A 68,813-nucleotide genomic window follows, 5' to 3' on the forward strand; every position below is an offset into this window, starting at 1 on the left:
TTTCTCGGGAAACCAGCTGGATGGACTGTGCCAGAACAGGGCTTACTCCCTGCTCAGAAGAATCAAGAAAAGTGTGCTTTGCCCCCATGCTGTCCCAAATTTGGACCTCCCTCCCTTCCCCCTCCCACCCTTCCTTCCTTCCTTCCTTCTTTCGTTTATAAAAAGTACACAGAAGTTTTAAAACAATCATCAAATATTCTGCCCACAACACGAGATGCATTTGTCACTTCCAATCACATTACCCATAACAGGGACCCAGTCAGAAACCTTGGGCCACATTCAAGGGATTGATTAATAGCTGACTCGACCGTCTGTACTTTATTATTATTGCTTTCAGCTCTAAAGGAAGATGCCCACCAGCTTCACTGACTGGACACTTAGCTCACCGGCAGCTTCGTGCGCATCAGTCTATGAAGCAAACGCTCCAACGTTACCTTGACTCTAAGTGAATGTGACCCTGAACCCACGTTCTTAGTCCTCAAGCAGGATCACCCGGCGAGTCTAGAGCAAACCCTTAAGTCGTCAAACGGGAACCCGATGGGTTTCATCTGAAGGGATAAAGCCACAAAATGGAAATGAGTGCCTTTCATCAGATCACCGTCTTTCCCTCCAACCTAGGCTGGTTTCGGCGTTCAGCCTGAGTCTGTGGAAGTCTGTGGGATGTGGCAGAAGCTCATTTCTCCACTTGAGGTGGGCCCGAACCACCCAGAAGACTCCAGACTGATCGGCTGCCAGCCCCGGAGGAGGAGCAGCCTCAGCCCCTCTCACATCGTCCAAAGGTGAAGGTTCATTTGCTGGGCCTGCAGCCGGGGGTATCTGCCCGCCTGCGCGTAGGTCGACCTGAGCCCGGGAAAGGGGTCGGGGGCGGAGAGGATGTAGTCGATGCTGAACTTGATGTCCCTGTGTGCCTCCCTCCCCAGGGCGGCGGGGCTGGCTGGGGTTGGGGCCTCGCGGCGGGGGACGGGGTTCCCCCTCGCAGTGGCCGGCTCAGGGGGACCCCGGGGCGCTTCCGCGTCTGCCGCGCGCGTCCCCCTCGCCTCCTCGCGCTTGGGGCCGCGCCGCCGCCGCCGCCGCCGGTAGTTGCCGTTCTCGAAAAGGTCCAGTAGCGACTCGCAGCCGCCGGCGAAGGTCCAGTAGTTGCCTTTGCCCTTCTCGTGTCCATGCGTCCGCGGCACCTGTGCGAGCGAGGGGCTCAGCGCCTGGCTGGCTCCCAGGTGCGACCCGCCCGCCGCGCGCGCTCACTCGGGCCACTTAGGGTGAGCCCTGGGCAGCCCTGGAACGACGCGCCCCGGCCTGGGGTTGGGGGCGTCGCCTGGTGAGCCGGCGGAGGCAGCCCAGTTTGCTAGGAATGAACTTTCCAGCCACCGCCGCTGCGAAGTACACCCCCGCTCCCCCCGCTAATCAGGGCTGGCCTGGGACCCTCAGGGGCCGCTCGGGGGCGGGGGCGGGGAAGGGGCTCACCTTGACGAAGCAGCTGTTGAGGGACAGGTTGTGGCGGATGGAGTTCTGCCAGGCGCGCTGGTTGGCGCGGTAATAGGGGAACTTGCGCATGATGAAGTCGTAGATGCCCGACAGGGTCACCTTGCCCGTCGGGCTCTGCTGAATGGCCATGGCGATCAGCGCGATGTAGCTGCAAACAGGGGCGCTCAGGCCAGGCGGGCGCCGGAGGCGGGACCCCGGAGCGCGTCTGGAGTCTCCCCGCCTGCCCTTCCCGGCCGGACCCGCTCTGCTCTGCCTTCCCGCAGGGCGCCGAGAACTCCCAGCGCCGCTCTGCGCAGACCCCAGAAGCTCTCCCTCACACCTGGGGGTTCCCGGGGGAGGGTGGAGAACCTTCTCGGCTACCTCCAAACGTGCGGACGAGAAGAGACCCCTCCCTCATCCCAGGCGGGTCTTGGCCCCCTCGCGGAGGAAGGCCGCTGTCCCCTGCGGCCCCGCCCCGGCTCCGCGGTCACCTGTATGCCGGCCGCGTGAGCCGCTTCTCCTCGTCCGAGCTGCCCGCGGGGTAGTCGTCGGCGTCGTAATTGAAGCAATTGTAGGGATACTGCGAGCTGTCAAACATCGTGGTGCGCCAGGCGCCTGCGGGGCCGCCGCTGCCGCCGCCTCCTCCGCGCCGCCCGCCGGCGCTCCAGGTCTGCGCGGAGGTTCTCCCTGGCGCGGCGCAGCAGCGTCTGAACTGCCGGCTGCTCTCCTCCTGAGCTGGGAACCCAGGTTTCTGGGGTTCCCCCGCCCGCCCCCACCCCGTCCTCTCGCATCCAATCCCGGAGCAGGGGAGGCCCCAGTCACCGGTAGAGCGGCCGAGGGGAGCGGAGCGGGCTCTCGGTGGGCCTCTGACCGGCGGCAGGAGGAGGGAGCCGTGCGCTGGGTGGACCGACGGGCGGGGCGCCCACCGCCACCGCTCCGGCCTGATGCGCCTCGCGCTTCCCGCGCCGGCCCCAGGCTTCAGGGCAGAGCTCCCTGGGTCCCCCAAGCCTGGACCCACCCTGAGACATGTAGGTTCTTCCCTGGCTCCTGGCTCCCCAGAGTGGGCTCCTGAGCTGCCAGGAGCCAGGCCACAGAGAGGGCGGGGGCTATCGCCCCCTCCCCACCAGGCTCTGCACCTCCGGCCTGCAGCCCCAGAGCAGCAGTGGTCCAGGGTGTGTCCTGCCTGGACACTGGGTCAGAGCCGGGCCAGAGACACAGGGTCCAGCACATCCTCCAGCGCCCTGTGTCCCCGATGCACTGTCTCTCACTGTCCCTCCTCCAGGGGCCCGGTGCGGGGCTCTGAGCCCGGTGGCCACCTGCTCTGTATCCGGCTCCTGTGGCCTGGGGTGAAGAGCTTGCACTTCTCAGCCAAGCCACTGTTTCACTGGTCCCTTCTGGGGGGGATTGGGCCACGGGTGGGGGCATGTGGGAGAGAAGACAGGGGTAGGACGCTTTAGGAAGAAGAAGTGAGGTGGGATCTTAAGGGGTCCCCTTTGTTTCAAGTTGGACGTGCCACCCAAAGGCATTTCCATGAATAATCCACAGAATTTCGGCCATGAGCCTTGTCTGTGAGTCTGCCCAAGGCCAGGACACCTGGATAGTCTTCCAGAAGATTTTACCTTCCAAGCTGCACCTGTAGCTCTGAAATGACCTGTGCTCAGTCCAGCCCATTGGCCCAGGAGGGCCTGCTGCTGCCCACCTTGCTGAAGAAGAGTGGTGGGCCTGCTGGGGTGGGGCGCGTCCAGGTCCTGGGGCCCCCGGGGCAGCTATGCCAGCGCCCTTCCCGCTTTGGCTCCTGTTCGGGTGGGATCTGAGGTGCACTCGGGCTCAGGTGCATTCATTGGCTCCACAACTTCCTCTCTACCAGGTGTCAAAATTTAAAATGCTGGAACGTGAGAACAGAAACCGGTACAGCCCTCGGGAAAACATTTTGGTTGTTTCTTTAAAAACTAAACTTGCAACTACCACGCGCCCCGGCAGCTGCACTCTTGGGCGTTTATTCCAAGTGAAGACTTAACTTCACACAAGCACTTGTGACACGTGTTCATAGTGGCTTTATTCCTCTTTTCCCCAAACTGGAATCAGCCCAGATGTCCTTCAACAGGGAAGCACTGGACAAGCTGGGGTCCAGCCACATCAGGGGCACCACCAGCAGCGCAGAGGGACCAGCGGCTGATACAGCTGAGACCTGGGTGAAGCTCTGACAGAGGCAGGTCTGCACAGTGAAAATAGCAGGACTCCTACCCTCACAGCAGTAAAACCAGAAATCTGCACGATCGCGACTCTTCTTGAATCTGTCAGAGAACTAAGGTTTCAGGGCAACAACTCAAGCCCCGGGGGACAGGCCCATCAGAGGAGAGCGGGGCTGAAGGCCCACTTGCCTGCAGCAGGCGGGCGGACAGGATGGTGAGTTGCTGAAGCCACGTGAGTGCTGGCGGGAGAGCCCTGAGCCCTGACAGGACAGGTGGAAGCACGCCCTGCTCTCTCGTGGACCGGCTCTCTCAGCGACCTCACTGGATGCACGGGAGGAAGAGAGGGAGCAGGGGACCGTCTGGAAAGGTCTCCTGTGCGCCAGGCCTGGGGGTGTGGAATCGCACAGCTCCCTCCCGGAACAAAACAGAATCTGTCCAGGGAAGGTGACAGCCAGCTGTTGCCCCGTCCCAGAGGTGCTGCAGGTCCTGAGACAGGGAGGAGCTTCTGAAGCATTAAAGAGGGGACGGTGGAGGAAACAGCTCCATTTGTTCACTAGTTTAATTGAATAGAAAATGAAGGCTGGCTGGTTAGAAAACCTCCCAAACGTGTTTTGGTTTCCTAGGCTTCTGAAACGTGCTTGACTTACTTCTGAAAATAACATTAATTTGGGGCCCGGCAGTGAGAAGGAAGGCTTCTCTGGTCTTTAAGCCAAAAATTCCCTCCAAATACCACTAATACTGGCAGCACCAGCTGCAGTCACAGGCCAGCAGTGTTCTAAGATTCTTTATGCTTTTTACGCTCACTCACTTCTCAGGACAATCCTGTGAGTCAGGCCTTTTGTTTAGTCCCCTTTACCGGGACGGAGAGGGCAAACGGCTCGCACGAAATCACAGCACTCGTGTGGGGTGGAGCAGGATTTGAACCCAGGCCCTTCAGGAAAGGACGTGACAGCAGTTCCAGGGGTTGGGAGGCGGCCTGCGGGAGCTTGCACGCCTGTCCACCGGGAGGCCTATACGAAGATGTGGGAGACCAGCCGGAGGGGGCTGCAGCCTGTCTTTGGGAACAGTCCTGGACCCCAGCAGCCCTCACCCAGCATGTCTAATGCAGAAACGTCACAAACGGTACAAGAGGAGGGTGTGGGGGGGAAGACGGGACTCACGTGATTGCTATAGCGTCTTAGAAGTTACTCATACGCTTTTGTGTTTCGTAGTTAAAAGCTGTGTTTGCTACAGACAGTTTATAAAGTAGAGAAAGGTGAAAAAATAAAAATCCTCACACATGGCAGCTCTCCCCCTTCACAATAGGTCCAGAGAGAGGGGCAGGAGCCCGGGGTGCCCTGTAGCCCAGCTTTGGCCGTGACCTGCTACCACTCACATATCCTATTGGCCTCAAAGACAATTTGGGCACCTGGCGGCGGAGGCTCACCCGGCGTGAATATCAGGAGGTGTGGACCCCTGGGGGCCTGCTTGGGGGCTGCTACCACACGCGGGGAATTGGGAACCCTCGACCCCAACGGCGGGGACTGCGTGCGGTCTGCAGAGGATCAGGAAGGCTGGAACGATGGGCCGGGCCAGCCTGGATGCAGGGCCGGGAGGGCTGTGCCTCTGTGGAAGCTGACCATTTCAGTGTCCGGAGAGCAGGCCAGGGCGGAGGGGGCTGAACCAGGCTGAGCTGCTGGCCTGTATGGGCTGGAGCTGTGCTCCTTTTGTCCTCACGTGGCTCCCAGTCTAGTGGGAAGCGGACACTGGCCAGATGACCTCAGAAACACATGATCTGGGGGGGGGGGGGCATCCATGGGAGGACGCACTGAGGTCACCCAGGCTAAAGGCCAGGAAACCTTCCAGGATGAGACGTTTGAGCAGCACTTGGAATAAGAATTAATGAAATAAGGGTGGGGCGGGGGCAGACAGCTCCAGGGTGGAAGGCTGCGCTAAGACCCAGGGGCACCATGGAGATGGTGCTTCTAGAAGCTTCCGGAAGGCCAGAGCACGTCAACCCTCCAGATGAATTCCCTATTCTTCTTCTTCTTTGGTGTTGGAAGTATGTATCAGTGTACAGAACTTGTATTCAACACTCACTGAAGAATGACCCACTGACTCTATAGGTATTTTTCGGCCCAGGCACTGTGCTAGGTCCTGGACAACAGGGGACCAAGGTCGACAGCCCCCTCACCTGGGCTCCGGGCCTGGCCTGGGGGGCTGGTGGGGCCACCCTGAGCCCCTGGACACTGAAAGGACAGGCTGGCCTGGTGGGGGCCTGGGGAGCCACTGGTAGGGCTTGCTGATGGTCTGGCTGGCTGAGGGACCCATGTGCCAGGCAGCTGAGGGTCTTTGTACCCCCTCTGCTTCTGAGGTGTTGGATTCTGATCCTGAGGACCTAGGGGACTTCTGAGGCCAGACTCTGGTCATCTCTGCCCTGGGGAGGCTGGTCTTGCTTTTCTCAGGTTCTCCTCTAGATGGTGCAAGGGGACCGGACATGGGCTGTGTCTCCAGCGCAGGCCTCCCAGGCGCCCCCAGGACGGCAGTGACCACAGGAATACCTCCAGCTGAGTGTAGCTGGGGTGCTGCGACCTGCAGCAGGGACGGGACAGAGCACAGGCCTTGGGCAGGGCTGGCTGCCTGGAGCCGCCACAGCAGCCTAGCGGGGCTGCCCTGGGCCTGGTGTGCACCCCACAGACCCCGCACTGCAGCCGGCCCCGAGGCCCCCTCATCCGGTGTCCTCTCCCCGCTTATCCCATTAAAGCCGAGAGGCCAGGAGCTGCCCCTCCCCTTGGGGACGGGATGGACACTGTCCCAGGCCCTGGCCAGCCCACACCCCAGCTCCCGAAAGCCAGCTCCAAGAAGAGTAAGAAAGACCCCTCTGTGCAGGTGGGGACCTCGCCCACAGGGGCTTTGGAACTCTGCTCTCCTGATGAAGGTGAGGTTCATTCAAGCCCCCTCCGGTCCCCCAGGCCAAGGCTTCTGAGGCGTCTCTGCTCACCTGCTTCTGTCATGGTCCCTTTGGGTGGGGGGGACATTGACTCGAGGGAGAGCTTCCTGTGAGGGCTGAGCAGGACCTCCGGAGGGTGGCCTGGGGGCCATTGCGTCTGGCCTCCCGGGGAGCCTGCACCTCTGGGCATGGTCTTTGGGGGACTGGCCCCAGGAATGTGCACATTTGACTTGCTCCCAGGTGGGGAGGCACCGGGGAGGGCCAGGGCCCATGAGGGCCCTCTGCCAGCCCCCTCCTCGGGCCTCCCTGCCCTTCATCCGTCTCAGGCTTGTGGGTGGGGCCTGGCAGTGAGGGTGAGCCCACCACCTGCAGCCCTGGAGCCCCACTGACACTCTCCGTCCCTCGGGCCCACGGGGCAGGGGTCCTGCACGCGTCCGCAGCTATATACTGATTTATTTAGTCATTTACTTGTTTTAATTCAGGAAGTGGTCTCTGCCCTCAGAGGGGTTGCCTCCTGCCTCTTGATTCTCCACAACCAGGCCCCAGGCCGACTGAAGGAGGGTTTTTGTTTTGATTTCCCCCCAGCTGGTTTTTTTAATCATGTTTGAATTCTTAACCCTTTCTCCTCAGCCCTGTGGCAGGTGCTGTCCTACTGTGGGCCAAGCAGGCTGCCTAACTCTTGTGGGGGAGCAGACTTTCACCTAGAGGAATTTAACCGAAAACCTTTTCTTTCATCTTGTTCCGGCCTTCCTCCAGCACCCTCGCCCCCTCAGCCCCTCCCTCTGCAGGTCTGGGTCCCAAACACCACATGCTCCCGCGTTAATTCAGGAAAGTCCCTTTACCTGTCTGGGCCTCGGTCTAGATGGTGAAAATGGGCAGAATGGAATTCAGATTTTACCTGCACGGCTGTCGTGAGCAGCACACGGGACAAGGCGGGAGGGCCCTGGGCTGGCGGCGTGCCGGTCTCGCCGGGCTCGCCAGGCTCACAGCTCAGGCCCTGCCCCTATCTCTCCTCCCATCCAGCAGCTTTACCTGCTGTTTGAATTCGTATCAAAGTAATAGATAAACACAGTTTTAAAAGTCAAGTAACACTACAGATCAGATCATGGACAAGAGCAGACCCCTGCCCACCTCACCCCTGTTCTCGAAGCAAAGACCCAGAGAAATCACTTTCTGTAAGTCTCCCTGGGTGTGTTGTTCTTTGTCTCGCTTGTGCATTACCTCCATGTTTCTAAATGACAGGCTTTTCATTTTTAAGTTTTACAAAATACCTACCAACTTCCTACCTGAGAGAAGACCAGCCCCTCCCAATTCAGTTGCATCACATTTTCCTTTTGGGGAAACAGTGCTGATTGCTGACAGGGCCCTGTCTGTGAACCTCAACATGGCCGAGCCAGACCGTCCTCGACTGTGTTTCCTTCCTTGTGTGACTGTCTCCCGGAAGTAACCTGTTCTCCCAGCTGCCGTTCTAGGCCTGTCCTCACCCTGACGAGGCCACAGCCTTTTCCCACAGAAGGACTGGGTCCTTGCTGTTCCCATTTTCCTGGGGACTGTACTCCGAGCCCTGTTTGGTAACTTTCATCATCACGCCGGGGTCCCATCCCCCGTCCCGTTTTCCTTTTTCTTGACTTCTTCCTGGTCCCACACCCCCCGGCAGCGTCCTTGGGGCCTCGAGGTGTGTGCACACAGTCTGTTTGCTGCATGTCTGTCTGTCTCTCCCAGCCTCACCTCCCGGCTTCCCACTGGCGTCTCGGCCGCTGCCCCAGCTCTGGAGCCTCTGAGAGCACTGCTTGCTGTGTGCTAAGGGGACGAGACCCTGTGCTACCCGAGAGGTGTCAGTCAGCCTCCTCCGAAGCTCCTCCCAGCAAGGCCTCGACTCCTGTGTCTGGCTTTGCATCACCCAATTGTAGCAAGAATCCTGTTAACTCAGTTGGACGAGAGACCCCTGGCCCGCCATCACCGAGAATCCTGGTTTAGCCAGAACCCCTGATGCAGTGATTTCCCATCCCCCACCTCCCCTGCTCCTTGGCTGTCAATCCCTACCTTCCAGGCTGCATTGGGAATTGAGCCAGTTCTGCACTGAGGCCTTTGTTTGTCCCCACTGCAATGCTGCTGAACGGACCTGTCTCCATGGCTTTAACTGCTGTCCAGCTCTGGGCCCCTTGGGCAGCTCTGCAGAGCTCGGAACCTCCTTTGTGACACTGCTTGGCCTTTGAGGGGGAGCAGATGTCACCTAACGTGTGCCTCTCTGGCATAACGATTATTTTGAGCTGATTATTTTGAGAAACAATGGCGCAGAAATTGCCCTTTTGGGAGGGACGTTCGCATGGTTAAGGAAATCTCCCTCTGTGAGTGTCTCTCTCTCTCTGTACCTGAACGGGGGTGACTCTGGATCAGGAGCAGCACAGATTTAAATCCACGTAACCACCACACCCTCATGTCTGTTCTTCTTCGTCACCCCCATAACTGGCTTCCCCCACACCCTTCTTCTTTTGTCTTTAGCTCAGGGAATTCTGACGGTCTGAGAAGCTCCGTGTCAGCAACGGGGGACAAAGACCACATGTGTATTTCTGATCATGCCCTGGGCGCCGTACCAGGACACCACAGACGGCACAGCTGAAACACAGACTCTCCTCTCTGTTCTGGGGTTGTTTCTGGTGAGGCCTCTCTCCCGGCTTGCAGGCGGCCGTGTCCTCCCCGCATCCCCACATGGCCTCCCCTCCTGTGCTCGTGGGGAGATCTGTGGGGTGGCAGGTGAGGGAACCTCTCGTAAAAGGCACAGGGGCTGTGATTTCTCTGCTCCATGAACTGAGGTTCACGTGAGTCCTCGCCATCCGGCAGGCTCCCTCCAGGGTTGGGCCCCGCCCACACGCCCCAGCCTTCGGGCTGGGAGGCGGCCAGTGTCCCCTCCCTCCAGCAGGGCGTTGGGGGACTGGCTCTCTCAGGCCACCCTTGGCTCAGCCCCTCCCTCGCCGTCCCCGTGGCCAGTCCAGCCACCACTGTCCTGGCTCCTGCTGGGTAAACACGGTGCCCACGTGATGCCAGGCCTGTAGAGACTCTGGAGCCCACGTGTGACTTCAGGGATCTCCACTCAGCTCCCTGGGAGCAGCCGCACCAAGAGCGGGACAGGCTGTCCCCGCCACCCCAAGCCCCTCCTTCCAGCCCGGACACTGGGCCACACCTGGTGTGGAGGGCGGGTGGGCAGGCAGCTGAGCACCACGGAGTGAGGGACCCAGACCCCAGCGAGGCCCCAGCACACACTTGCTGAATCTTTATTGCACTTTTACCACATTGCAAACTATTCCACGAAAATGCCGTGAAAGCAACCAGCTGCCCGGCCACATGACCGTGCCACACACGTGCACAGGCTTCCGAAGCAAGTCAGAAGGTGCTGTGAAGACAGCCTGGGCAGCCGGGAAATGGGTCCTTCACGTCGCCCGACGCCTACGTGGTGTTCATCGGTCGACGTGAGTCCGTGACAGCCTCAGGAGCCCCTGCAGCCGCAGACAACTCTCAGCCCCGGGGAGCGAGGAGAGTTTTTACTGTACGTTCGGTCCAGAGAGGGAGCCCTTCGCAGGAGCACCTGGCCCTGCTGGGCGGCCCTCCGTGGGATTTGCTGGGTGGTCGGGGTCTGCAGAGATGTCTCTATTTATGTACATTTACACCAGGTATAAATACAAAATAGTAAATAAAGACTTCCTTTCCATACGAAAGGGTGGTGGCCCACCGCCAGGCCGCCGCTGTCCACGGGGGCAGCGTGCTCCCGCCGGCCCGCCCTGGTCTGCAAAGTGAGGAGCACGCGTCCCCGGGCAGCCCGTCCGCTCCTGCGTTGGCCCGTGTGCCCGGCAGCTGGCCTGGCCACGGCTCGCGGTCACTACCTCCTGGCAGAGGCTCTGTGCTCGGGGCTTAGGTCGTCCTCCACGACGCTGTGCAGGCCGTCCTTCTCCACGCAGTCCCTGACCGCCTGCAGCACGACGCGCAGCCGCCGGTCCAGAGCCTCCAGGTGAGGCTGGTACAGGACGGGGGCCACGCGGTCCCCGCGCAGGGACTCGGCCATCAGCAGACTCAGCTTGTGCTCCTCCTTAGCCAGGAGCTGCAGCCGCAGGTACGTGGACCTCCTGATCCTGCAGGGAGAACGACGTCAGGCCGGCACTGGGAGGAGGAGCCTGGCCGTCAGCTGCAGCTGCCCCGAGCAGGGGCGCCGGCTCGGCCCCTGACCCACTCCAGCCCCGGCCTCTCAGAAGCACGCGGTGAGGGTCCTGCCTCCAAGAGGGGCCCGTGTGGGCCCAGCGGTGTCCAGCGGGCCCCCGTTATTCCCGGCAGATGGTTGGGGGAGGGAGGCAGCCCCGGCTTGGCTTGCTCATTGTCTGGGCCGGGTGACACGGAGCTGCCCCGGAGCCGAGCAGGTGTTTAGCCCCACAGCCTGTTTCCCCATCTGCTAAAGGAGGGGCTGGGTTGGGAGCCCTGAGAAGGGTGGCAGAGCGGGAGCCCGGGGCTTCGGTGTCTTCCTCTGCAAGGTGGGCTGTTACGGTGACAAGGAGCTGGGTCCTGGGAGGAGCTCTGGGAACTGCCGGGGTGGGGACGGGAAGGCTTGGCCTCATCTGCGGCCGCAGCAGCCTCTGGCCTCCTATGCAGTGACAGGGCCAGCCCAGGGGTGGGGCCCTCGGGGAGGGGCAGAGCCGCACCTGCAGCACTGCTGTAAAGGCACCAGGATGGAAAGCTCGTCGTGGGAGTATTTTCCAAACCTGCAGGAAGAAGAGCAGAGCTGTGGAGAGGCCGCTCGCAGGGGGACACCGTGCGCAGAGCCCAAGCACGGGGACAGGAGCATCAGAGCAGGCGGTACCCCCGTGGGCCCTGCCAGGCTGCGAGGTCCGTGGGGGCCTGGCAGTGCGGCCTGGCCCCTGCTGTCCAGCCCCAGGTGCAGGGCCTGGGACGAGGCAGGTGCCTGAAAGCAGCCTGACCTTCTGGCCACTGGACTGAGCAGAAGCTCAAAAGCGAGAGGTCCTGGGCAGGCTGAGTGGAGGAGGCTCGAGGGCAGGTCAGCCTAGGGTCTAGCTGCAGGGGCATCTTTTACAGCTGGGAACGAGTGGCCCACAGACGTAACTGCCTAGGTGCCCAGAGCTGATTCCCCTGAGGCGTCGGAGAACTTGCAGCTCTGACCACTGGCGTGGCCTGTCCCCTGCACACACACCCACTCCAGGCCTCAGTCTCCCCAGCTCACAGGCTCACAGGAGTCCTGGCCAGAACCCTGTGTCACATAGGGGGGCCTTTGGGGGCTGTGCCGTCCCTCCCCACGGAGCGCCCGCTCCCCCAGGTCTGGGTGGGGACACGGCCAGCCCTTCCCTGCGTCTGGAAGGACTCACCCTCTCCCATTGTCCAAGTGGATGATAAACGTCTTGTTCCCAAACTTCTCGAAGGTCTCGTAGTGATGGCGGTCCATGTTGCCTGTAGGGACAAGCCTGCTGGGAGCCTGTGTGCAGCTCAGAAGCGTCCCCTCCCTCCCCCGTCTGGCCTCCAAGCCGGGGGAACCGGGTACGAGCAGGACCGCGGTGGCTGGATCTGTGCCAGGCGTTCCCAGCGCAGGCCGGTGGCCCCGGACGTACCCATGAGGAAGTCGAAGATGGTCATGTCCATGATGTCCAGGATGCGGTGGCTGCTGTCGTAGGGGGGCGTCTGCTTCACCTCCTCGCAGTAGTCAGGGTCTACTTCCCACCTGCAGGGGAGCCGGCATGAGAGGCGCAGGCTCCTCTGTACACAAGGAGGACCCAACCAGCCTCTGGGGCCGCCCGGCTCGGTACACCGGGTTCACGGGGCGGCAAGAGGGACCGGGTGAGAAAAGGTGTCACCGCAGAACAAAGTGTCTGCAGATGACACCCGCCAGCGGTGGGCTGAGGCTGCGTTAACAGGAGCATGGGGCTGGGAGGTGATGGAGCCACACCACGCGGAGGCCACGTATTTGGGGGGGGGCTGGACAGCACACTTGCAAGGACGTCTCCGTGGCTGGAGGGACTGTGTCTCTCTTGCAAGAAGAGCAGGGGTCTGAAGCCTCGTCCTAACACGGAGAGATCCCAGTGGCCAGTGAGCACCCCGTTCCCAAGCGAGGGGCCCATCTGAGCATCTGCTCCCACACGCTTGGCCCCGCCGCTCCTCACACCGAGCTTGTTCCCTGCTGCAGGTCGGGCAGAAGCCAGCCCTCTGGAGATCCCGGGGAGTCGGGATCCTGGAGTCCCCGGCCCAACGTGCCCCCGACTCACTCTGCCTTCTTGCGCTTGTGGTATGAGCGTCGCCAGGGGTTCCGCCAGGTCTTCCTCTTGGCCAGGGACAGGTCAGGCAGAAAGGCAGCCAGTGAGCCCTCGATCTGGTCTGGCTTCCCGCACAGGGCATGCTCCGTGGAGCAGTAGTAGGAACACTCCCCGTAGAAGCAGATGTTGTTGGCTGTGGGTGGGGGACACGCCGTCAGCGGGGCCCCTCGGGCAGCGTCCCCGTGCCGGCCCCTCCCGGGCACCCGTCCTGGGCCAGCGTGTCTGCACCACATCCGACTCGGCCCTCCCCTGGGCAGGGCTCACCCACACTCTCACGCCTGACCTCAGCCGCCTGCTCCAACCCCGCATCACAGACCACGGGGCCACACAGCTCGGGACTTAGAGCTCGGATCTGAACCCGAGCTCTTTCTCGGCACCCTCGAAACTAAGTCTGGAGTCTGTGCAGATTCTGTCCAGTGGCTTGAAAAAGGGCCTCATACCAAGAAAAAAAAGTGAGACTCAGCCGGGGGGGAGATGCTCGCAAACCGTAAGCATCCAGTATTTGCACACAGAAGGGCTCCTACGTCTCAGTAACGAAAAGATGAACAACCCAATCAATAAATGGGCAAAGGAGCTCAAAGGGTATTTCTCCAAAGAAAATATAGAAATGGCCAACAAGGACACGAAAAGATGCTTGACACCGTTAGTTACCAGGGAAATGCAAATCCAATCCACAATTTCTCAACCAGTAGGATAGTTTTGATCAAAAGAACAGATAATAACTAGCGTGTTGAGGGTGTGGAGAAACTGGATCCTTAACACAGTGCTGGTGGGAATGTCAAATGGTGCAGCTGCTGCGAAAAACAGTCAGAAAGTTGGACACAGAACTACCACGTGACCCGGCCATCCCACTCCCAGGCACACGCCCGAGAGGAATGAAGACACACATCCACACAGACACTTGCACACAGGTGTTCACAGCAGGCCATTCCGGCAGTCAGAGGGGAACCAGCCCACATGCTCGTCAAGGGATGGGCAGATCTACACAGTGTGGTTCATCCATAAAATGGAACAATATTAAACCACAAAAGGAATGAAGTGTAACACCTGCTACCACGTGGATGAACCATGAGCATTATGCCCAGTGGCTGAAGCCAGGCACCGCTTACGTGCAACACTGGGAACAGGCAAATCCACGCGGAAACACTGGCGGCTGCCAGGGCAGAGTGGGGGTGACTTTGAATAGGGACGGGGTTTCTCTTGGGGTGAGCAAATGTCCTGGAATCAGAGAGCAGTGACTTGCACAGCACTGAGAATGTACTAAAAACCACTGAACGGCACACTTCAAATGTTGGGTTTACGACGTGTGGATTATATCCCCACAAAGAAGAGTGATTTGAGAAGCATTGGGCGGGGAGCAAGCCGCAGCCATGCCTCAGTGCTGGGCGCGGTGGGTCTGTCCGTGCATTTACCGACGGAACCATGTTCTCAGGGTCAGTCACTTCCTTCCTTTGCTGGGGAAACAAACCCCGAGACTGGGGTGTGCAGAAATACAGGGCCAGAGCCCCAGGCACCACTGCAAGCCCCCTTCCCTGTGCGAATGGCTGGTTTCCAGGCCAGGGGTCCCCCTGCTGCTGCACATCCTGCCCGAGTGACACTTGTGACCTTCTCTGGCTACAGGCAGCAGTCTCACCCCTTGGAATGGAAGCACAGGCTTGGCGGTTCCTCTGAACACTCAAGAGTCTCAGCCAGGTCAGGACACGGGGATGGGAGCCAGCTCCCACACACCCCGCTTCCCCCACCTCAGGGTCTCGCAGCTGCTGCTGAGTCATGACTGTCGGGCGATCAAAGAAAGATCAGCCTGAGATCTCGTCTGTGTAGACACAGTTCAATCTCAGCCCATTTTCAGGAGGAAAATACTTTTCTGAGCCCTGGAATTTGTCCCTCTAATAGCCTAAGCTGGCTTTAGATGGATTCATGTGAAAAGAGAGGCAGTCCCTTGGGCCCACGGCCTCTTCCTCATCAGAGACCCAAATCCAGTCTCTAAAGGGACGTCCAGGGTGGGGCTCCGATAGCCCATAGCCTCTCGCTTCTCAGCTGTGCAGCCTCGGGGGAGGCCCTTCACCTCTCTGTGCCTCGGTCTCCTCTGAACGGGGACTGCAGCAGTTTTGAGGCTCAGTGTTAAACTTGTGACCCGAGGGAGGAGTGAGGGGGCCGGTCACGGCAGCGCCCTGCACGTGGAGAGAAGGGGGCTTGAGGAGGTAGTCCTGGCTCACCTTAATAATGACACTCAAGACAGACAGCTCGGGGTGGCCGGGGCCAGGTCACCAGGAGGGCCCGCCTGCTCCAGCCCCCAGAGGACTTGGATGAGACGCGCTGCCTGGGCAGGGAGCCTCGTCTCGGAGAGGATCAGGAGGTCCCAACACCCGCCAGCCTGAGGGGCCCGGAGGCTCCAGGCACGCCCTGCTCTGAATGTTTCAGGGCTTTGCCGGCTGGAGGTTGCCAAGATGTCATGTGGGGCAGGGCTTCTGGGGAGGGGCCTGAGGATGCCCGGGTGCAGTTCTGGGAACCCCTCTGGCCCTCAGTGGGACTCTGGACACTGACCACAGTGTGTGGACAGAGGGCCAGTGACCCCCCCAGCCAGACAGCGGCCGACATGGCAGGAAAAGAGCCGATTTAAAAGTGGGGCTGAGTGGCTGGGAGGGGGCAGGAGAGGCTCCTGGGGGGTTCACACGGGGCCCCTGTAGAGGCCCACAGATTTGCACAGGAGGACGCGGGCTGAGCACGGGATGTGAGGCACGTCCATAGCAAGCTGCCGGGAAAGCACAAGAAACGTGTCCCGTAGAAGACGTGGGCTCCAGCTGCTGGCCTCCGCACAGCCCCACAGTGGCAGGCACTCAGCTGTCCCACAGCCCAACGTAGCCCTGCACCTCCGGCCACTCACTGCTGCCCCGGGCCCACCGGCAGGAGGGCCGCCTCCACCTCTCACCCCCTCGGGCTCCCTGCCCTCCACTCAGGCCCCTGGAGGCGGAAGGAAGTTGGCGTGGATTAAAGTCTCCAGGGAAGCTCGGCATCTGTGGCGATTTTGGCCTCCGATGGGTGCAGAAGTGCAAGCAGAGCCAAAGTGGTCCAAATGAATCCCAACAGATTTCATTTTCCAAAATGAGATCAAAGCTGGCTCCTGTTATCCTGCTGCTTAAGAGAAAACCAAACCTTTCGCAGGGCTTTCAGGAAGAAATCTGGCTGACAGAGCAGGGGCGGTGGGAACAGAAACAGTCTGGTCAGAGCGGATGGTGTCAGGAGTGGCAGGCCAAGCTGCTCCGAGGAGAGGGTTCAGGAGCGTGACCCAGGCGGGGAGCTCGGGCGCCAAGCAGGATTCTCGGATAAACCCGCGGGGCCTGGGAGAGCAGCTGGGAGCTGGGAACCTGAGTGGGTCCAGCTGTCGGGACCGACCGCAGAGTGACGGCTCTGCTCAGGGTGAGGAAGGCTGTCGGCATCAGGCCGTGTACGCGGGGACAACCAGGGAGACCGACAGTCACGATTCGTGCGGAGGACAGGGTGGGACGCCCGCATCTCAGCTCATCTGCTTAGGCTAACGACTGACTCCATCTTCTGGTTGTAGAAAGGAGTCCCCACTCAAAGCCCAGGCCAAGGCTGCCTTTCCCCAGGAGAACACGGCGCGGGCATCAGCTTGGAGGCCCCTCTGCCCCAGAGGAAGTGAAATCCAGCACAGAAACCCCTTGATTTGTGTCCCTTTCTCGAGATTTCAAACTTCAATCCCTCCCTCTCCTTGTGGCAAGTTATATCATCCCTTCTGCTCAGGGCCCTCAACTGTCGGGACAGAGCTCAGAAATGAAAGAGAAAATGTGGGGACAGGCAACAGTGTGGGTGACTCTCAAAATAACCACGTCGAGGGAAAGACAAAGAACATGCCCAACGCCACCCACCCTCCACTGGCAGAAGCAACACAGATAGAAGGTGGGTCCCAGGCCATCTGGGGGACGCAGGGGCGGGAGGGGACTCCGGGGGACAGACACGGTCACCATCTCGACCATGGGGATAGTTCAGACTCCAAACGTCAGTTAAGCCATTTAAAAATGGGGATGTGGAAACGACGGGCCACCCCAGGGCCTGAGCGAGGAATCCCACGCCGGTGCCGTGCTCGGCGAGGCTGGGGCTCCTGCCACTGTGGCTGCGTCACCTGAGCCTTCCCACCTGTGCCATGACGGAGGCAGGGGCACACGCCCCTGGACAGGCCTGTCCCACCCATCCACGCAGCTCGGGCACAGGCAAGGCGACTGGAAAGCCCTCAGAGACCCTCCCGACACAAAGGCTCTCACCTTGCCCTTTGCTTTCTGGTCACATGGGTGAGACACTGACGCAAAAGGGAATGAAAACCCTCCTGCCTCGGGCGGGTGGGTGCGTTTCTGCCCTACTTTCCTCTCTTTATGGGCGCTGAGAGGAGGAACCAGTCGAGGCTCTCGGTGGGCACTGGATGACAAGGATGGGGCTTCATGAAATTAAGGACGTGTGGGCCTCAATTCTGATGAATTTAGGAATGCAGCCGGGAAGCGTGCCGAGTGTGTCAATCCGAACATCAATCTATGAGAAAGGAGCTTCTGGGCCGGGCTTTTATTCGCCAGCAGGTCCTCAGACACAGACAATCCAGGGCCTCATGTGGCTTCTGTCGGCATGTACTAACTGGGGTGGGTGCCAGGCACGGCCGAGGCATACCTGCAGGGGCGCGGTCCACTCTCTGTGGATCTCGGTGTCCCAGCTGGGCCGCGTCACCGGGACAACTCAAAATGTTCCAGGATGAAATGCAAGAGAGTTCCCCACGGCTCAAGCCTAGTGAGTGTGGGCGCCTGGGCAGCTCAGCGCAGGGCCTGGCGCAAAGGAAGTGCTTGGGAAAGGGACGGGCGGATCGTGGAGCCCCAAGTGCCACATCTGCACAGGCTGGGGCAGGTAACTCAGCAGAGCGAGACTTACGTTTATGTGTGCATTTAAGGTTTATAATATGAAGTCTTGGAGGTTTTCATAAATGTCAGCACCTCATGGTACATGGAGCGTGCAGGGTACCCGAGTGCCAGGGGAACCAGGGCCAACCCTCCAGGGGACCAGGTGAAGTCGCTGCTCCCTGCCGGCACTTGCCACTGTGGGAGGGCCTTTCCGGGATGTTTTAAATCTGGGGAAGTCCAAAGAACGGAGTTCCCCTCTCGCTGGACCACCTGCAGGACACCCCCCAAGAGGCTGCGGATATCCTTTTGCCTTTGGTAGAAACAGCACCTATGCCAGCCCAGGGGGCAGAGTCAGGAATGATCAAGACCCTTCTGGCAACTTTTAGACTTAGGGTGTGTGGCACGCGGTGACTTGGAACACAGCAGCTGAAGCCAGCGCCGCACGTGGTGCAGGGGCAGGTTTTACCTGGGGAGTGAGGTTACCTGGGGAGTGAGGTTACCTGGGGAATGAGGTTACCTGGGGAGATGAAGAAGGTTCTCCACAGCTTCTTGTCCCGCGTGACGTCCCGGATCTCCTTGGTCATGTTGACCATCCTGCCGGCCACGGGAGGGACCCGGCGGAAGTCCAGGATCCTGGCAGAAGGACAGGGAAAGGAGTCCTCACCTCCGTACCCTCCAGCCTCTCCCACCGGAGCTGAGTGGACACCTCACTCTCCTCCGTTAGTCCCAGACCCCTGACGTTGGCTGCCTACCCTCCTCCCCAGCAGCAAGGGGCCTGTGAGGCCAGAAGGAATTTGCGTTCTGCTGGCAGAGCTGCCCTGAGACAGGTGATCATGGAGGGAAGGAGCCCAGTTTTGTGAGACTCATGACCTTCGGTCTTGCTAGAGAGGCTGATGCCCTGTGAGTCTCCTCTTTTCTCTCCTTTATTCCTGACGGCCGGCTCTCTACCCTGGGTCACCTGGGCAACTCCTGTCAGCCAGGCACACAGCAGGGCACGGCCATGGGGTGACAATGCCACGAGGGTGCCGGCGGGAGGGCTCACCTGTCCAGGTGGAAGGCAGCGATCTCTGCGTTGTGCCTCTCGTAATCAGAGAAATAGAAGAAGTCAGGGGGTGTCTCCTGCTCCCTCGTTTGCCTGGAGAAAATGGAACAAAACAGGAGTTTATCAAAGGGAAATCCTCCCAGTGGAAGGGGGCGTGGGGCTCGTACCAACTCCGGGGAGCTGACTGTCAAATTCCCAAGGATTCTGGGAACAAGTCGTTAGATGTAGTCATCGTTAAAAATTAAATTATATAGGGAATTCCCAGGTGGTCCAATGGTTGGGACTCCAAGCTTTCACTGCCGAGGGTGCGGGTTCAATCCCTGGTTGGGGAAGTAAGATCCCACAAGCTGTGTGGCACGGCCAAAAAAAAAAAAAAAAAAAAAAAAATTAAACCTACAGCTAAATAAGTTGCATTTAAGAATAACCACTTAGATCTCACGATGTCCCAGCTATTTCCTGAGCTGAGGCTGCTCCTCTTGTCTGCAGGTGGAAACCTGTGCTGGGACACCTGTTCCCAGCCCACCTCTGCGACCTCGTGCTGGGAGCGTGAAGCCTAGAAGTGTCTGCACTGTGGAAACAGGCAGACTCTGCCCATCAGGCTTTAATAACCACAGGGGCTGGTCATTAAATGATGATCAACACCCCCCACCACCGCCCACCATCCAGGCCACCAAACGCAGATTTCTCAGGAGAGGCTGCTGGCGAGGGTGGCCAGGCAGCAGAGGACCCGCCCTGAGCAAGCGACTTCCCCGGGTGGGCGCCGGGGCCCGGGTCAGGCTGTGCAAACTGACCCCAACCTGCTCTCGCTGCCCGGCCGCTGCCTGGACAGAGGGCTCCCCGGGGGTGTGCAGGAGGCCCGAGGACTGCAGGACCCGTCTCTCAAGCCCGCGAGGTGACCGCTGTCCGTGTCCCCAGGGCACCCTGGCATTCAAGACGAGTGGCCTGCCTCCGCCCCTGCCCTGGGTCTCACCATGTCCCTGAGTGGAGGTGAGGTCACCACACTGTCTCCTGGGCCTCTGCTCTGAGGCCTCCGCTCCGCTGTTCCATCTCCCTGGAAAAACCTTCCCTCCATGTCTCCCAGCGGCTCAGTCGGCGTTCCCAAATGTGTGTCCCACCCCATCAGGCCCGCAGGCGCCCAGCACAAAAGGAGTCCTCAGTCAAAGGAGTTCGGAGTCTGGGTAACAGCCCCGCTGGAGCGCACCTGAGCACCGTGAAGGCTCACCAGCGCTGCAGCCTCGCCCACGGGGTTCGCAGCACAGCGCCACGCTCTGCACTGTGAGGGCTGCTGGCTAAGCTCTCAACGCACGTCCCCCCGCCGCCCGAGGCAGCTCCTTCACGAGCCTTCCACGGCGCCACGGTGAGCACGGCCACCGCTGGTCCCTCCCCTCCCAGGCTGGTGAGCAGACAGCAGTGTGCTCCGCCCCACACCACCTCCAGGAAGCCCTGCGCTGCACTGGCCGCCCCCGTCGCAGTGTGTGTGGGCAGGGGGGCACCGCCTGGCCCTCCCCGGACTCCACGTCCCCCCAGGATGTGAGGACTAAGGAGCGCCAGGAGCCTGTCGGCTCTAATGTGCCGGGCCCCACCGTGAGCGGCAGACAGCCCCTCCGCCTGGCCAAGGGGCAGGAGGCCACGTGCAGGGCTCTGCTGAAGGGTGGACGTCACCCTGTAAACATCAGTGCTTAGCAGGCGCCTGGGGGCAAACACGGTGAGGGCCAGTGTTTGACCTCACATTTTGGGACGTGTGCCCACTGTCCAAAGTCATCTGGGAGCAAACACGCTCCCTGCATGAGATCCAGGTCCGGTCCGTGCCCTGCCTCCACCGCCGGGGACAATTTCCCCAGGAGGCCACCTGGCAGCACCCAGGGAGGAAACCCAACCCTCAGCCTCATAAGAATTTACCAAATGCCAGCGATCTTCCCTGAGCTGGGAAACACAGAGCGGGCGAGAGTCAAGGGCCTCACATGACCTGGCCCACACCTCCCACTCAAGGCGGAGGCTGTCCAGTATGGGCCTGAATGCGCCAGCGACAGGAGACTCACCACGTTTCCCCAGGTAACTCTCCCAGCCTGTCTTCCCTGAGTCCTTACTCTCCAAAATGCAGCTCGAGTTGGCCAGAGACCCCCTGACCCCGAGCATCTGGACCCAACTGCCAGCCGACGTCACTGCTAAACACACTCGCACACGCACAGGTACTGAGTACTGGAGAGCCACCCTCAGGAAACTGAGGCCACGTGGGGAGGACCAGACCCAGGCCTCAGTCCAGCGGGCTGCACGTCCACTGGGGGGTCCCTCGCTCCCTGTGCTCTCAGAGCTCCTGATGGGACGCGCCCCTTTCCCCGTGCTTCCCCAAACGTCACCTGAATCAGCCTTTCCAGGAACCAGCTTGTGGCTCTGCGAACAGACCAGCGTTCACAGTTTCAGCCGGTGTAACTCTGGCCTGGGCAGGACTCTGGCTGGGGACAACCCTGGCCTTGCACCAGTCCCCTCGTGAGCCACTTAGGGATGCGCTGCAGATGGCCGCTGGTGGCCGAGGCACAGGCCACCTAGTCACCCGGCTGAGCTGGAGATGGCTGGCGTGCACTTCCCAGTCGCAGACCCTGCAGGGGGCTGGCACCCAGGGCGGGGACTGCTCGGCGCCCGGGAGAAGGGAAGGCCGCGCTGGCCAGGGCTCCTGAGACATCAAGGAGACCAAGTCCCGGCTTCCTGGTGGAATCTCCTGGCTTTTAAATGCCGGCAAGTAAATCTCCTTTTTTAAAAAACACTGTGGGTCGAATTAAATACGTGAGCCTCCCTCACTGGAAGTCACCCATGCCCTGGGTCTGCAACGGCTGGAGGGCTGGGTATTTCTGAGATTGAAGGTGGTGGTTGGCTCAACTGAGAATCCCTGGTCGAGCCAAGCACTGTCTACACAACACTGGTTCTACGGACTTTGACGTTTTAAGTGGAAAAGGGTTGCTGCAGATTTAAGCCAGATTTCTTCCCTGCAGACCCCAGAACAGCCCTCCCCGCAAGGCAGTCTCTCCCAATTGCACAGCCTGCAAATCCCACCCGATACGTCCCCGGCCTTTTATTTTTTCAGTCTGTCGTGGAATTAAGAATTATTTTCGTTGGAAAATACATCACAACTCACCACCAGCTCCTGGGGCAGAGCCCCTCAAAGAGAACCCTACAAAAATGTACGAAGCTGTGGGCCCTCAGAGGCCCCGGCGCCATGCCCGGGGCTGGCAGCACAGCTCTCGCCTGTGCTGTCAGGGGACCAGCCAACCTCGCCCCAGCCAGGGGCTCCGGGTCACTGACTCTGCTTCTCGGCGTGGTCTGCACTGCCCTCCCCAGCCCAGCAGGACTTTCCTCGGCGATGGACATGCTCTATACCTCACAGGCACACCCAGATGTTGGACACAGGACCCGACTTTCACATTTTATTTTAATTAACTTACACATTAACAGGCACATGTGGCTTGTGGCTTCTGTCCTGGACAGTGCAGATTTAGCGGACGGCCTTTCTGAGGCCTCTGCTCCCTCTGACCGTCCCTCTGTCTGCCCGTATATCCTCACTGGGTGGAAGGTGGGGCCTGGGTCCTTCTCTGCCCTCTGTCTCCCAGGCTCTGCCTCTCCACTTAGCTCATGGCTCCCCTGACCCAGCAGGGCTCTGCCGGCCCTCCCAGTGGACCTTCCTTCCTCCACTTTCTTGGCCAGGCCGTCATCACCATCATCACCATCTCCATCATCACCATCACCAGGGCTTTGGCCTTTGTTCCCTCTCCCTCACCCTGGCCCACCCCTCTGAGCAGGTCACACACGTGGAATGCAGGTGGCTCTGAGCCCTGCTGCTCTGGGAAAAGCCCAGCCACTTCCTGAAGGCACTGTGACCAGGTTCCAGAACAGTTCCTGGTTCCTTCCCATCTCCCGCCTTGGGGTTTTCCGGTGACCTCTGTCCCCGGGCCATTCACAGGAAGGCAGCTCTGCTTACCTCCTGGCGGAGGTCCTTACCAGCCAGTTCACGCCTGGGACAACTCAGGGAGTCTCAGAGTTCTGTTTATCTGCTGTGGGGAGGACGCTGGCACACCTCAGGGCCCAGGTGCTGAGCAAGGGACAACCTGGGAGCGTCTGTGGGATGCCAGGGGCCAGGGGCACCGGTCCCACTGCGGAGGCTGGGACTTCTTTCCTTGCACTTAGTAGGGAGAAGGTGGACCATGAGCCCCTCCATGGGGGGCCGGCCACCTTCCTGCCGCTTCCTGGGCTGCACTGGGGAACAGCAGGTACTTTGGAAAACTACTGAACCCAAAGCACCAGGCAGGAGACTGGACTTGGCTGAACCGGGTCACCTGGCAGCCTCTTCTTCCTCCAGGTGTCCCGGCGGAAGGTGCGCTCAGGTGCAGGAGGGCAGGTGTGGGGTGTGGCCCGCCCCAGGCTTCTTCCTGGGAGGGGGGCATGGAGATGCGAAAAGGAGATGCTATCGGACCCTCTGGAGTTGGCTGAGCACCCAGGGCTCGCCCTGACGAGGGGTGGGGAGCCCAGGGGCCAGGGACCAGCGCTTCCCGGAACACGGCACCTGGAGCCCAGGAGTGACGGCCCTCCCCCACTGACTGAGAGGGAGCAAGGCCGGTGGCAGCCCCTCCCCTGGGATACACTGAGACCTCACGGGAGGAGCCTCCCGGGACCCACTGCCCTCACACGTGGAGCAGCCAGCACCTGGCGGCCCCCTCCCGCTGCCTCGGGGCTCAGTGGGGCACCCTGGCCTCGGGACTGCAAGGCAGGAAAATGAAAAGGTGTTAAGGCTGACTTCCTGGTCAAACAGCAGCTGAGGAATGAGGCAAACCACGGATTAGGTGCCTGTTGAAGTGAAAGATGGCTTTGGCAACGGCAACTGGGGTTAAAAAGGGAAGAAAGGTAGAAACTGGTGGAAGTGGGAAGGGCCAGGGTCCGAGGAAGGTTCGGGTCCACTCCTCCTCTCAGGAAGGTCCTGGAACTTCACACTCCGCCTGGCTCAGACAGTCAGATGGAGCCCCAAGGCCACCAGAAAGCAGGCACTGGAGGGCGGTCCCTGATACCCTCAAAGCCCAGACCCGCTAAACCCTAGTGAGAGGCTGCTTGGGACCAGTTCTCAGGGCCTCCTGCATGTCCCTCTCTCCTCCCTCTCCAGAGCTGACCACACCCAAACCGCCTTCCTTTAGAGGGACTTCCCTTAGCTCGGAAGGAAGCACAACACTACCTGATTGTGGTTATTCACACTAAAGTGAGAATGACTGCTATGTTGACCTCTCCCAGGAAATCTGTGATCTAAATCCCCAGAATCTGTGAATACGGGGTACCTTAAATGGCAAGAGGAACTTTGCAGATGTGATTTAGTTAAGGATCTTGAGATGAGGAGATTATCCTGGATTATCTGCATGGACCCTATGTCATCAAAAGGGTCCTTATAAGAGGGAAGCACAGGGAGATCTGAAGGCAGAAGAGGCTACACTGGCGGCCCCGAAGATGGAGGCTCTGGGGGGGAATCTGTTTCCTTTTTAGCTTCTAGAGGCGCCTGCATTCCTCGGCAGGAAGCCAACTCCAGAGCCTCCAGAAGCCCACAGCCCACAGATCCATTTTAGATTTCGGACCTCCAGAACCATAAGAGACCAAGCTTGTGTTGCTTTAAGCCACTAAATTTGTGGTAATTTTTTACCGCAGCAACAGGAAAGGCGTATGGAATCTTTGGCAACACCAAAGCAGCACAAAGGACACAGTGATTTAGCAACCTTGGAGAGGTTGTGAAATTCCGTCTGTTTCCTCCAGATCTGGTCACGCTGAAATGCACTACACTTTTAAGAAGTGACGCAGAATGTTTTGAGAGAAGTACCTCTGTTTTCACATAAGCCGAGGGGGCAGAATCCAACGCGCATCATGTGCCCTCCCTGGGCTGCACGATTTGTCCTTGGGGCGCCCCTCAAGGCTCTGATCTTTGCCCCTGTTTTAATGACACAGACGTCTGAGGTTGGGAAAGGGGGAGCGACGTCTGCAGAATCACACGGCTGGAAATGGCCGGCCCTGGGTCAGGACCCGGGTGTCTGACCCAGTCCTAGGCTCTTTCTTTAGGTCCCAAGGTCAGACATGGCTCCGGGCGTGGGTCTCGAAAGCCTGCGTTTCCTCTGGGATCAGAACCACCTCTGCGCACAGCGAGGCCGGAGGACACTGGCTGCCGGCCGCCAGGTCAGGCGCCTAGGCTCACAGGGGACCAGGGGCTGCAGCCCCAGAGGTGCGGCTGCAAGAACCGCCCCCACGTCCCCAAGAAAGGTCCTGGCTCCTGGTGGGAGGAAGGGCCCACCAGCGTGTCCAGTTCCTGCCAGACGCTTGGCCCAGCCCCCAGCAGGTCTGCACCGCTGCACCCCTCTTAACAGCTGTCAGACCCTCGTGCCCTCCCATAGACCAACAGCCCCCCTGCTGGTCTCACTGCTACTGTCAACATCTCAGCATTCTTTAACTTGTGGGAAAACAGAAAACTTGCTCTGATTAAAAACAGAGTAAATTGGCAGCTTATGACCAAAACCCATGAAGGAATAAAAGCCAACATTTTTCCGGCTCTTACTCTGAGCTGAGTGCCTTGCTAAGCGCTTTCCGTGCGTTCACTCCCTGGGTCCTCACGACCCCTGTGAAGTGTCCCTGTCCTACAGACGTCCTACAGACCTCTACACAGCCAGTGAGAGGTTTCAGCTCACAAACAGAGGGGTCCCGATACAGGGCCCAGCGCTGGGGTCCAAGGCCCTGCTTTAGTCCAAGGGGACCCCTGGATTGAGATGGGGGGACTGGGGTGGGGAGTGGGCTGGGCCATATTCTCTCCACTGGACACCTGGGGAGGACAGCTGGTGGGGAAGGGTCTGCTCACACAGGCCTGCCACCCTCTCCAGGCCGACGGAGCAGGTGCGCCCTTGGTGCCTCTGTGAAGTGGGGCAGGTAAGACGGCTCAGGGGTGACGCCGCCAGGGGAGCAGAGCCCCGCCGTACCCCCTGCTGCTGGCTGCCCCACCAACGTGTGCAGAGACGGACTTGCCGAGCTGCACACGGCGAGCCAAGGCCAGCTGAATGGGGATGCGGGAGCCAGGAGAGAGAACAGCAAACCGTCGGGTGAAACTTTGGAAAAAGGGCAACTGTGCAATGTGCCCAGGGCACACACAGCTGTCACAAGACTTTTCCGTGTCCTCGTCAGAGCTAAGGGCCCCCGAGATCCCTGAGCCCAGATGGGAAACTGAGGCCCAGAGAGAGGTGGGCCACACATACACCTTTTGTGTGTCATGCAGAAGGACCGGCATCCCAGACCCAGCAAGACAGAGGCAGAAAGAACTAGGGCACTTCCAAGGCCACGTGAGAATCGTGAAAGGCACACCTTCAGGTGTCACTGCAGGTTCCCGCTCGGCCCTGGAGATGCCCACAGACAGACGGCGGTGCTCCCGAGTGTCCGACCCTGGGTCCCCGTGCACCCAGCCTCCTCTGACCCTCTTCTATCCATTATTCAGTAAGCTACTGATGACAGCAAACCCTCCCGTAGAACTTTCTAGCACCCGGCTCTGCTGTCAGCGTTCCACCCACACTGACGCACACAGGTCAGGACTCTGGAAGGCAGGCAGTGTGACTAGACCCACCTCACAGGTGAGGCACTGTAGCCGGGTCACCCGCTGGGAAGCGGCAAAGCCGGGCGAGGCACGTGGACCGGAGAGCCTGGCGGCGTCTGTATCCCCACCGCCTCCTGGGATGGCTCCTCCTAGTTCCAGGAGCTGGGGGCCCAGGAGGCACGTGGATGGGTGTCCTGCAGCTACTGTAGCAGATGACCACAGACGTGCTTCACGCAACAGGAGTTCATCCCTCACGGTTCTGAGGACTAGGATCCAAAATCAGGGCGTGGGCGGGTCACACTCCCCCCAGGGGCTCCGGGGGTGGGGGGGTCCCTCCAGCCTCTTCCAGCTTCCTTGGCCCCAGCTCTGCCTCCATCACCACATCCCTCCTCTGGTTTCTCTGTGTCCAAACCAAGGACACACGTGACTGCATTTCGGGCCCATCCAGGAGTCCAAGGTGACCACCTCACCCCTGACTCCTGACTCCATCACTTCTGCGAAGACCCTTGTCCTAACCAGGTGGCCTGATGTCCCGGGGGCAGAGGCCACCGTGGGTACGAGGCTCTGGCTCCCGCCCCCAGGCCAACCTCAGGGGCAAAACACCCGAGGAGACAGACACTTGCTCGTTCCTCCAAAACGCGCAGGGGATCCGGACTCACCCGGCGCAGGCAAGGAGGCAGAAATCAGCCCTTCTGTCTCGGACAATCTTCCCATCACGCACACGGCAGACAGCGAGCACCTTGTCATTAAGGAGATATATTAAGCTGTTTAATGTCAGGTTTTCGGCTGGTAGACGTTCTGGAAGGGAGAGGAGGCCGCTCCCTGGCAGTTACCTCGGCGAGACCTTCCCGTCAGTATCTCCTGCCAGCTTTGGCAACGCTTGTCCTGGCCCCTGAGGGGGTGGGGATCTGTTTGGTAAAGCACGCTCTCTTCCTATTCAGAACCTCCAGCACCTGTTGTTCACTCCTACCAACCTATTTTCTTTTGGGGGAGGATTTCCCTGAAGGCTATGGGCCTCATGATGACCACACTCAAGGAGGGGTTCCCCCAGCAACTTGTTACTCGCCCACAGACCTGCCCATGCCCCGACCGGCCACGCCGTGAGCCACAGCCAGAGCATCAGGACCAGTCAGCGATTTGCCGCCATCAGGTGATCACGAGGGGCCTTCACACCCGCTGGTCCCCCTCCCCTTGGGTCTCCAAGAGACACAGCAACAGCTGTTCAAAGTAGGACACAGGAGACAAGTTGCTCACTTATGGTTGGGTGGAAAAATTAACTCAGAAGAGACTCAAACCTCTTATGGTCAATTTCATGAAAACCAATTTAAAAACAATTCAAAGATCTGTAACTGCAAAGAAAGTCTGAAGTTGTTTCCATTTAAAAATAATTGCAGTGACTCAGACTTGCGTTCCAAAGCAAAGGGTCGGGGCCGGGGGGGAAAGAGATTTGCTTGAAAGTTTAAGATCTACTGTGTTTTAAATACTTTTCTGCCAGCTCATCCGGAATTTGGGGACGTGACTAAGGAATGAAATTAGAGTGGAAATGAATGCTCTGTCCCTGGCAACCATGAACACAGGCCCCTAGTTCTTCTTTCTGTATTTAAGCCTCTGTCACTCATCTTTTTATTCAAGGTAAAACAAGATGCTCAAAATCTACTAAACCGTGTATTAAATATTTAGCACCAAGGCTACTGCTGTGATGTTGTTTTTCCTGCTGAACGAAAAACAAACTCAATCCCGAGCGTAGGGGTCGATTCCAGCTTATTTTCGAGGCTTTTTAAGGAGATGTCAGGTCTGCGAAATTTCCTTTTAGGGTGTAAAAAACCACCAGCTGATCAAACTGCTCTTGAGATGCCCGACTTGGTTTCTTCTCTGGCATGTGGGAATGAAGACCAGAGTATCTTTCCTTCTTTTCACCTTCTTCCCCTTTCACGATAGCTCAGGGGCGGCCCCCAGAGACCCTAACACCAGGGAGAATCTCCACGCTGCCGTTCAGGAGGACGTTTGCGGAAAAAAATGACTTGCTTGCTTTGATTTGAACAAAGGGGATAATCTTTTCCGGAAGCTCCCAAGGAAACATTTGTCCTGGTCAGCTGGGGCGGGCGTCCAGACGAGGCTGGGGGCGCTGGGAGCCGGCACAGCCCCCCACCTGCTCCATGGGGGCAAAGCAGGGCGCGGGGGCCAGAACTGCTCTCTCTGCAGGTTTTACTGACTTCTTACCATTTACCCATTTCCCTGCCTGCTTCCCTGCTACTGTTATAGAATTGTTAATAATTTCCTTTTTCTTTTATTTTGTCAAGCAAAGGAATTCCCAGCTGCAGGAGCAGCCGAAGACAGTGAACTCCCGTGGTTGCCCAAATCAGGCAGTTTTGGCCGACGGTGAAACAGCAGGGTGTTTGGGGAGCCGGAGTGACCGTGCCCTGGCCACTCGAGCCCATGGACAGTAGCGGCCCAGCATCATGGCCAGGCCAGCCGCATGGAGCCACCCGGGAGCCCGGGGCAGGCGGTTCCCTTGGCCACGACGCTGGCCTCGCAGCTCTGCGGGCGGCCATTCCCTCCCTGAGCCTCTGGGTCCTGTCTGAACGGGCGAGGATGACGAGCCCCTGGGGCTGCAGTGGGGACCAACTAAGAGAATCCTCCCAGCGCTCAAGTGTGCCAGCGCCCACGGCACGTGGGAGGCGGTGGTGCTGTGCTGTTCTCGAGGTCCCCCTGCCTCGGACCCTTGGGAGCCCCTGACTGGGCAGCACCAGGCCAGCCTTTCCTGGGGGCTTAAGAGCTCAGCTGGACAGGGGCAACCATGTCCTCCACGTGGGGACGTGGGGACGCTTGGACCCCGGGGAGAAGGCTTGCAGTGGACCCTGGAAGCGAAGCAAGGATTGGAGCGGGAGAAGCCCCTTCTCCAGAGACCCTTCCCCGAGGCCCGGCACCATGCTCCTCAGGCAACAACCCCCCACATCTCAGGCGAGCCCCTCTGTCCCCCAGGGTCTTCTCCTGGCCTCTCGTTTCCTCAAGACACTTACTCTCAGTGATGGTGGATCTCGAAGGTGGACAGCTGGCTCCCGATGGTGCCGTCGGGCAGAGAGCCCAGGGTGGCCGTGCAGCCTCAGCCGGGGTCCTGGCTGCTCTGCCCCGAGCCTCCACTGGGCCAACAGCTCCGCCCTGCTGCTGACAAGCTCGGGAGAGTCTCTCAAAAGCCTGTGATGGGTTGTTACTTGTTTTTCAATTAATAAAGTCCACGGCTTTCTGACTATAAAAGTAACCCATGAAACTGGAGACAACCTAAGTGCCCTACAACTGGGGGCCTGCAAGGTGATCAACCACGTGAGACTTGGTGTCTGTTCATCACTCCCAGTGGCGGAGGGCGGGGGGGGGGGCGCCGTGGAGATGCACCAAAGACCAAGGACTGGACCTGGAGTAGCTGCTGGAGAGCCCCCTGCATGCTCAGACCCTCACAGGTCAAGCGCAGGACCCGTCCCCCCCCCCCCCACCCCGTCACAGGGCCTGTGCTGGCCGAGGAGGCCCCCCTGGGCCTGGCGCACCGGGCGCTGCTGCTCTGGACGTTTTCTGTTTGCACCACCCGCAGAGGCCAGGACGGCCCTCAGAGGTCCTGCTCCTTCAGGCAGGGGCCACGTGGAGACACCGGGTGCTGCTCTGAGCCCGTGGGAGCCCCGCACGGCGTCCCTGCTGGGCTGCACACGTTAACTGCAGGAGCTTGGAGCCCGAAGCTCCCCTGGGTCCACTAGGCCCTGTGCTTACTGGAGACATAGATGGGTCACACCCAGGGCTCGGCGGGGGGTCAACTGAGGTCGTGGACAAACTGCAGGGCACTGGGCAGCCCCAGATATGGAGCGGAGGTGGGGCCCTCCCCCGAGGTAAGTGCAGGAAGGGGACTCTGGGCGCCAGCGACCCGCTGAGGTGATGAGACCAGGCCAGCGGGGTGCAGAGTTCCAGAACGACCCAGCGACCCCATCTGTACTTCAATCCCACAGTGGCTCAGGGAGGAAACAGCCAGCCCGGCTGCCCTGCTGTGTTCCTGCTGTGCCCCCTGTTACAGGCGAGGACGTCGAGGCCCAGGGGAGCTCAGGGCCCACAGGAGGTGGCACTTGCCTCTCTCAGCAAAGGAGGCAGCTCTGCGGCTCACAGCCCAGCCCCCGCTGTACAGGATCCATGCGGCATGTGTGACGGGAGCATCAAAAGAGATTAAATATAGGAGAGGCGCTGTTTGACTCATATATAAATTGGTTCTGGAGACCAACACGCAGTACAGGGTCATGGACAACAAAACTGCATTTTACACATTAATCTGGGACGGCCGCTAACCATGCAGGGCTGTAGCAGCAGTTGTGCTGCAGTATAAGCGTGGCCATGGCTCCCTCTTTGGCGGCCAGGGGAGCACAGCATTTCATTGGAGCCTCTTTAAATCCTCTCCTCGTAAAAGTGATGAGTGGAAATAGCGTGCAATGGTTTCATGCTTTGATAACGAGGCACAGAGCCCCAGGTCCACCGATGCGGTGGCCACGTGGGGACCACGGAGAACACCACCGTAGCCCCTCTGCCTGCCAGCCCTGGAGGGAGGGGGGAGGGAGGAGGTGTCAGGGAAGAGCCAGCCCCTCCTGTCGCCTCCCACATCGGACAACTGTTCCAGGGACAGATAATCTCACAGAGTCAAGTCCCTTGCGACTCCTGCCCTGTGTTGGCCCCGGAGAAGCTCACCTCACGAGGTTGTAGCGAGTGGGCTCCCCTGGGCTGGTGCTCACGACAGCTGGATGCGGTCCTAGTGTGGAGGCGCCCCAGCGAGGGGCAGGGCCTGCTCAGGGCCCGGCAGCGGGTCTGGACCACCGTGTCACTAACCAGAGGCAGTGCAAGCACTGGGAAGACAGCCGAGACGGCGCCCGTCTGAGCGCCACTCCCAGCTGGACACACTGGTCATGGGGGGCCTTGGCGGGGCCTGGAGGGCAGGCAGTTCAGTGAGGCTGCCCGCTCACGCCCCTGGGCCCCAGCCTGGGGCCTGAGCGGGGCTCAGCAGGCTGAGGTCGAAATCACCAGGGGAGGCCCTGCCCTCCAGCACTTCCTGTTCTCAGGCCCGCGCCGCCCCCTGGCGGGCCAGGCTGGGGTTGGGGGGCGGCTCTGGCTTCTGCGGGGAGAAAGGCTGGCTGGCCAGAAGGTGTTTCTGCAGCTGCCTCTGTGTGTGCACCTCGGCTACGAGGAACTCCTGGGCCTCCAAACAGCTGCTCAGGGATGGTTTCTCCGGGAGATGCGTGCGTGCACACACACACGCGCACACACACACACACACACACACACACACACCCCTGTTCTTTGCAGAAGTAGTGCAGGTACTTAGAGCCTCTTCACGTGCAATGCCTCCGGGAGGAGTGGGCAGCATGGCGCCTCCCCAGCAGAGACCCCGCGTCCAGGGTCCCCGGCCGGCCGAGCCCCGGCCTGACGGTGCCTGACAGGCCTGGGACCTGACGTCCGAGAGCCTGGAACCAAGCCCTGGCCGGCCTCCCACTCCCGATTCACCTTTAAACCCTCGGAGCCTCAATTTCCTCCTCCTTGAAGGAGAGCTGGTGATAAAAGTAAAACGCGACGTGTCAGCTACAGGGGCACTGGCTTCGCCGGCCAGAGTGGAGGCTGTCAAACCCTAACAAGCCTGGGCAAGTGTGGGAACAGCTTCACTGGGGGGCAGAGCCGCGGCCGAGCGTGGCAGCCGCAGGGGGACCAGGCCGTGGCACGAACAGGGAGCGCGTGGTGGGCAGAGGCGGCCGTGTGTCCCTGCAGGGCGGGCAGCAGCCCCCCGGACGGACGTGCAGACACAGGCCCCTCCCCCCGCAAGGCCACACACACGGCTGTCCCTCCAGACCAAGGCGCCCAGAGCTGGACAGAGGGGAGCTGCTGCCCGCAAACAAAGGGAGTGAGGCCCCAAGGGCCAGACGTGGGGTTAGGCCTGGCCTGGTCCACAGGGACAGGGCATTCACAGCCCGTGACCTGTCCAGGCTCTGTGTACGGCCGTCACAGACATTGGCGTCCAGCCTGGGCACCACACCCTGCCCTGGAATGAGCTGCTGGAGTGTAGACCACAGGATGGCTGCCCCGGACAGCAGCGCTACTGAAGCCAAGCTGACCAGAGCCCGACCCTGCCACCCAGCACTGTGCTCCTGGCACAGCCCTGCCCCCAGACGAGCCCTCAGAAGTACGAGAGCGGGCAGGGCAGCTCCACTGACAACATCCTTTCACTGAAACCGCCCACAAGTCCATCAACAGGAGAGGGAAGAAGAAACCGGAGGTTTTCACACAACGGAATGTGGCTTGGCCACGAGAACAACAGGCCACGGGAGAGGCATCTCTCAGACGCGCGGGCAGCATGGACGGGGGCAGGGGGCGGGGATGCACTCCCTGGGAACCGGGGGGCAGGAGCCACCCTGGGAGGAGGAAACTGCAGGGGCCACAGGGGTCTGGGGGCTGTCAGTTGGTCCTGACCTCGTGTTGGTTACCTGGTCACCTGGTTACTGGCGTGTGTTGTAAACATCCGCTTACCATCTGTGTGCATTTCCATATGAACGTTCCAACTCGACAGAAACGTACATTTTAGGAAGGTGGGAAAGTGGGGAATTACAAGTGTCGGTAAAGCTAAAATTGTATTGGATTTTACCAGCACTGATAATATTTGCCCTTGATCTAACTGACCCTCCTCATACAACATACAGAGGAGACCAAGGCAGGCGGGGTGGCGGGTGAACCCATCAACAGTGAAGATGAAAACTCTTTCCTACCTTCGTCACCCAGGCACTGGGAAGAGGTGTGGGTATACACGGAATATAGTCTTACCTGGATGTTGGAAAGGGTTGAATTGTGTTCCCCAAAAATGGTATGTTGAAGTCCTAACCCTGGGGACCTGTGACTGTGGCTTTATTTGGAAATAGGGACTTGGCAGATGGGATTCATTAAGAAAAGGTCATAGTGGGTCAGGGTGGCCCTGAGTCCAGTGACTGGTGTCCTTATAAGAAGAGGGGAATTTGGACACAGACCCGCAGGAGAGGCCATGTGACAACAGAGGCAGAAAAGGGAGTGACCTGGCCACAAGCCACAGAACGCTAAGGATCGACAGCCACGCCCAGAAGCTGGAAGAGGCAGGAAGGACCCTCCAGAAGCCTTCGGGGGAGGCGGTCCTGCGACACCATGGTTTCTGCTGTGGCCTCCGGAACTGAGGAAGAAGAGCTTCCCGATTCTCTAAGCTGCCCAGGTCGTGATGCTTCCCGACGGCAGCCCGGGACACTCACGCAGTGTGGACGCATAGGCTTAGAGCTCAACTGTTGTTACGAATTAAGGAACCAGAAATGAACCCACATGTTAATGACATCAAAGACGATGATGGCCACTGCTTTGAGATCCGAGTAGGGACAGTGCAGTGGCCACCCCAGCCACATCTACTGCTGGCCGGTGCCCCTAGGGGCCCTCGGGCACTCTGAGCTTCAGTCTCCTTGTCCACAACAAGGTCTACGGGGTGACAGTGGCCTCCCTGTCTGGGTCCGAGAGGCACTGTGCCTGGCGTGGCGCCCTTTCCTGCACCCACGACCTCGGCCCCATCTGCCTCCAGGCTGGGGGGTGCCTTCTTTGGGGGCGCCTTTCACTGTCCCGCCAGCTCCTGAGCCCTGGATGACAAGTGCTCAGTAAGCCAGACTCGAAATGACCCATTCCAGACTCACTGAGCCCGGCCCGCGGGGTTTTTCTCCTTTTCTTCTGCTTTGCGAGCGATGCTGGCTGGGTCTGTGTAGCACCAGCGACCGGCCCGTCTGCACTGCAGGTGTTGTCCTGCTGCTGGAGTTATTTTCCCCTCAAAGCTACCGCGGGGGCAGGGGTGCTTTCCTTCCCTCCCTGCGTCTGAACACGCTTTGGATCCCAAAACACACAGCACAGAGGGCGCTGTAGCTCCGGATTCCAAACGCTCAGGAGGCGGCCCAGCTGTTTTGGTGAAGACGGACCGTTAAAGCAGCCTCGCCAGGCCGCGGGCAGCGACGGGTCGCCTGCTGGCAAGTGACCTGAGCAGAAGCGCGGCTGCAGCTCCGTTTCCAGCCTGCGTTCAGCTGTTGCGCCCTAAATAGCCACTGTTCAAGTGCACCAAATATTCATCATCCCTCGAATGTTTGCAAGTCAAAATTGCAAACTCCAGCACACCCAGACAATCAAAGAGCAAGGACTGACTCGGGGAGGGGACTGCAATGGCTCCTGGAGCCCCACGGCTGCTGAACTTACTGTCTTCCTTACCGGAGATACAGAGGTCCCAGAAGGGCAGGGTCCCGAAGCCTCCTGTAATCCAGCCTCGTGCAGCGTAAGGCAACCGAGGCCCAGAGAGGGGAGGGAGTGTTGCAAGGTCACACAGCAAGGATACTCTCTATGGCTAGGCCTCACCTTCCAGGTGCCTCCACGTGCACCTGCTCCCTGCCTGGACCGCCCCCCCCCCCACGGCCCCGCAGGCCACTGGCACCTAGGTCGGAAGCCTTCACTCTCTCAGCCCCGACCACGTCCGTCACTGTGCCCAGGGGGTCTGCCTCTCCCAAGCGTCTCTAAGAGCCACGCTCATCCCCCATCCTCACGCCTCCTCAGGCGCAGACGCCAGCACCTCTCGTCTGACAACCGATAAGCCCTCCCACCCTCCCCACCTCCGTCCCTGCATAACGTGGCGGCTGACTCTCCTGGAAAACATCCAAACATCCAGGCCCAGATGCCCCGCAGAGTCTAACCCCTGCCCCTCTGCAGCTGCCTGGACTCGTCTCCCCTCGAGTTCTGTGCTCAAACACAGAACTGTCCCACAGAACTTTCTGTGATGCTGGGCGTGTCCAACACGGCACCGCCAGTTACGTGCAGCCACTGATGCCTCAGGTGTGGCTGGTGTGACCGAGAGACCAGGTTGTCACTTCATCTCACTTAAATTAACCTCAGTATAAACAGCCACATGATGGAGTCCTCTGCACAACAGCACTGGTCTTCCAGACTGTAGAAGCCACCCGGTCCTGGAATGTGCCGCCTCCTCCAGGCTGGCCTTCTGGCCTGGGGTGGTGTCCACCTGACCGTCACACTTGTGCTCAGGCCTCAGCTGGAGGTCACTTCTGAGAAACCTTCCAGCTGCCTCCTAAGTGCTCACCAGCCCTCAGTCTCCCGTCTGCCGTCAGTGGCTCGTTCTCTAGTTCGTTCTGCAGACGTATGTGTAGCACCAACTGAGGACCAGGCCCTGTGCGGTGGGGCAGACACACTGCTCTCCGTCCCGTCCTGAGCAGCAGTGCCAGGCCTGAGTCACGCCTGCATTCCCTGCGCCTGGCAGGAGGCCAGGCCGGGCTCAGTGTTAGTGGGGTGGCTGAACGCAGATTTCTGCCAGGAGGTGGTCACAGCTAGTGTTATGAGCACACCTGGAAGCTTCCTTTCCAAGAAGCAGGTTGAATCCTGTTGCAAAGCCCGCACACTCCGGTGTATCTGCCCAGCCCCACCCCGACTTGCCAAACACCAGCTCCTCCCGGCTTCCTTCTGTAAACTTGGTGCCCTGCCTCCTAAACCAATCCAATAGAGTTTAGACCTCACACCTCTTCCTACAATGCCTTTGTTGACAGATGGATAAACTGAGTCCCAGTAAGGGGAAATGAATTTACTGGAGGTCACACAACAATGGCCTTGCCAGGCCTGCTGTCTCTGTGGATACACCAATGCTTCTAAACTTCAGCCACACACATCACCCGCACCACTATTACCTAGCGTGTACAGTTTTCGATATTAAAATCTAAATACTACACCAAAAGCACGAGCAACAACAACATAATAGTTAAATCCAACATCCTCAAAATGAGAAACTTGTGCCTCAAAGGACACCACGTATGTGATAAGGGTCTTATATCCAAAATACATAAAGCACTCTTACAACTTACTAATGGAAAGACAACCAACTAAACAATGGTAAAAGATCTGAACAGACATTTCTCCAAAGAAGATCTAAATGACCAACAAAGACATGAAAAGACACTTGACACCATTAGTCAGTAGAGAACTATGAGTCAGAACCTCAGGGAGACACCATCTCACACACCCACCAGGATGGCGAGGACCAAAAAGGTGGATAAAGACAAGTACTGACGAGCAGCGCGTGGAGACGGCTGGTGGGACTACCCGTTGCGCAGCCGCCGAGGAAAAGCGTCTGCAGCTCTTCAAACAGTTACACTTAGTTATGATGTGACCCAGCAATTCCACTCCCAGGCATACAGCCGGGAGAAATGAAAACGTATGTCCACCCAAAAACCTGTACATGAATGTTCATACAGCATTATTCATACAGCCAAAAAGTGGAAATAATTCAAATGCCCACTAACGGATGAAAGTACAAGTAAAATGTGGTCCATCCACACTGTAGAGTATTGTTCGGCCACAGAAAGGAAGGAAGCTCTGACACCGGCCACAACGTGGATGAACCTTGAACACATGATGCTCAGTGAGAGACGCAGACACAAAGAATCAGATAGTGTGTGACTCTGTTTACGTGAAACTCCAAGATGGGCAAGTCCACAGAGACAGAAAGTAGGCTAGTGGTTGTCCAGGCCTGGAGGCAGGGCAACATCGGACAAGGTTTTTTTCTGGAGTAACGAAAAGGTTCTAAAATTGTGGTGATGGATGCACCGTTCCGTGAATATACTGAAAGCTATTGAATTGTAGACTTTAAGTGGCTGAATTATGAAATACGTAAATTACATCTTGATAAAGCTGTTAAAAAATCTTACTTTAACACTAAAGCAAGAATACTCAGCAACTCATGGGCTAATGTGCTATTTAAATATTTTTCAACGTCTGTTAAAAATATATACCCATTAAACTTTAAACGGTGGGGCTTCCCTGGTGGCACGGTGGTTAAGAATCCACCTGCCAATGCAAGGGACACAGGTTCGAGGCCTGGTCCGGGAAGATCCCACATGTCGCGGAGCAACTAGGCCCGCGTGCCACAACTACCGAAGCCCGCACTCTAGAGCCCGCGAGCCACAGCTACTGAAGCCCGCGCGTGCCTAGAGCCTGCGCACAGCAACGAAGACCCAACGCAGCCAAAAACAAAAATAAATAAATTTTAAAAAAAAACAACTTTAAATGGTCATGCACATACCATGTAAATTACACTCTGCAGGCCCCCCAGGCTCTACCTCCCACCTCAGGGCTGTTCCTCTCTAGACCCGCTCAGCATACATCCTTCAAGATCTCAGAGGAAAAATACTACCACCTAATTAATTCAGAATCTTCAACTTACAAAGCTCTGGGCGCACCTGGAGACGACTTACTGGACTGTGGACAATACACCACCAAGACGGGGGGCCTGTGTGGCCGACGGGGCAACAAAGACATTGTGGTTTTCAGCTATTGTCCCGGATTCCTGCCAGGGAGGGGTCCAGGCCCACCTGTCACCTGGCCGTCCATGCAGCATCCGAGCTCGACCCTGCCTGGCACACCCTCCTCCCCGCACAGCTCCATACTCACTGTTGCGACATCAAGAGGCCTGGAAGGGGCCCCTCTACTCAAGCTACAGTCTGAGAGGGCACAGAGGAGCCCACGGTGGCCAGAAAGTTCTATGAGGAGCCCCCTCCCCTCCAGAACCTTCCCCAAGGAGCCCACGTGCAGCCTAGGCCTCACCTCGCCCAAATCACCCCTCATGAACGTTGGGGTTCTGTGTGAATGTTGGGGTTCTGTCCTGTGTGAACCAGGCTGGCCGTCCACCCTGGTCACGGATAGCTGCTCCTTCTGGGGGGGCCCATGCCCTGGAGCTCTGTCGCAGTCCCCACCCAGCCCAGCAGCCCCACATGACCTGAATGGCCTCATGGGCTTTTGGGGGTGCAACCCATGCTTTAAAAACAATGAACTGTCTCAACAGTGCAAAAATGGCCCTGTTTGAAACTAACCAAAGATGGCAAACAACCTCGGCCCATGCGGGACAAGCAAGTGCCAGGACCATCAGAGTGGACACCCCAAACCACAGGTGCTCATTTCGGGAGTAGCCTGGCTTCCAAACGTTCCTTCTCCACCATCCCCACAGTTTTCGGACGCCACTGAGGGGTTCACTTTGACTTTGGTAGCACAGTCTCTATTTTATCGAGAATAGGGATCAGGGGTCCAATCAGCTGGCCCACTAGTCTTAGAAATAAAGTCTTACGGGCGCGGCCGGGCACACTCACAGACACAGAGTCAGGCTGCTCTCGGGCGAGGACAGCAGAGCTGAGAGGCTGAGACACAGATCACACGACCTGCGCACTCCCGGCCACAGCCCTCACACCTGACCCCCACCGGCCCGGCACTTACTTCATGGGTTTGAACAGTGCTTGCCCGTAGTTCTGGAAGGTCATGATGAGCTTGAGTTGTGTGCCCCCCGACTTCATGGCTGCAATAGGAGGGAAAGAATACAGGGTCACCTGCTGCCTCGGGGCAGGCCCGTGAGCTTGATGATGCACTGCTCCAGGGTCTGGGGAGACCCCTGGGTAGCGGTGCCCTGAGGCTGTGGGGTTAGGTCGGGGAATGGGTGCAAATGTGAGGGTCGTGGCAGTGGAGTGGTGAGGGTCCGCGACCAAGGCCTGGGGCAGGAAGATGTTTCAGGGTCAGGAAGCGCCAACCAGGGGCCAGAGCAGCCGTGCTAAGGAGGGTGGACGGGGCCTGGGAAAATGGGCTGACGGCAGAGGTGGCGGGAGGGTGCCACACTGGAGGGTTGGGTCTGCGGTGGCCCCAGCTGGCGCCCTAGACGGTGTCTCCGCTTGCCCCGACCTCGGGCCCCTCTGTTGAAGGGGGCTCAGCACACCCACCCAGCCTCCCCCATGGGGCTGGGGCCAGGGCTGAGACCCACTGGTCGGTGCCTCAGGGGACTCAGGTGAGCACGGGACGCGTTGCACCCTCTCCCGGGGTTGCCCTCGTGGTGACCGGGGTCACGCTAGTGAAGCACCTGGAACAGCGTCGGGCATGTTCAGGTCAGCGGACTTCAGGGGCGAGAGAGGCAGGACCTCAAGGTCCAAGTTCCCAGACGTTTCAGGGGCTGCAGGGCTCCATGGGCGCCGAGGCCAGACCTGTCCTCCAGGTCCCCGGCCACCTGCCTGACTCCTGCTGCCAGGTCAGCAGCTCCATCTGAAGGGGCCCTGGACTCAGCATCGGAGACAGTGTGACCCAGGTCTGTGGGTGAAGCTCCCCGAGCCTGTACCCTCCCCATTCCTAACAAGATCCCTGACCCGCATTTGGATGGGCCACCCTGACTTTAAATGAATGAACTCCGTCTTCTGGAGACTGGTGGACCACACAGACACCTCCGTGTGGGAGGTGCTGCCAGGTGCCAGCAGGGCCGATGACGTTGTGCCCTCGGCCTCGGCCAGTTCATCTGTGAAGTAGGACCAACGTCTGTCCTTAGGGGTCACGGTCAGGACGCTGGTCCAGCTGTTTTCACAGCCCCTGCCTTGATTTAAGGGTCAGAAGAAGCGAGGCCTGGCCCAAGGATGGCTCAGATTTGGAGAATGTGACACCAGGAGCAGCTGGGTTCTCTGTTCTCCCCGCCACCCCACAGCCACGGAGAAAGGCGAGAGCGCGTCCATTTACAGGCACTGAGGGGCCAGCCCCGTGGGCACCTGCCCCACGTAAGCCTGTGCTCCGGCCTGGGTCCTCGGCCCAACTCAGGGGTGCGGCCCAGACTTCAGTGCGTGACACAGGCCCCAGGATGTCTGAGAAGCAACAGCTTCCAGCCTGGAGTACGACTGACGCCGTGATTTGCTACAATCCAGCGCACCCCTCCTGGGGGAGTTCTGCTTCTTGAAAGGGAAACCACAGCACTGCCCCAGGTGGAAACCAGCTCCCGCCCTGGACTTAGACGGAGCCCAGCCGGAACACACGCCTGCTGGATTCCGGAGCCGTGGCTGCCAACAGTTCAAAATGGAGAAAGCAAGCGCTGGGGGGGTGCAGCTGGGTCAGCACCGCACAGGCTTTGTTTTTGACCTTCAACCCGACAGCGGAGAGAGATGAGGAGGAACTCAGCTATTCACCACCTTCTCCGGGTCCCCTGGGGTGGCCTTTGTCCTTCCTCCAGGATGACTGAAGGCCCCTCCGGCCCTGGGCTTGGGCGTCCAGCTTACTGGGCATTTTCAGTTCCCTTCCTCCGGGTCAGTCGAGCCAGGCTCCTGGGACTGGGGCCCGAAGCGGTGGTGTCCCCGGGGTAGGAGGGGGACTGCAGCCTTTCTGGGCCCAGAGCCACCTTCCTGAGGAGCCCACTCATTAGGCAGGGCGGCCCTACGGCCCCCAGGGCTGCTGTCCTAGCAGGTCAGTGAGCGCCCAGGACTTCTGTCCTGTGGAGCCGTCTCCACTGCTCAGCACCCCCATTGGCTTTGTCCTGATCTGGATGAGCAACTGTGGGGTCTGTGCTTCAGGCCAGAGGCTGCCCGAATCCTCTCCTGCTGAGTGACTTCTTTTTAAGTAACTCCAAGTACAGAGTAGTTAATTGTGTCATTTGTTCTTTGCATCCATGGTTGTGCACAATAGTGATTTAATTATCAACACTATCACTGGCCCAGCCAAAGCCTCCGCAGGCCTGGCTTCAGGGTCCCGAGCCTCTTTAAAGGCGGCTAATAGCCATTACCAAGCAGCCGGGAGCCCAGCTCTAAAGAAATCTCCGCTGGCCACATGCGTTTTGTGAGTGGATCGAGGGGTCTGAACGGGAGCCTTGACGGAACTGTCCTGAGGGAAAGCATCGGGGGCCTTGCAGGACCCGTTCTCATCGCCACACCATTTCTGGGCTCGTGTTCCAAGACTGAAGTGACCGCTTGGGTCCAGACACAGTCCAGAGCTGGAGGCAGAGATGTGTTGACCGTGGGCAAGCCTGCCCTCCCGGAAGCCTGTTCCCTGATTTGCAGGATGGGGTTGGGAGATCGGCTGGATTTCTAGCTCTTCTTCCATTTTAAGCTCAAAAGGATGGCGCTGCTGAACCCTGACTCCCAAGGCAGGTTCCCGGCTCCCATGGGGCCTCCGAGGGCTGCGCCCCCCCAGGTCGCAGCAGTGCCAGGGGCGGGGCCTCCAGCAGCAGACAGCTCTTGTCCAGGGACCCCGGTCTGCAAACCCACCCAGTGGCTCTGCTAAGCCAAGGGCCCAGTCAGAGGCTGCTGTCTCAGCAGCTGGGTGTTCAACAAAAACGACCAGCTGGGTGTGGGGGCAGACACCCCCGGGAAGGCGTGCATCCCCGGGGACGCCTGCAGCCTGGCTGGGCCAGCCCCCCTCCTGCTCCCCGCCCAGCAGGATCCTGGGCCTGGACACTTGCAGCCATGCTCCCGGAGGCTGCACTGGGCTCCAGGTGAGAAGGTGTCCTGCTTCCTCAGGAAGAGGGGCTCCTCTCAAGTGTGAACTTGCTGGGAGCACCTCCAGGCACCTCCAGGCCCAAGGCCGCACATAGCGGGGCTGAGCGTCCGGTCGAGGCCTTCAGCAGGCTCCAGCTTGCCCAGTGCTGGCCGCCCCACGCAGAGGTGACCAGCGGGGTCGCTGCCTAGCCTCTGCTCCTACCTCTTCCTCTTCCTCTTCCTCACCAAAACCTCTCAACAGCCCCGTGAGGCAGGTTTCACGGGTCCACACCCGTCTTCAAAATCTCTGGAGCAGAAGTGTTCAGGGGTTTTAAAAATTTCAGATGACAAGAGTTGCAGGTGGTGTATCCATCCCCCAGATTCTGTAGCCCTGAGCGGGTCGGGGGAGAACCCCGGAATTAAATGCACTCCATGGGAACATTCACTCCAAGTGAGAAAAACAAGGGTTTATAAACAGTTTCTCATTTTAGGTTTTGCCTCCATGTCCATTCATGTTGGGTCAGGTTTTGCTGTCAAATGGGTTATGATTTCAGATTTGCAAGCTGGAGATTACAGGGTCGAGGATATGACCACCTCTGTGATCCACAGGAGACGCGGGGAGGTCCACAGAAGTTAACCCATCTGCCCAGAGTCACGCTGACTCGTGACAGGGGCAGCTAGGACACACCAGGCCTGCTGTTCGCTGTGCATCTGCCCAGAGTCACGCTGACTCGTGACTGGGGCAGCTAGGACACACCAGGCCTGCTGTTCGCTGTGGGTGATGACACCTGGTCCCATCAAGTCAACCTTACCATGCTCATCAGGCACCCGTGAATGCCACCCTGGGCTCTGACCGGCCCACGGCCCCAAGGAACACGCTCCATTAGGACCAGCTAGGCCAGGGTAGTCCAGCGGGTGAGATCAGCTCAAACAGCCCACAGGACACAGATGGGCAGGCACTCACCCCAGGTCACCCTGCCAGGCGCAGAGCACGCCAGAACTCTGGACGTCAGGCAGCCTAGGCACCATTGCCCGGGACAGTTGGACCAAAGTGGGTGGGGGTGCCCCAAGGCCAGGCCCCCGGCAGAACAGGGGAGGAGGGTGCCCAGGGCGGGCAAAGCTGCCTGTGAGCCCCCGAGGCCTGTCCTCTGCCTCCAGTGGCTCCCTGGGCTCCTGGGCTCTGCTCTCTGCACAGGGCAACGTCCAGCGAGAGCTGGGAGGCTGTCTGTCCCCTGAGGGGTATGGTGAGCCTGGCTGGCCTGTGGGATCCTTGCAGCCCTGCCCCTAACCAAGACCCTGCACAAAGCCCGAGGTAATACTCTACAAGCCTGGGTGCACTGTCCATCTTCTTGAAATAAGATGCAATGTGCCTGAGCCCACTTGACAGATGGGACACCGGGGCAGACAGCAGCCTGCAAGCATGAATGCTGCACTTCCCTAAACCCTAATTTTAAAACGCTGTTGTCATTTTCCCGAAAGGCCCACGCTCCCTGCCCCCTTCCATCACGAAAGCCTTCGCCCCATTCAAGACCTGCTCCTCCCAGGTGGAGGTCACCTCCTCGCTAATCACTCTCGACTTTATCTGTCCATCAGCATGTGCAGGTCAGGATGCAGCAGAAGCTTGTTGAGGCTGGATTCACCCCCAACTCCCACTGCCCAGAAAGGGGCCCTGAGATGCAGGAGGTGCTCAAGAGAATCCACTGAACAGACGACAAATGGTCATCGCATTGGATGTTTCTCTAACAGCCTCGTCTACTCAGGAGAGAAGGGGACACCCCAGCTGTGGCCTCTCCCATGCGGTCCTCGTCGTCCACACGGATTGCCTTCCAGCACAGGAGGAGGGCTGGGTGGGGCTGGGGGCCGGGAGGCACTCAGATTCCTCCTGGGCAGCAAGAAGGAGGGGAGACCACCGTCGTGCCCCGGCGAGTCCTCTCTCAGGGTGAACAACTATATGCTAGGGAGAGGGTGGTGCTGGCAAACAGCTCAGCGCCGGGCGGAGACACCCAACACAGCCTCTAAAGAGCTCTGGAAACCCAGGCGCCAGCCTCGCAGGCAACCCCCAGCTCCCTGGCCTCAGCCCAGGTTAGCAGAGCCCTTTCAGCCTCAGGATGGCCCAGACACCAGTAAGACAGTGCCTGGAACCCCCTGCTCCCAGCACTCAAGCTCCTGGGGCCTCCCTCCACCCTACGCGCCTCCTGGGACTGTTCCTCCCACCCAGGGCCTCTGCCCACCCCCTCTGCCCTTGGAGCTACTAGTGACTAATCGGGACCTTCACAAACAATTGCCTGCAGGCCTGAGAACAATGGCATCAAACCTCCACACTCAGAAACCACTGCCGACACATTTTCCTGAAATCAGTAACTGGATGCCCTGAAACTTCTGATTCAGCAGATCCCAAAGTACTCAGAGATGTCTCCTCCGAACTACTCAGTGTATGGGGCTCTGCCCTGGATAGAGTTGAGCCCTTGTCACTCCCCGCCCACATGAATCCCAGGAGCACCTGGTGGGCTCTGAGGCAGAGCCTCCCCAAACAACCAGAAGATGCTGAGCTCTCCAAGGCGTCTCCCTGCAGCTGCCAGGGGTGCCTCTTCTTAACCCGCGGTGGGGACCCGTGGTGCGCCCCCCACAGCAGAACAACAGGACTGGCCGGGCGGCGTCTTGCCCTGCCTTGCTCATCTTGCAACAGCAGAAAGCAGCCTCCCGCTGCCCCCAAATACCGACAGCATCGAAGGCCTGCAGGCGCCTCCTCTGGGAAGGCTGCCAGTATAACTCGCCCACGAGGTGATGCTCCAGCAAGGAGAGCTGGCCGGGCAGGGAGGGCACCTACCAACACTGGTGATCTTCTGGGCGCCGAGGTCACGCAGCAGGGCCTCCACCGCTGGGTTGTGCCGAGAGTACAACTCATAGCGGTTGATGCCGATGTGGAATTTGAGCCAGTTGGGATAGGAGTCCACGGCCGCGTCCCCCGTGGGTAGGAATTCATCCTCAGGACCTTCGTGTGGCCTGCACAAATGAAGGTGACCCAGGTCAACAGGGAAAGAACAGAACAGCAAGGTCTCGAGATGGATGGGGGAGTTGGCATCGATGCCAAGGTTTTCACTTTGAATCCAAACAAATATAGATTTATTCAGAGGTGCCTCTACTCAAACACGACCCTGCGACGGCCGCACTTTTTCTGTGGCTGTTGTTCCACCAACTAACAATATATTTGAAGGCCTGTAATTCTCACTTACCCTTGGGAGACGCCACAGACAGCTATAACTAAAGCAGACCAAACCCAGACCGTCAGCGCTAGGCCCCGCCGCGTCTGTCCCAGGGTCACTGAAACAGCCTGACAAGCATGATGTCAGCCTGGGGTGCGAGGGGCTGCCGGCTTCCTGGGGGCAGATGAGCCCAGTCTGGCGGAAACCTTCGCTGGGTGCTCTGCTTTGGGGCAGCAATGATTCAAAAGGCTAAATTTGATTTTCAGGAAGCAGCCTTGGGTGGGGAGAGAGGAAAGTGGGACTCACTCCAGCCGAGGCCCAAATCGAGGACCTGCTGCCAACATGGCCCATCCTTGTCTCTTGAGCCAAAGGGCCAGTCTGGGGGAGGACAGGCCCTGTTTGCTGCTGGAGGTAAAAGCGGAACTTGTCTAAGCGCTAATTCACCTACAAGTGAGGCCTTTTCAGCCCCAAGTTCTGCCCACAACGGACACGATGGGCTACGAGAAGTTGCCCAAGGGCCCCATCCCTGACCAGTGGCTCTGGGCTGTCTCTCCTGCAAAGAGGCCCAGGCCTAGCACACTGCTCTGCCTCTCACATTTCTGAGCATTTCCGTGAACCTGGCCAGCAGACAAAGCTCAGAGGCCACCAAACACCTTGGTGTGTTTAGACAGAAAACACTGGGTCTGGTCCAACTGCAAAGGAGAAAGGATTTTTGAGATGTTTTGGAAACCTGGCCTTTCCCCTCCGTTGCTTGTGTAACCTTTGCAGGTACTTATTTATCCTGGCCTTGCTATTGGTTAATATTTCACCACCCAGGGCGGCAGCATCTGCTTACTTTGATCTGTGTGGCTGAGGAGGGCCTTGGGGGAGGAGTTTAAACCAGGACAGTTTAAAGAGATGCTCCTGGGGGCTGCTACTCGCCTCTTAGGAAGCTGTCACCCCCTTGCAGCCTGGGCGGGGGCAGAACTCCCTGGTTATGCCTCACGGGGGCCAGCATGCCCCTCTGCTAATTTTTTCTCAGGGACTGGTTTACAAGGCTCATTAGGCCTCTCCAGACCTTCCCGACATGTCCACCAGAGCGGTGTTGCCACGCACCGGCAGGCAGCAGCTTCCCAAGGAAGCACCTTCACTCACTGCCTGAGTCCCTTTGTGAGCCTGTGACCAGGGCCTTGCAGGCCAGCACTGCTTTCCTGCAAATGCAGAGCTGACTCTTCCCGGCTCCTGCCTGCCATGTCTGCCTTCCAGGCCGGTGGCCACAGGAAACAGCTCCCAAACCACCCAGCAGCCCTTCTCAGGGAGGCAGTCATTCTGGAGACAAAGGCAGTGCCCAGAGCCTGCACGCTGCCCGCCCCGCAAAGCTCCCCTTCCTGCGGCCTCTGCCATGGGGTCCACGCCCTCTGTGAGTCTCTGACCCTGAGCCTCTTTACACAGCGCCTGGGATGTGCAAGGGCACTTTCTGGGAAGGGGCACTGGGGTGGATCTTTATTCTCACGGGGCGCATGGCTGCCTTGGGGGTCGGGCCTGCCAGCACCCACCTCAGCAGCCACAGCCCCACTCACCAGTCTGGGTTCTCTGCTGCCGCCGCCTTGGGGTTGAACCTGATGTCGCTGTTCACGTTGAAGAGGACGTCGTCCTCCGTTAGCGGCGGAATGGCTACCTGGTACAGTGGGTGCTGGAACAGCCTGGCCAGGAGGGAGCCGTCCCCGCTCGGGCCGGGGGGCGGCACAGGTCCACGCGGACCGGGGTCTCTGAGCAGCGGCCGGTGAGCGGAGTCTAAGGGTCGCAGGGCGCCGGGATCCTGCCCCGGCAAGGCGCCCTCGGCCGGTTCGGCTGCGGGTGGCAGTTTCTCAAGCGAGTGGGACGTGAGGTTGGAGGAAGGGTCGGAGCTGAAATCCTGCAGGATGCGCAGTGTGTGCTTGTTGGGCCAGCCCGCGTCGCCGGCGGCGGAGGCTGCAGCCGGGGGCTCCCCCGGGCGTCCGCGCGCCTGGGCCCAGCCGGGTGCCGCCGCCTCGGCCGCGGGCTGCGCGCAGGAGCAGCCGGGTTCCCCCGAGGGCTGCGCTCCGCTCCGCTCCAGCTTGGGCAGCAGATCCAGCACGATGTGCAGCGCGCAGGCCACCAGGAACGCCATCAGGATGAGCACGCGGAACCTGCGCACGAGGATCATCTTCATGGCCCGGCGGGCGAGCGGGGCCTGGAACTCCGGGCGCCCCCAGAGCGCGCTCCGCCCGTGCCCTTCTAGTCTTGGCTTGGCACGAACGCGGTGCCGCGGCGCGGATCAAGGTCCATCTGGCGTCGGCCAGCTACTCGTCCCGGGGCTGTCCCACGCGTAGGGCGCCCACCGCCAAAGCGCCCGCTCGCCGGGCCATTTCGGGGCCGTTCCCTCTCGCCTCTCCGGAGCGGCCGCGCCCTCAGCCGGCTGGGCCCAGCGGCCCTCGTCCGCGAAGCTGGGGGCGCAGCTCGGGGAGGCCCCGCGCACGTAGCGGCCCGCTTGGGTCTCCGGGGCCGCGGCCGCGCTCATCAGGCGCTCAGGGGCCGGACACTTAGGCCCATCCCGGCCAAGGCGCGGCGGCCTGGGGTGGGGGTGGGGGGTGGCGGCGACCGCGCGGCGCAATCCGATCCGAGGCTCGGCGCAGTCTCTTGCGCTGCTCCGTGGGCCGCGCTAGGCGCCGGGCCGGCCGGGCGGAGAAGGGGCGGCTCCTTCGGGCAGGGCTCGGTTCTCTCACGCTGCGGCCCGCAGGCGGGGACCTGGAGGGGAATGAGGGCGCAGGGCCGCGGGGACCGAGGAGGGGGCGGGAGCGGGGGGTGGCGCACGGAGCGTCCGGCGAAGTCCCCGGGCAGGTGCACCGGCCGTCCCCGGAGCGCAGCCCCCGCACAGTCGAGCCTCTCCCCGGGCGGTCAGATATCCGAGCGCCGCGGAGCCGCCCCCCGCGTCAGCGCCCGCAGATTGGCGGAGCCGCAGCCCCGCGAGCCCGGGCCTACGCTGCTCCCTCTCTTTTCTCCTCCCCTCGGCCGCGCCCCGCGATGCTCTGCAGCTCCCGGCCCGCTAAAGGGAGGGCGCTTTCTTCCCGCGGTTTGACCAGAGAAGACATAGAGGAAAGCAGACGGCGCTGACCCCGCGCTACGGGTTCTGCCGAGAAGGGCTCCCCGGCCTGGCTGCCGCGCCCAGGACCTCGGCCCGCCCGGGGCAAGCCGCCGCCAGCTGCAGCCTCTCGGCTCCTCCCCGATAAGCCGAGGGCCAGAGCCCAGGCCAAGTCCCTCCCCGGAGGCGCTGGGCGTCTGCGCCGCCGGCTGAGCTCCCTCTGGGCGGCGACCTTATGCCCCACGCCCCCGCCTCGGGCGGGTGCCGCGCCCCAGGCGGCCGGCGAAGGGGAGGAGGAGGGGGCGTTGGGGTCGCCACCGCTGGAGACGATGAGAGGAGCGGGGTGTTGGCCCAAACCCGGAGGGGAGGCCCGCACCGGGGCGAGGCTCCTGCACGCTGGGGCCCCATCCCACCTCGAGGGGACCACGCCGGCGCCTTAACTATGGCGGCGCCGGCGCCCCAGTTAGAATTCGCTTGGCACAGAGAGGTGCCCGGTGTGTGCGAGAGGTGGCACCTCCCTCGCTTTGGGCGGGACTCTGTGTGTGTGTGTGTGTGTGTGTGTGTGTGTGTGTGTTTGTGTGTGTATCAATTGGCCTCGCCAGATGCGCAAAATTGGCCACCTACAGCCAGGGGCGCGGTACTTCTGTGCCCACACAGCTTCTGGACCCCCAGCCCCCAATAGGGAATATTTTTTTAAAATTTATTTATTTAATTTATTTATTTTTGACTGCGTTAGGTCTTTGTTGCTGCACACAGGCTTTCTCCAGTTGTGGCGAGCGGGGGCTACTCTTTGTTGAGGTGCATGGGCTTCTCATTGCAGTGGCTTCTCTTGTTGCCGAGTTCGGGCTCTAGGCGCGCGTGCTTCCGTAGTTGTGGCCCACGGGCTTAGTTGCTCTGTGGCATGTGAGGTCTTCCCGGACCAGGGCTGGAACACGTGTCCCCTGCATTGGCAGGCGGATTCTTAACCACTGAGCCACCAGGGAAACCCCCCAGTAGGGAATACTAATGTGCATTTCAGCCTAAAGTCATAGTTGGGAAGGTAAGTGAACCTGGCCAAAGGAGACGTCACAAACACACCTACCACCAGGCTCACTGCCCCCTGCCCTTCAGGGGCTGCAAGTTTCCAAGGACGAAGCCTCTCTGGCAGGACTGAGGGGAGGCCAGTCTCTGGTGGGAGACCTGGGGTGGGACCCCTAGTCTCCCATTGACTGTACTGCCTTCTCAGGACTGCAGTTTTCTCCTGCATGAATTCAGGGTCCATTTTCCCTGAGACTCACCATTGAATCTCAGTGCCTGGCCCAGTGCCTGACATTCAGAAGGCACCCATTAGATACCTGGGGTGAAGGAGGGGAGTCCCAGCCCAGCAAGTCAGTGAAATAGATGTTTCTGAGGCCATCTGAAGTAAGTGAAGGGCTGGGCCCTCCTGGAACTGGATCTGGAGGATGTGTTGGGGCCAGGGCCGGGGGTGGGTGGGGACCAGAGGGTGAAGGTGGATTTGACTGGAAATGGAGCATTTGGGGGCATTTTCATCCCCTGGAGATGGAGCTCCTCCCTACCTCCCTCTCACACTGACAGCACCATTTGTGTGCAGAAGAGGTAACTTTGGACAGGGTTACTCAGAGAGGCCAAGGAGGTGCTGTGCAAACTGAGATGGAGGTTGAGAAGCACCCCCCCCCATCTGGGGGAGGGGGAACCAGGCAGGAAGGAGCTTAGGTCTGTGGTCACCACAGTGTCTCCCTTGGCCTTGGGGTTCTATAGGCTCCAGCGCCCCACCCACCCACCCGGGCCTCCCATGTTCAGTGTCCTTAGGGTGGACGTGGGGTGGGCGGATCCCATGAACCATGGACATTAAGAGTGGGGGCCTCACTGGGGCTCCCTGTGCAGTTAGGTTACCTCTCCCCCCACCCCCATCATTCTCTTGGGACATATATTATTTGGACCTCACCACTGGATGGCTCCCGTGCACAGTTCTTGCTTTATCTCAACTATCACCTTGGAAAATCATTGTCTCACTAGCCTCACCCCACTTCCTCTCATCCCACCACTCTAATTATTTTCCCAGCAACGCCATCACCATGTGAAGATACTGTACCGTCTTCTGTTCTCATTTATGGTTTGTATCCCCTAAAATGCACATGCTCCACTAAGATCAGTGCCTTGTTCACACCCGTGCCCTGGGCAGATGTAGGGCATGTGTCAAAGAAGGGACCACAAGCCACCATCCAGCTTGGGGTCAGGTGTCAAGAGGCAAAGGTGACGTGAAAAAAGCCTTTGAAAACAGAGCACTCACCACAGGAGGTCAGAGTATGGAAAACTCTTGGCCAGGTCTTTCTGCCTGGTTCCTTATATTTTACTCTGAGCAGTAATTTGATTTGGCTTAATGGACTCATCCAAGGAAATATACACATACACACACAGACATGCACAGATGCACACATACACATGCCCACACAGAGAGGCACAGCCACAGACAAATACACACACACACTCAGAGACATACACACAGGTACACACACATGCACGCAAATGCGCAGGGTCCGAAGCTCCCTTAGGCCTCTGCTGTACTGTCCCTGGGCAGAGGCCAGGACAGGTGGGGTTACTCCAGGAAGGGCACCAGGGGGTTAAACACGGCCTCATCCAAGACTGAGGAGTAGCACTGGGAGCTTTTTCCTCCCAAAGGCTGGCGCTCCGATAAACCAGCGTTAAATATGCCGGGTGGTGCCAGGAATTACGTAGGAAAATAAGGTTGGTACCACAGAGAGGGAATAATGCACGTTCTGGGTGAGGGGACTGCTATTTACAGGGGGACGGCCCCTGAGAAAAGGACGTATGACTAGAAACCTGCATGGGAGGGAATAAGCAACTTGGAGGTGTGTGGGGCTGGAGTCCTTGGCAGGACCGGCCCTGGTCCTGAGTGGGGTCACCTGGATGTTGAGCCTTGTGTTTGTTGAGGACCCTGGGCAGGAGCCACTTTCTCCACTGTGTGGCCTCACCTGGGCTTATCCAAGGAAATCTGACCTGAGGCCCCGGCTCGAGGCGCAGCAGCTGCCCTGCAAGGACAGGAGGAGGATACTGGGGCTGCAGGGGTGGGTGCACCTCACAGGAGGTGCTGGGACTGGGCCAGAGGACAAATGGGGGTTCCCAGTGAGGAGGAGTGTTCCAGGCAGAGAGAGGTGAGGTCCCTGGGGACAGACACAGGGGAGACGCCACCTGCCTCTTACCCGTTTAGGGCCCCTGGTTCCCCCACGTGCCAGGTGCTCCTTCCACCCAAAATCTCCCCAGGCCGTGGGGAGCCGCCAGTGGGCCTGGCTCAGGGGGCTCTGTTAGTCTTTTCAAGCAGAAAGGGCTGCCGGGGGCGCCTGGAGACGGGAGAACAGGGCAGTGGCTGCTTTTGTGCAGAAGGGGAGAGGTGCACACACTCGCTTGTGGGTGTCATGTGAGGGGTGTGGGACCAGCACTGGAGCCTAATCCAGTGTCACCTGTGAAGTGGCACCCGGAAACCTGGGACAGGCTGGGAAGAGACTTGGGCCGTGAAGTTCAAGCGTGCATTTGGGGCGGGATGGGGAGGACTGTCCCAGGACCTGTGGGCCGACAGCTGCAGGGTGACAGTTGTCCTGCAGGGCTGGGGAACATTCCAGGAGGGCCCAGGACCCTCCTTCCTGAGTTGGGGGGGTAGAAAGGGGAGCAACATAGCCTGCAAGTTGGCATGCCTCCTCCTTCTGGGACACCAAGCCTGCCTTCCCCACTGCAGCCCCTCTGTACCCGGCCAGCCCGTGTCCAGCCTGGAGTGGACGAAGGAGGGCTGGAGGGACCCGCCCACCAGCTCAGGTCCCAGTCACACCGCTGTGTTTTCCTAAGGATGACTCATCCCAGACCCACCAGGGAGGCTCCTGGGCTGTTTACCACAGGCCAGCCCTGGCCGCAGGCTATTCTGGGAGCTGGGGGTGGGGCTAGCTGGGCTGGTGGAGGAGGCTTGTCTCTGGGCAGCTGGGGGGGGAACATCCACGTGTGCCCAGGTATCACGGGGTTTGGGGTTTTAACCCTTGTCAGGGGGAACTAGAAAACATGGAAAGATTCTTGCCCTCCCTCGCCTGCCTGGGACTTGGGGCGGTTGGGGTAATGGGCCTGGCGAGAGGGATTTACACTGACCACTAGCAGGAGGGATGCCTCCATAGGAGAGGGGGACAATAAGACCAGTGTTATCTGTGCTGGGCTTGGGGGACTCTGAGGGGCGGCCGCAGTGGGGTTAGCATCCTGTGGACGAACCTGGCCCCACTGGCCCCACCAGCCAGCCCATTGAGTGCCTCCTGCTGGGACTCTGGCCCATTCATTCTCCTGTCCTCGTCCTCACAGCCACAGCCTGAGGGGTCTTTGGAAAATAGAGCCCCTTTGTTCTAATTAAAAATGACAGACCAAGAAGCCAAAACAACGAGCAAATTAAACAATAAAAAAGCTTGACTTTATTTTGCACATTTTGTATCACTCAAATACATAATATATTATTTTCTATCATATATGGAATAGCCACCAGAAACTGTCCATCTACTGACTATAAGGAAAATTGTCAAGAAATTCCAAAGGAAGAAAATCTACAGTCTGTTCACTGAGTATGTGTGTGTGTATGTGTGTATATGTGTGTGTATGTGTGTGTATGTGTGTGTATGTGTGTGTATGCACACAGACACATGTACATACAGATACATAAGCATATATAATCTACAGTTGGTTCATGGAGTATGTACGTATATATACCATATACATATATACAGATACATATGCATACATCATCTACAGTCTGTTCACTGAACACAGTGCAGTTTAATAAAAAAAAAAAAAAGCTAAGCTTTAAAAATATTTCTACCTGGAAATTAATACCACAAATAAAAACACTGCTATATATAATTTGGGGGTTATGAAGGAAACCAAAAGGCAAATTAGACCATTTAAAAATGAACACAGGGCTTCCCTCGTGGCGCAGTGGTTGAGAATCTGCCTGCTAATGCAGGGGACACGGGTTCGAGCCCTGGTCTGGGAGGATCCCACATGCCGCGGAGCAACTGGGCCCATGAGCCACAGCTACTGAGCCTGCGCGTCTGGAGCCTGTGCTCCGCAACAAGAGAGGCCGCGATAGTGAGAGGCCCGCGCACCGCGATGAAGAGTGGCCCCCGCTTGCCGCAACTGGAGAAAGCCCTCGCACAGAAACGAAGACCCGACACAGCCAAAAATAAATATAAAAATAAATAAATAAATAAGACCCGGTGCAACCAAATTAATAAATAAAAATATTAAAAAAAAAAATGAACACAAATGAGAACGGCACCTATTAAAACCTGTAGGATGCCACCTAAGGGGTACTCAGAGGAAACTTGGAGTGATAACCGCATTTGTTAAAAAATGATAATGACTAAAAATAAGCGAACTAAGCTTTCAGTTAGAGAAACTAGGAAAAGAACAGTAAACTAAGCCCAAATAAAGAAGGAATGGATTCCTACAGAACAAAGCAAAAACAAATGCCATAGAAAACAAACAACGGTGGAGATGGTAAATAAAACAAGAAGACATTTCTTTGAAAAGACCAGTGGAAGAGTCAAAATGCTGTGAAATCTGATGGAGAGGGAAGAGAAGAAAGAGAGGCCTCTAAGCGAAGGGGCGGCGTGGCTAGGGGAGTGAGTTCTGGTCCCGCAGATCCGTGGCCTCGGGAGAAGCAGGGGAGAAGGCGGAGTGCTCGGAATCTGGTGGTGTAAGATCTCCCGTGCCCAGGCAGCGTGGCGGGGCGGGGGCCGGGGGCGCTCCACGAGGGCCCCGCAGGGTGGGGGATCTGGCAGAGTGAGAAGAAGGGGACGGTTACTGGGCAGAGCGTCCAGGGCACCTGGGGCAGAAGTGGGCCTCTTGCGGGCGTCTGCAGCACCCATCTCCCAGAGGCTCTGGCGCAGGTTTTGTGGGTCTGGGTGCTGGCTGGGCACTGCTTGCTGTATTGGCCCAGCTGTGGTGTCCAGCTGGCACCATAGTGCACTCTGCCCTGTGAACACACAGATATCACAACGCAGGCGCCTTCAGATCGAAACGGAAAGGCATGCAAGAGTATTTGGGGTGCTGCTTTGGGACCACCTGAATCATCCAGGGCCATGGCCCCCGGGATGGCAGGGTCTGGGCAGGATGAGGACACAGTAATTAGAGACGTTATTAATTTAGTTGTCTCTTTCCTTTCAATAATTGAGGGATAATAGATGTCCACTGCTAACCTGAATAGCAGAAGCCAAAATTGATAAGACTTACTAAATATTTTTGTCTCCAAGTTACCAGTGACACCATTTTGTCTTTTCCGGGGTGTAGGGGAATAATTTTAGAAGGAGGCATTTTGTAAAATTAAAAGGCCTTCACCAAACATTATTTTATGCATGAATGTAATTTACAGGTTTAATGATTAGAGATGAAAATGCAAATATCAGACAAATAAGATTTGATATTTAAAGGCAAATGCAAGATTCAAGTGAGAGGATAAATTACAGCAAAAATTCTTATTCAGAGCTACCAAATTTCTGGATCTGGAGCAAAAACCTCACGCTGACAAGCCACATGGTGGGACGTCAGGTTCTCCCTGGGGGAACAGCCTGCTGTGGGGCCCATTGACCCCGCCCCAGCTTCAGGTGCACCCTGGTGGCCCCATCCAACACCCCTGTTGCCACAGTGATGACTTCCAGTAATCAGCCCTTTTTGAGAACTCCATCTCCTCCTCTGCCAACCCATGAAGATTCCACGTCTCCTCTGGTGTCGGGGGGCAAGCCCCAGGCTCTGCCCTTGGCGGGGCATGGCCAGAGGGGTCCCCTCACAGCCCTGGCCAGGGAGGACGCCCTGAGTTAGGGTTTCACGTCCAACCCAGACAAAACCTGCTGTTCTTTATGGTGCCATAGAAACGGATACAGGACAGAGCTCAGCTCCTCCTCCCTGGCAAGTTGGAGATCGCTGGCATTTCTGGCCCTGCCTGCCAATGCGTCTGGGGGCAAAGGGCACAGGAACACAGCTCTGCCACTTGTCACTCAGAGGGACAGTGGCCTGTGCTCCCGAGACTGCTTGCAGGACCACAGGGGAGGGTTTAGGAAGGGTCAGACAGTGAACACGGTAAAAGTCAGGGGTGTAAAATGGTTTCACGTAAATAATCCGGAAACAGCTGCCTAGAATGTTCTTTACATTGGAAAGTATGCTTTGAGGTGATTATTCAGGATTTTATAGGCCATTGCTTGCCTGAGCCCCAGGCTGGCTTCTGGCTTTGCAGAAAAGTGATGTCGTGTTTTACGAGTGGCAGATGGCTTTTATCACACCTCTGCATCATCGCTATGGTGACAGGGCTGTGCACTGCCCTGGGACGGGGTACCGCATGGCTGCACGCGGGCAGACTCTGCAGATCGGGCCTTGAGCAGGGGCCCCTGGACGAGGCCTGACCAAGTGCGTTCCTCTCTGCAGCTTCCCGGCCGGTCAAGCGGCTGCGGCAAGGACAGCGCCCGTGCCCCCTGCCCCACCCCCGCAGGGATGGCGTCCACTCCAGGGCCCACGGAGGCCTCTGGCCTCCTTTATCCCCACTTTGCTCTGCAGTCACCTGCACAAACTTCCTTGGCCAAACCCCGCTCTCTTTATCAGAAGACAACAAAAGCAATTCTTCTTCTTCATCTGCGCCCCTCCAGTCCAGGCCCTCATCGAGGGGTAAAGGCCAAAGCCTCACTCCCCTCTGCTCGCTCCCACTGGACGCGAGGTCGACGGATGCCTGCCTCCCGGGGGCTCCCGTAAGCTTGACCTGCTCCAGCCTCCCAGGCGCTGCAACAGAATTTGGAAAGGAGGACCGAGTTCACTCCAGGGAAATCACTGTGTTTGATCCAAAGAGGCAACAGCTTCAACTTCCCCTCAAAGCTTTGGCTCCTCGTCTCCACTCTCTCCAGAGATTAAAGGAAAACTTGGGCCCACCAGAGGGGGCCCAGCACCCAGGACCCCAGCTGAGCCTCCAGGATGAGGAGTCAGAGAAAGGCTCAGAAGCATCGGCCAGGGCAGGTGAGGCAGGGCGGAGCCCCGGGGAAAGAATGGTCCAAAGCCAGGGGCAGAGGGACTGAGGCGGCAGAGATGTGAGTAGGGGGTCCAGACCATTCTCTAAAGGATGCCAACAGCCCAAGCCCATGTCTCCAGCTCACAGGAAGGAGGAGAACCGGGCGTCAAGCTGGCCCACTTCCCTCGGGCGCTCTGTGATCTGAGTGACCACAGAGTGGACCCTGTGCCTCCCAGGCCGCACTCCCCACCCCACCCCTGTGCCTCCCAGGCCGCACTCCCCACCCCACCCCTGTGCCTCCCAGGCCGCACTCCCCACCCCACCCCTGTGCCTCTGAGCAGAGCCCACTACAGGCTGCTGCCCCCAGACAGGATCTGACTGTGGTCCACTCTGGTGCCATGCAGAGTGGTCTTTATTTTCTCAGAGGAGCCAGGGAGGGGCCCCTGAGAGGCTGTGGGGACGCTGAGTTCTCTTTAGAAAGCGCCCCCACGACTGGCCCTAGGCCTCAGGGGACTTGGAGGGGATGGGACCCTTCCCTGGGACGCAGCCTCTGCAATGGTCTGTGCTCCCCCATCATGTCTGACTCTCAGCCTGGCCTCTCATTTCAGAAGGCAGGTGTGGAGGAGATCTGAACGATGTTTTCAGACGCCTCAGCAGTTTGGACTAAAAATAGGGTCAACGAGAAGTGGAGAAGCAGGAGCCGAAGGCTGGACAAGCACTAGTGGCCACAGTGATGCAAAGCAATGGAACTTTCCAGAAATCCCACCCTGCAGTCCTGGAGCCTTCGCCCCAGTGCTGAAGTCCCCTGCCCGATCCATATCCTTCACTCTGCAGAATGGTTGGGGTAGCCCCCAGCACTGGGGTTCCCCCAGCAGCCTCCCAAGGCCCCTCATCGCCTACAGTGGGGTGTGGCCTCCCCGGAACACAGGGATCTGGAATTGCTCCCCCGGATTCTGGGCACAAGGCCAGCACTACCAGGCAGCAGGGGGCCAGGTGTGACTGGAGGGACGTTGTCAATCCCGAGTCCCCGGGAAGTGACCTCTTGGACAAAGTCACCAGGCTCCCAAAGGGCTGATGTCGCCCTCGGAGGCCTGCGGGCCTGGAGCCACGCCCGCCGTGAACCCAATCCAGTGTCTTAGGACCAAGAACAAAGTGAATATTTGGGGTGTGGCTAATGTTATTCTAAATACCTATGGAACCAGCTGATCTAAAAACAAAACCGTTTTCTGAAAGCACTGAGCTCAAAGCAGCCGAGTATTCCTTCCCCTCCCACCAGGGGGCCCGGCTCCGCCTCCCTCATGGTCGCTGCAGGGGGCGGGAGGGGTGGGGTGGGCTGGGGGCCTGTGTCCACCTCCCTTCAGCTCCCTCCGTCCACACAGGTCTCACAGGGTGGTCAGGCGAGTTTATCAGAAACACCACAGCCTGGGCGGCTTAAGTAACATTTATTTCTCAGTCAGGAGGCTGGACGTCGAGATCAAGGCGCCGGCATATTTGGCATCTGGTGACGCCTCACTTTCTGGTCACTAGCCGGCTGCCTTCTCACTGTATCCTCGTGGCTGAAAGGGAAAAGAGCTCTCTGGGGTCTCTTCTCACCAGGGCCCTGATCCCACTCATGAGGCCTCCACCCCCGGGACCTCATCACCCCCCAAAGGCCCACCTCCTGCAATAGTCATGTTGGGCATCAGGTTTCAATACACGAATTTTGGCAGGGACCCAAATGTTCAGTCTACAGCAGAAGTGGTGCAGGACCTGCCTGGGTCTCATCTCATCCCAGAGTCCAAATCCTTTGGCAAAACAGAAGGGGAACTGACCCCTGCCTGGACCAGCCACCAGCCCTCCCGCCCTCCCAGTGGACGGCACACGGCTTGGGAAGAGCTGGGAGGGGAGGCTGAAGGGGAGGGGACAGCCAGCAAGCTCCTCGCCCAGCAGAGAGACCCTGAGGGGCCCTGGAGGACCCCTGCCAGCCCAGCTGTTGGCCCAGGCCCTGTCCATCTGAGGCCCGACCTCCACCCTCTGCCCGCACCCTGCATGCCCGGCCCGGCTCAAGGAGAGCGCGGCCACTGCATTCACACTCACACCATCTGCAAACCCCTGGCCATTTCTTCATCCACGTGGGGGCCGTCCAGCTGGCCTCCAGGCCTCGGTGCTCAAAGCAGTGTCTGCTCCAGCCATGATCCAGCGGCCTCCTGGGCAAGTTATTCCCAGTCCCCGGGATCCATCATCTCTCTTCTGCCAGGAGGACCTGGAGAACCAAGGATGCTTGGCTTCCTAGCCTCGTCGGGCTCTGCCCCAGCCCTCCATGCAAGCCCAGCACAGGAAGTCGGGGTGTCTGGAGCGGAAGAGGGCGTGGTCTGTGACACGGAACATTTTAGCCTCTGCGGGTGTAGCTGGTGGGAGGCTGGGCCCAATAACACTTTATTATGGACACTGAAATTTAAATTTCATATAATTTGCACGTCAAGAAATATTCTTCTTTATATTTTTTCCCAACCACTTAAAAATACAAAAATCATTTCAGTTTGCTGGTAAGCAAAGATGGAGGCAGAACAGGGGCTCAGATCTGCAGTTTTCTGCCCTGGCCTTAGATGGTTCTTTTTAAAGAGACCCTTTGAAAGAGATCCTTTGGTTTCCATATTTTAAATACAGAATATTTTATAAAGTTTCCATTTATACACATTTTTAAAAAATGTTACTCTAAGACCACACTTGCCACTTGGTTTGGAATTCGTAGATTCTGTCCTACACTTCTGGGCCTGAAGCCCCGCCCCAGGCAGCCAGTCCCAAGAGCCTTGGGGAGGCAACTCCTGAGACCGCAGCCCCCGGCTCACACGTATACATGGGGCAGGGCACCCTCCCATCCACCCTCCCACAGCTCGTTCCATCCGAAGGACCCAGGACGCCTGGAACCTCGCAGCAACCCCCGAGGCCAAGGGGGTGTCCACCAGCTGAGGGAGGCCAGCGGTCGCCCAGGCTCCAAGTGAGGTTCAGAAACATCGGTTTTCTGGGTCAAGCTCTGCTCGCTCTGGACCTTGTATATAGAGGTGTGCCTACACCTCAGAAACACAGGGCCTGGGCTGGGGGCCGGTACACAGCCATATGCAGGTGTGGGGACCAGAAGACAGTCCCAGGCCTTGGCCCCGGGTCCTTGCAGACGTCCTTCTGATTCAGGAGCCCAGTGGGGCCTCGGGAGAGTGGGGAAGGGTCAGTGTGTCCCACATCGCAAATTTCAAATGGACACCAAAGCAAGGCCGGGAGGACGGTAGGTATGACGTCCATGCCTGAGTGTCCCACTGACACACGGCCTCCCATGGGTGCTGGAGGATCCCCGGCCTTCTCGGTCCCTGTGCAGGGGGATGGGTGCAGCTTGGGGGCAGGGAAGTGGGGGGTCGTTCCCCTAATACCCCCAGATGTGTGGTAGGGACACACTGGCTTCTGGCCAGCATAGGAGGGGTGAGACCCCCGATCCCCTGGGACGGGGTCCACACAGCGTTTCCAGGCAGAGAACCGCCACAAAAGACCAGACACAGAGGTTAGGCCTGAAGCACTTTTCCAGCCTCCCCCCACAAAGAGAAAAAAAGGCAGAAACTTTCTCTCTAGGCCAAGGATAAATTAGCCGAGGGCAAACACAGCACAATGATCATTTATCATCTTGAGCCAGAGAGGGTACTGGGAATCCTGTCCTGGCCTCAGGACTCAAGGTCAGAGCTTCTGCTTTCCCTCATTATTTCTATTTTTAAATATTGTGCTCAGGCCTCTTGCAAAAATAGCAAGAGGTGAGGACATGTCAAGCGCTAACATGCCTCCTCTTTGTCAGAAAACTGCAGGGATGCAGGAAAAACCAGCCAGGATCTGGGCAAGTGGCATCGCATCGTCCACCACCAGGGTTGGTGGCCCCCCTGCTCGCTGCACAAGTGAGTAAACTGAGGTCCCCCAGGGCAGGCACACACCAGGGTCAGTCCAGGAATAAGGCCCTGGAGCCATGGGTACTGGTCCCTCTGAAACACTGGCCCAGGCGGCCAGAAGGCCCAGGTCCTGGGGTCCTGATGGCAGGGGAGCAGCGAGAGCAGGGCTGCCCACTTGTAGGGCCCCGACCTCTCTGTTCTGACCATAGGGCAGGGCCTTCCCAAGCGGTGCCTGAGAGCTTAGATGCTGGACATTCAGTCCCATCACAAGGAAATTAGGATGTGCCCCTTTGGGAAGAGCTGAGGGACAAGGAACACACATGTGTGCACACACAGACGTGGGTGAGTGTGTACACGTGTACACGTATTCGTGTGTGGATGCGCACGTGCACATGTGTGTGTGATGCGTGTACACGTGTGTTCGTGTGTTCAAGTGCGTGTGCACACACGTGCGTGTTAGTATGTATATGCGTGTGCACAGCCCCCTTCCAGGCCTGGAGGAGCAGGGATTCTCGAAAGGGCCAGGAAGCCCCTGCTCCTCTCCACCCAGAAGGCTAGGCATCAGCCCCCATCCTGGAGCAGCTTCGTGGAGGTGAGTAAACCCAGGGCAGCGGGCCCTGCTGTACCTGACGTTAGAATCACCAGAGCAGGTCCATGTCCGCTGGGCCCTGCGAGTCTGGAAAGGGTCACCCTCAGCTGACGCTCCGGGGCCACACTCCACCTCTCCTTTTCTGTCTCCATCTAGAATGCAGCATCTGGCTCCAGGCCCGGAGGCAGACGGGTGGCCGTGGAAAGAGAACAGAGAAGCAGCAGCAGGACTGCTGTCTGCTCTGTCCTCCCGCAAGCCCCCCGAAGGCCCCCGACCCACCCACTCAGAGCCACGTTGGCAGGCTGGGGCTCCTTGGAAAGGACCCTCTGGGGCTGACTGGGGACCTGCCTTACACAGAGGCCTTGTTTAACCCTCTGATCTACTCACCCCTTCGTTAACTGAACACACATCCCAAAGTGCCCACAGGGAGCCAGGCTCTGCCCTCAGCCCTCGAGTGTGGTGCGTCCAGGACGAAGAGTAAGAGGGGCGGGGGCTCCCGTCCTTCCTGGGCCCAGGGCTCCCACTCATTGCCAGGAGACCAGCGGCATCGCTGCATCTTCCCTGGGGGTGGGTGGGAGCCCCAGGGTCACTTTCCCAAAGGCCTCATGACCCCCTTGCAGGACAGAGGCTGCTTTCTACACCAGAGCCCTGGGGAGTTGGTGTGCAGACAGCCCTGGGCCAACACGGCGTTGCAGAGCAAGGGGTAGCTGCAGGGCAGGCTGACTGGGGGAGATGGCTGTGTGGACCCCTGACAAAGGGAAAGGCACTGCACCATAAAGTGGTCCAAAGCCGGTGCTACTTACCAAATTGCCCAGGACCCAGCATCATAATATGACAGCATTTGGCTTCTCATGTTTTCTGTGGTCAGGGGATCTGGCGGCCTGGCTGTGTCTTCAGCCTTGAGGGCTGTCAGGGGGTGGGTTAGGGGTGCCATGGGTGCCCCCAGTCCATGTCATGTGGGCCCCTCTGCCTCTTCATTGGCTGCTCACAGCAGGGCAGCAGGCTTTCTAGAGGGGGAGAGAGAGAGAGAGAGAGAGGTCAGAGCCCTTATTCCCTGATCTCTGAGGAAGAGCCCTCTATCCCCACACTCTCCCATTAGAACCTAGACCTGGGTCCTGGCTACACACACAGTGAGGGGGGTGCACAAGGGTGGCTACTGTCTGGGGTGATAACACTGAGACGTGACACCTTAAGGGGAGGGGACCCCACCTGACCCCAGAGCCGCACCTGCCCCTTGTTCCAAGTGTCCTGCCTGCCATGGCTCAGTTCTGAGGACCCACCCAGGTCTCCACCGAGTGCAAGTGTCGCAGCCCTGCAGTCTGCACAACCTTTTTGAAAGTCAAGACCCTTAAAGCTAGGGACTTCCCTGGTGGCGCAGTGGTTAAGAATCCGCCTGCCAATGTAGCGGACACGGGTTCAAGCCCTGGTCCGGGAAGATCCCACATGCCGCGGAGCAACTAAGCCCGTGCGCCACAACTACTGAGCCTGCGCTCTAGAGCCCGCAGGCCACAACTACTGAAGCCCGTGTGCCTAGAGCCCGTGCTCCGCAACAAGAGAAGCCACTACAACGAGAAGCAGGCACACCACAACGAAGAGTAGCTCCCGCTCTCAGCAACAAGAGAAAGCCCGTGCGCAGCAATGAAGACCCAACGCAGCAAAAAATAAATAAATAAAATATAAATAAATTTATATATAAAAAAAAAGACCCTTAAAGCTATTCATACCATCGACCCAGAAGGAAATTACTCAGCTGAAGGACAAACAAATAAAAACATAATAGCAACCAAAAAAGGCTTCCATTCCTGAAGATATTTGTGACATTACGTGTAAAATATACACATGGAGGAAAAGAACATTTTAGCATTCAAGTCATGGGAGGTGAATCATGGCTGATGAAGTTACTGGAATATGATTGTGTTACGACAGGTTTCAGCATGACTTAGATCCTGAGAAAATAGTGCCAATTATGTGTTAAAACAAGGTGGTTTGTGCACTGAGACAGAGGCCACGTGGAATGTCCACATTAGTGCTGAAAATGGTAGTAGGTGTGAGCAAATGTGAAAAAGAATGTGCTAAAGTAACAGGATTATGGGTGTGTGTTTTCCTCAAATTTCTCTTTAACAGAACGATCCAGGTTTTGCTAACATAGAGGAGATGAGAGGTCAGGGCAGGGGCTCCTTGCTGAGCCAGAAGAGCCTGGGGGGGGTGGGGGGGCCAGGGGCGTGGGAGGTGGAACAGGTGGGTCTGAGGAGGGAGAGGTGGGGAGAGGGTCGGGGTGAAGAGGCCCGGCCTCTGGGAACCTCTCAGTCAGGCTCATCGTAATTAAAGAAAGGAAGATTAATGGTGTTAACATTCTCCCAAAATGATGATGGAGAAACTAAGTACTGAAAAAAAAATTTAAGATAATGGGAAATGAGGTGTGTGCATATAAATATTTTCCCTTTAGTCAGTTGTGATCAAGGAAGGCAGTGCCTCGGGCTTTTGTGACAAGATACGTCCCTCCCCCCACCGTCCTGGCGGCTGTCACTCAAGCTGGGGCTTGATGGTGAGAAGCAATTGCCCACCGGCTCATTTTATGGCTCATTAAGCAAGCACAGCAGATGCCTAGTCCTGCTTTCGGCCTTGAGGAGAGTTTGAATGTCTGCACTGCTAATGATGCTGGACTTAGCAAAGGTCAGGGCGAACATTCATGGACTCTGTATCCGCACAGAGTCAGGGGTCTGTTTCTTCCTCCTGCAATCCTGTGGGTGTGACTAAAAGCCAGGCTGAAACCCACGCAATGAGGAAATTGCATGACTACCTAAGGCACTGGGGAGGGAGTGGCAGGAGTCTGCAAGGGACAGACACACCTGCGTCCCCGGGCATCGGGACAGGAGCAGCCCTGACTTAATGAGTCTTTTTTTCAACCAAGGTCACATTTAAGGATTTCATAGGAAGCGGGGTCTTCCCCTGAGACAGGGAGCAGCTCAAGTCCATTTTCCCTTTGAAATAGTCCTCTTGATTTTTAACATACAAGTGGTTTAGATTCAATGATTTTATACTTGTTAAAAAATATATGTGGACGTGTAAATAAAAGTGGATAAAGGGATTAGTCTCCGAAATTTACAAACAGCTCATTTGGCTCAATATCAAAAAAAAAACACACAACCCAATCAAAAAATGGGCAGATGACCTAAATAGACATTTCTCCAAAGAAGACATACAGATGGCCAAGAAACACATGAAAAGATGCTCAACATTGCTAATTATTAGAGAAATGCAAATCAAAACTACAATGAGATATCACCCCACACCAGTCAGAATGGCCGTCATCAAAAAAATCTCCAAACAACAAATGCTGGAGAGGGTGTGGAGAAAAGGGAACCCTCCTACACTGTTGATGGGAATGTAAATTGGTGCAGCCACTATGGAGGAGGACAGTACGGACGTTCCTTAAGAAACTAAAAATAGAGCTACTGTATGATCCAGCAATCCCACTCCTGGGCGTGTATCCAGAGAAAAACATGGTTCGAAAGGATACATGCACCCCAATATTCATAGCAGCGCTGTTACAATAGCCAATACATGGAAGCAACCTAAATGTCCATTGAGAGATGAATGGATAAAGAATATGTGGTACATATATACAATGGAATATTACTCAGCCATTAAAAAGAATGACATAATGCCATTTGCAGCAACATAGGTGGGCCTGAAGATTATCATACTAAGTGAAGTAAGTCAGACAGAGAAAGACAAATATCATATGATATTGCTTATATGCAGAACCTTTAAAAAAGGATACAAATGAACTTATTTACAAAACAGAAACTGACTCACAGACTTAGAGAACGAACTTATGGTTACCGGGGAGAAGGGTGGGAGGGAGGGATAGATTGGGAGTTTGGGATTGACACGTACACACTGCTATTTATAAAATAGATAACCAACAAGGACCTACTGTATAGCACAGGGAATGCTGCTCAATATTCTGTAATAACCTAAATGGGAAAAGAATTTGAAAAAAAATAGATACATGTATATGTATAACTGAATCACTTTGCTGTACACCTGAAACTAACACAACATTGTTAATCAACTACGTTCTGATATAAAATAAAAAAAAATTAAAGTTCAGCCCTTGATTAATTGAATGAATAAATAAATAACAAAAAATATGAGGATATGTAAATAAAAGTGGATAAAACATCAAAATGCAGCCGCTGAAGGAGTTGCAAGGGGTAGGGGACCTGGAATCCCTCGACCCTGGTCTTGGAGGGGCCAGGGACACCCCGACAACTCTGCAGGATCTGAGGGACCCACTGGAGACCCTGGATCCTTTAGATTGGGAGCAGCCAGGCCGACCACGCAGGCGGCTCCGCAGGGGTGCTCCCTGCAAGCAGACTCCAGTTTGGGAGGCGGGCTGGTTTGGCTCGGAGCGTGGTACCCACGGCCAAGAGGACTGTGCTGCTTGAGAGGTCACTGAACCACGGACATTGTGTGGCCAGAGAGATAGCTGTCGGTGGTGGGTGGTGGATGAGTGATTCTCACACACAGACCGGAGGGCGGCACCTGAGGCCACGGAGAGACCCTCTAGAACTTGCTTCTTCTGTCAGTGCTTGCTCCCATCAGGGAGGCTAGGACACCTCTGCCTGCCCCCAGAGCCCAGGGGAAAGGTGGCCAGTCACAGAGATCCCACTGGCCTGGCCCCCCCTGGCTCCGACTGTCGGGACCAGGAACTGAATAGCCCCACTGATGCCTGCAGGGCAGGGGGGGCTAGATGGCCACATCCACGGAGATGCTGTGCACACCACCCCCTGCCCCATGCTGGTGTCACGGGAACCCACGTGGCCGCGGAGACCGTGTCCGAGCAGCCGGTCCACAAGACTACACCTGGATTGGGAAGATTGTGTGAAGCTGGTGATGACGTGACACGAAACCATCTGCTCTCAAGAAGGAAGAGTGGGGAACGGTGGGCGCCATCAAAAGCGGCTGTGCGTTTGCAGGTTGCTTGGGAACTTTACTGCAAACACTTCTGTGGCAGAGTAGGCCAGTGTGTGCAGGCCAGGGTGGGAGTGAGGACCTGTAGGGTTGACTTAGCCCCTCCTGGAATGCCCACCAAAATTCCTGGGACGTGAAGCTTGTTCTGAGCACCACAATTTGAAAACCCCTGGCTTGTCCTCTGGGCTGGAGGGCAGCTGCTGTGGACCTGGATGTTCACCTAAGCAACTGCCCTGAGGACTGCTCACACTCCGGGGTGGTGCTGAGTGGACCCCTCAGGGCCTTGAGCAGCCCTCCACGGTGGCGGGGGGCAGCCCTTCTAGCATCTGGCTGGGGGACATTCAGCCTGTCTGGGGTAGAGGGCACAGCAGTGGTGAGAGCTGAGGCCGGAAGCTCGTCCTTCCTGCTGGCATTTCTCTCGAGTAAGCGGGGTCAGGAGGTACAGGGGGAAGATGGCAGGGTCATGAGAGGCACTTGGCAACTGGCCAGAAGCAATATCCGGCCCTCATCCTTCCAGCTCCTCAGAGAAGCAGATTCTGTCTGGGGGGCAAGGGAAGTTGTCTGGTCACCAGCTGGAGCTCCTGATGACCGCGTCTGCCAGGCTCTGGTGCCCAGAGTCCCTCCACAATTTAACCTCACAGCTCAGGAACCCACTGTCGTCTGTTACCAGGATGGGAAAGCACCGTTTCCTCTAAGAAAGCCTACTGTTCAGACCCATGATTTTTATCAGATGGTTAAACTGGGAGCTGATGAGGAACTGTTGGTCCACCTCAGCTTTACTGCCGAGACCTGGCCCCCTGGTATCACACCGTGAGCCAAGGATGACGGGACGTGAGGGCAGACCCTCAGGTCTGCATGCACAATAGCATCTGCTCAGAGCTTGTAGGAGAGGGTCCTTGTCGTGGACCCAAAGCTAAGGAGAGCTCTACGCGGGCCGCGGTGGGAATCGGGATGTTGAGCCAGTGACCGTGACGCTGTTCCCTGAGCCCCGAGGAACTACCTTCCTAAAAGCTGAATTGGACACGAATGAAACCACACCTGTGTGGCCAGGTGAGGGTTGTGTCCAGGCCCCGACAGACGCCCACAGGATCAGCGCCACTGGCCCCAGGAGAGGTTCTGGGAAGTGTGGCTCTCCTGTTCTGACCGGAGGGTTCCTTCCGTCAACACCCATTGCGTATGTGTCCCTCCGGACCTTCCTTCAAGGTAAATGTCAGCACCTTGTGGGGCCAGCCAACAAAAACAGCAGCTGAGGGAAATGTCCCTGAGACTCTCCCCCGAGGAAACCTTCAACATTTTCAATGGGTACTTTATTCAAGTTTGAACACTGTGCTGCCCTTGACGATGGGATTTCTTTGTCTTCTGGCAAACAGCGACCAGGGGCTTTTGTTTCTACTTTCCAGAATAGAAGCCTGCTCAGGGAATCCTTCCCCAGAGCACCCAGTACAGTCTCTCCATGCGCGTGGGGAGCTGCACACCCTCTGCGAGGTCTCTGCCTGACACCTGATGCCCCGGCAGGGATGGGACGTCCACCTGCAGAGCCGGGAGAGCTGGTATTAGATGTGAATGAGAGAGCTAAGAGGACTGTTCTGCTTTTGCTCTGACACCACCTGCTCGGGTCCCGTGTCCTAGAAGCAGCCAGGGCCGTGCAGAACCGTGAATGTGACACAGGACACGTCTACCAGGGGCTGGACCGGGAGAGCCCTCGTTCTGAGAGATGCAGGCCGTGTCATTCACAGGCACAAGCTCACCAACTTCTTCCTGTACGGAAGGCCGGCTGAGGGTTTTGTCGGAAGCCTCACGTGAGCTCTGCTGGTGAGCTGCATTTTCTTTCCCTGGATCTGGTGAGATCTGGTGGGATTTGGTGGGCAGGCACCTGGCTGAGGCTGGCCAGCCCGAGCCCCTGGTCCCTCTGATGTGTGATGGGCCCAGGGTGAGCACGACCCCACGGTCTTGGAGACCACCTTGCAGGCTGATGTGAACTCAAGTGTGGAGCAGAGAGAAGAGGTCTGTTTCTCAAGATCACCAGCTTGAGGGAGAGGTAAGCCCAGAATGGGTCTTGGTGACATTTGTGGAGGAGCTTCTGGAGAGCGAAGCCGCACTCAGGGAGCAGTTCTGGAGACGAGCGAGGGAGGGAGGGAGGGAGGGTCCAGCGACTCTGTGGGTCTCTAAGTCCATCTGTCTGCCAGAGTCCAACTCCTGGACGTTTTCAATGACCTGAGCTAATAAAATTATGTTTAATTTTTATTTTGCCTGATTTAATTTGGCTTTGATTTCTATTACTTTAAACAAAAATAATCTTAGAGAGATGCTACTTCAGTCTGCAAAAGAGAAATTTGAGGCTTAGGTGATGCAAGGACTGAATGTTTGTGTCCTCCCCAGATTCATATGGGGAAATCCTAATGCCCAATGGGATGGCGTTTGGGGTTGGAGCCTTCGGGAGGCGACTAGGTCATGAGGGCAGAGCCCTCATGAAAGGGATTAGTGCCCTTGTAAGAAGAGACTGGGGTCCCCTCGGCCCCTTCCACCAAGTGAGGCCATGGCAAGGAGATAGCCATCCTTGAACCAGGAAGTGGGCCCTCTCCCGACAGTGCTGGCACCCTGATCTTGGACCTGCAGAACTGGGAGAAATAAATACCAGTCTGTGGTATCTTTGGTCTGGCAGCCAGAAAGGCCCGGACAGATGGGCAGGGAGGTGTCCAGGGTCGCCTGTCTGGGAACAGGGGCAGCCTTACTCAGCTCCCATTGCTTTAATCACCAATAATTTGGTTCTCAAGTTCCAATGAACATGGGATTCACTGAGGGAGCTTGTTAAATGCAGACTGAAGGGCCTCCACCACAGATTCTACTCAACAGGTCCCAGGAATCTGCATTTTCCACAAGAGTCCCAGGTGATTCTGGCACAGACCACATCTTAGTGAAGATAAAATCTACTCTGCGGGACTTCCCTGATGGTCCAGTGGTTAAGACTCTGCACTCCCACTGCAGGGGGCACGGGTTTGATCCCTGGTCGGGGAAGTTCCGCGTGCTGCACAGTGTGCCACCTCCCCCCCACCCCCAAAAAAATCTACTCTGCGATACTGGCTGTCCTTGTTCATCCCTGATAGCATCTGTACCCAAATCCTCACCTAGAATCACAGACTTTAGCACTGTCGTCACGTCTCAACGGGCGGAGCTTGGCCCCTGAACAGGCCTGTGTGTCTGACCTCGGGGCTGGCCCTCCAGACCCTGTTAGGGACACAGGTGTGCCCCCTCCTCCCGCAGGGCCTTTTGTACAGAAAGCCCAGGTGACAGGCCCATCCCCTCTCACA

General features: G+C 58.1%; 2 protein-coding genes and 1 long non-coding RNA gene across 4 annotated transcripts; all 3 read right to left on the bottom strand.

Moving 5' to 3' along the window:
- Positions 1–764: 764 nt before the first annotated feature.
- On the bottom strand, positions 765–2,059 carry FOXL3 (forkhead box L3). Its single transcript, XM_036824187.1, has 3 exons — positions 1,953–2,059; positions 1,462–1,630; positions 765–1,175 (listed from the first exon to the last, which is right to left on the bottom strand). The coding sequence occupies exons 1-3, from the start codon at positions 2,057–2,059 to the stop codon at positions 765–767; spliced, it is 687 nt and encodes a 228-aa protein (XP_036680082.1).
- A 7,771-nt stretch (positions 2,060–9,830) lies between these two features.
- FAM20C (FAM20C golgi associated secretory pathway kinase) lies at positions 9,831–47,849 on the bottom strand. Of its 2 annotated transcripts, XM_036825958.1 has the most exons (10): positions 46,483–47,804; positions 44,548–44,723; positions 38,728–38,806; positions 18,825–18,917; positions 18,300–18,415; positions 12,837–13,017; positions 12,186–12,295; positions 11,946–12,027; positions 11,268–11,327; positions 9,831–10,706 (listed from the first exon to the last, which is right to left on the bottom strand). In XM_036825958.1, the coding sequence occupies exons 1-10, from the start codon at positions 47,091–47,093 to the stop codon at positions 10,457–10,459; spliced, it is 1,758 nt and encodes a 585-aa protein (XP_036681853.1). In that variant the 5' UTR covers positions 47,094–47,804; the 3' UTR covers positions 9,831–10,456. The 2 variants fall into 2 exon arrangements, with proteins under 2 accessions (XP_036681853.1, XP_036681854.1); XM_036825959.1 differs by lacking the exons at positions 9,831–10,706; positions 11,268–11,327; positions 11,946–12,027; positions 12,186–12,295 and adding an exon at positions 12,304–12,634 and having other exon boundaries at positions 46,483–47,849.
- Positions 47,850–57,504: 9,655 nt separating this feature from the next.
- On the bottom strand, positions 57,505–60,682 carry LOC118881534. Its single transcript, XR_005016558.1, has 3 exons — positions 60,563–60,682; positions 58,113–58,276; positions 57,505–57,590 (listed from the first exon to the last, which is right to left on the bottom strand). It is a non-coding gene; the product is annotated as an uncharacterized LOC118881534 (long non-coding RNA).
- Positions 60,683–68,813: the final 8,131 nt, after the last annotated feature.

This window comes from Balaenoptera musculus, chromosome 15 (assembly GCF_009873245.2).
Source record: "Balaenoptera musculus isolate JJ_BM4_2016_0621 chromosome 15, mBalMus1.pri.v3, whole genome shotgun sequence".
Lineage (NCBI taxonomy): Eukaryota > Metazoa > Chordata > Mammalia > Artiodactyla > Balaenopteridae > Balaenoptera > Balaenoptera musculus.

What these genes read in the sequence shown, in the direction of transcription:
- FAM20C (XM_036825958.1), bottom strand. Translation starts at nt 47,093, where the DNA reads ATGAAGATGATCCTCGTGCGCAGGTTCCGCGTGCTCATCCTGATGGCG. An exon ending in GCACTGTTCAAACCCATGAA is followed by an intron (nt 18,918 to 38,727) that starts GTAAGTGCCGGG and finishes CATTTTCTCCAG; the next exon opens with GCAAACGAGGGAGCAGGAGA. An exon ending in AACCTTCTTCATCTCCCCAG is followed by an intron (nt 13,018 to 18,299) that starts GTAACCTCATTC and finishes CCCCACCCACAG; the next exon opens with CCAACAACATCTGCTTCTAC.
- FOXL3 (XM_036824187.1), bottom strand. Translation starts at nt 2,059, where the DNA reads ATGTTTGACAGCTCGCAGTATCCCTACAATTGCTTCAATTACGACGCC. An exon ending in CTCACGCGGCCGGCATACAG is followed by an intron (nt 1,631 to 1,952) that starts GTGACCGCGGAG and finishes CCCTGTTTGCAG; the next exon opens with CTACATCGCGCTGATCGCCA. An exon ending in TCAACAGCTGCTTCGTCAAG is followed by an intron (nt 1,176 to 1,461) that starts GTGAGCCCCTTC and finishes TCGCTCGCACAG; the next exon opens with GTGCCGCGGACGCATGGACA.